The sequence below is a fragment of the Coffea arabica genome, chromosome 5e (assembly GCF_036785885.1).
Source record: "Coffea arabica cultivar ET-39 chromosome 5e, Coffea Arabica ET-39 HiFi, whole genome shotgun sequence".
NCBI classification, from domain to species: Eukaryota; Viridiplantae; Streptophyta; class Magnoliopsida; order Gentianales; family Rubiaceae; genus Coffea; species Coffea arabica.
The window spans coordinates 6,396,751-6,468,839 of NC_092318.1; the positions used below are offsets into that span (position 1 = coordinate 6,396,751).

The following is a 72,089-nucleotide window of genomic DNA, read 5'->3' on the forward strand; positions in this document are numbered from 1 at the left end:
ACTCAATTTAACTTGGATTTGGGCATGGTTGATACTGTTAGAAAATACATTCATAGGGCTAAAATTTCACAGAAGAAATAGTTTTAAGTTTCAGCATGCAACTGGCTCGAAATTAAGCCTAGAGTTGCAGCATCATCAAATCATTTCGGCAGAACGGAGAAACAGGGCAGCTGAATTCAGAAGAGTGGTGTGGTTCACACACATGGAACCAGAACGTGCATTATATACCGTTGGAAATATAGGTATGTCTAGTTTCAAATGCCACTAACGACACTTGATTTCGATGTCGGAGTACGGAGTTATGGACGAAATACGAACACTGGTCTGGTTACGATGGCAACCGTTTCCAGATTACCAGCTTTGGGAAATAAATTCTTTTGATCAACCAAAACTCAACATTTTTCAATGAAAATTTGTACACAACTTCTACAACATGTAAACAACACAATCAAGCCATTAAATCCTCAAATTTCTGCATTAAAGTGGCCGAACAAAGCAGGGGCAAAATGGTCAGATTTGGCCTTTGCACCCAACGTGAGTTTCCAGCAATTTTCCTTCAACAAACCACTAATTTAAACACTAATCCGACATTATAAACATCATCAAGCACAAAATCAGCAACAACCCAAGAGTGGGAATTCATAGAGCCCACTTTTCCAATTTCTCCAACATCAACCACAACCCATATGCAAATTCAAGCTTATAAGTGTAATTTAACTTCCATAGGACAAGTTTAAGGTATTAGATCATTACCTACTTTGATGGTTGGTCAAGACAGAAGTTTCGGCCCTTTGAAGCTTGAAGAAAATCGTGGATAGCTCCTTTCTTTTGCAGCTAGATGGACTTCCCAAGTGTTGAGCTAAGTGTAGTTAAATTTTGGTTGAATTTGGTGGAGGTTTGAGCAAGATTTGGAGGTGAAATTTTCAAAATTTGAAGGTGTTTTGCTTCAGCTGTTGCTCGGCCAGAATGAGAGGAAAAGAGGGATGTTTTGATCTGATTCCTTTGCGTACAAATGAAGTTTGACGTCTAATATTTTAAGGGCACAAAAATCAACCGCAAAAGGTGCGTATACGCGCGCGTTTTGTGCTCGATTCCTCTTAAGTTTGTTGCACTAGTGCACTAAACCTCTAGGGCACTTACATTCATATAAATATTATTCATTCTTAATTGTCCCAAAATAATGGTCCAAGGTCCCTCAATTAAGCGCGCACGTGAATACACGTATTTCCAATTTAGGCGCAATAAAATGAAACCTTCGAGAAATTCTTATAACGATCGTACCACTAACTATCACTTGAGTACTTAAACCTAAATTTACCTATTTTAGGACCATTGTACATATCCCCAAATTTTCGAGCTTAGTGTACTCCCAATTGGCTAAAGTGTTTAGACACGTTTTCACTTTTTCACTAAACAAACTTCTAAGAAAATAATTTTTGAAACGAGATACTTTAAAAATATAATGAAACTATAAAACCATGTACTTAGGTCTAATAAGGATAGAAAATAATATTCGGGGCAAAAATCCAAATAGATAATTAATTGAGCCAAAATTAGGGGTTTTTAAAAATAATAATTTTACGAGTCCTCACGTGAATTGAGTATTAATTCCTCCATTAACCTTTCTTAATCTATTATTGATCGTTCTTAATTCTCCAATATTAATACACTCCCGATTCAAGTATAGCCTAGAAAAAAAACGTGCACCCGTCGTTCCGGACTAAACAAATTTTTGAAAAGCGAATTTTTCAACAAAACGCTTTAAAAATATAAAGAGGCGTCATTCCATATAAATGGATTTAAAATGGTCGAAATAAATAATTCGAAGAAAATGAGTGAATAATCATTTAAATATTCCAGTAATATTCTATAAAAATAAGAAAATTTTCGGGTCTTCACACACGATAACATACTTTTTGAGAGAAGTCGAATAGAAATTTAATTACCAGTTAATTCAATTTCTGTTTCCACGGTCTTCTTTATTTTATGAGTTTCTCCATTAAAATTTGTGTATTGATTAGGATCTTCTAATTGAAAAATAAAGGATTTAATAATACTCTTGAAATAATGTTGGGAACAAGCTTTTTAGATTCGATATCCCCCTATAATATAACTACTAGTGGAATAGTCATTACATATAACGATAAAAGAAATATGTTGAAAGAAAATGACAAGTCAATATAGTAGTTATGTACATATAGGAATAACCTATAAAGATTATAAAACTGAATATTTTGCAACATATATTGATAGTGGATCAGGAACGTGTTTATGTAAACCTACATGTTTTCCACTACAATATCATGAAACCTTACCTGATCGAACAGGTATTTGATATTTCTAATAACCCTATTACTTTAAATTTTGGAATAACTAAACCTGAAATATTACTTGGTTCATTCCTTGTAAAATGTCCCCCATTTTACTTCTATGATACAGGATTAGATATACTCTTAGGAAATAATTTTCTTCAATTATTTCATAATGTTTTATTTGATACTATACAATCTCAAATACATTTTAAAACTCCTTGTGGACATTAGATAGTAGTTTTCCGACTTAAACATGCTTATGCCCGTAAAATTCCTATAACTTTCATCCTCGCGTAGGTCAGCATGGTGATATTGGATATTCAGAAAAACCAAAAATAACTAAAGGAAATTCTATATTAAAATTTGAAAGACAATTACATTTAAAACAATTACATTTGAAAGACAATTACATTTAAAACAATTACAATTAAAAACTATATCTACTACTCTAGAAGATATAAAAGAAAAATTATGATTAAGTTATACAGAAAATCCTCTTAAATTTTGGGATAAAAACCAAGATTATGCTGAAATAAAACTCAAAGATGAAAATAAAATAATTAGAGTTAAACCCATGAGGTATAATCCTACTGATCAAGATGAATTCAAAAAATAAATTAAAGAATTATTAGAAATTCCTTTGATAAGAGAAAGTAATTCTCCACATTCTTCACCAACATTTATGGTAAGAAACCATGTTGAAATAGTGAGAAATAAACCTAGAATGGTTGTTAATTATAAACAATCAAATAGTGAAACTATATTTGATGGATACTTTTTACCACATAAGAAACCCTCATAAATATGAGTAAAAGAAAGAAAATATATTCTAAATTTGATTGTAAAAGTGGATTTTGGCAAATAAAAATGCATTCTGATAGTATTAAATACACAGCATTTAGTACTCCTCAAGGACAATATGAATGGTTAGTTATGCCGTTTGGATTAAAAAATGCCCCTCAAATATATCAAAGAAAAATGGAGAAAATCTTCAAAGATTATCCTTTCTTATATGTATATGTTGATGATATATTAATAGCTTCAAATTCAATAGAAGAACATTTAGAACATTTAAATATATTCTCTGATTTATGTTTAAAACATGGAATCAAATTATCAGAAAAGAAAGCAAAAATATGATTAAAAGAAATTAAATTTTCAGGATTAGAAATAAATGGTGAACGAATCAAAATGCAACCGCATAGTTTGGAAAAAATACAAGCATTTCTTGATAAATTAGAAGATAAAAAACAATTGCAAAGAATTTTAGGAACATTAAACTATGAATCTGATTTATTTGCAACTTAGCGGATAAAAGAAAGGAATTACAAAAATTACTAAAGAAAAATAATAAATATGAATTTTCTGAAAATCATATAGCTCTAGTAAAGAAAATAAAAGAGCAATGTAAAAATTTACCATTTTTAATTTTATCATCTGATGAAGATAATCTTATATTAGAAACTGATACTTCTGAAGAAATTTAGAGTGCAGTTTTAAAAACAGAAAATAATTTATTATGTAGATATGCATCTGGAATGTTTTCAGATATAGAAAAAAGATATCACATAAATGAAAAGGAATTACTTGCAATAATAAGAAGATGTCATAAATTTTACTACTTTTTATTACCCAAGAAATTTAAGTTAAGAACGGATAATTCTCAAGTAAGAGCATTTATTAAAAATAATATTAAACCTCTGCATCAAAATAAAAGATTAATTAGATGGCAAATAGCATTATCTGAATTTATGATTGACATTGAACTAATAAAATCTGACAAGAATTGCCTTGCAGATTTTCTCACTAAAGATGGAAGGCCAAATGAATAAGCAAACTATCCTCTTGGATAAAATCTCAAAATTGTCTGAGAAAATTACTCAATCGCAGACGTCATTCAATGACGTAATGGATATTTTGAATTACCAAGATATAAATAAAGAAGTTTCTGAACTTCTTATCAAGCATGCCGAAAATGGGTAGAATACAATCAACCTTTACGATAAGGTTGAGGAATTATTATATGACCTTTTCAAAAGGGATGAAATAGAAAATCTTCCCCCTTCACCAGGACAAGAAGATTTTCAACAGACTGAGAGATTTGGAAAAAATCCTCTCGAAGATGGGATATCTCTGAAACCCGATTTTAGTTGGAAACAGACATTTCAAAAGACACCCATAATGGATAATATAATTAATGAGCACCCGCTCGTCATTGAATACAATTGTCTCATTAGAGAATTATATGCCTTACAAAATACAGAAACATATTATATGGATTTCACGGGAATCTATCCTAGAATAAATTGTGTGCAAGGATATGATTGTAATTTTGTTCAAAAATGATACAATTTTGGAATAATCAATGCTATCTATATGAATACTCCTACTTTTGCTGAAATTTGCAAACTCCCTCAATGGATTCAAGAAGAAGTTAGGCACATCTACCAAAATAATCCTACCTATGGTCCTAAGGGCATTTTAATTTCAAAATTATTTCAGCTGGACTGGATTTTGAAGACTCAAATAGATATGATGCCTTTCATCATATCAAAGTTATGAAATTTGATGAGTTGGAGATTAAAGTCTACCCTCAATGAAAGGAGTACGAATATTTTCCTGAACAAAAAATACATTATCAAAGAGCTCTTGGAATAAGGATTATTTTACAAAATCTAGAAAATAAAGCCAAACAAGGATTTTGTACATACGGAGGATGACGGGTATTTTACATACGTACAAGTTAAAAAAATCGAATTACACCCGTTCACTGCAAGTATACAGGTCAACTAGTAGTTTAGGGTATATATCGAGTCGATCCCACAAGGAAGAGTGAACAATTACCGGTATTACTAAAGCTTCTCTATTATTTAGACTATCAATGAATTATAACAAATTTAACCTACTGAAATTATACAAAATAGCAAATGAAAGCTCCTTAGGTTGTGGTATCCCTAATTACTCATGCAAGTGCTATGTTTGGATCATTGAGTACTACATTTAGGCTAGTTATGGTGTAATTTCCTTATGCATTTGAATCCTACTTTCGTAGTGAATCAATTATACTTATAACTAATCCATACCTATTCTCATGGTTATGAAATTAGTTACAAGTTCATTTCATCAGTGAAATTACATGAAATGAATCACTAAAAATCACATAGGTGCACCTCTACTTTCGTGAGTGTACTCCCTATGTTTAGCACTTCTTGAACTAGTGTTAAATCTCAATTTTCATTGCAGAAACAACACCTTAGATAATCACAATCAATGGTACTAGATTAATCATGATTTAAAGATCCAAAATGCTAAATAACTTGCTCAAATAATAGCAATCAAATAATCAAATAATAAACACTAACATTCATAGAAAGTTCAACCAAACCCAAGGTATAAACTTTAGAGATACATAATAACATAAAATCCAGAACTTGTATATTAACTAAACTTAGAATCAAGTACAAAAGATAAAGAGTTGGAAAGAAGAGTAACCCTTGTCACATGAGCTCTTCCCTTGCCTTCTTCATCTCCATCTTCATCTTTGCCTAGCTAATAAACAAGTAGGATGAACTATACTACTCTATATTCAACTACTAAACTAATTGAACTAAGAAAAACTAGTGAGAACTACATTTTTGTGGAGTTTCTCTAGCCTCCCAAAGTTATGAAAATGTTCTTCAAGGCTTATATTTATAGAGGAATTTCTTGTAATGGAAAAGTGTTTTTTCATGTATTGAACCCATAAACAAGCTAAAATGGAGTTGTAAAGCTTCTTTTGCAGCTGTCTTGGGCTGTTTCCACCGATAATCTTGCAGGAAAGGTTGGTCAAAAAGCTTGTGTGAACAAAACACAAGTTGGTAAGCCGAAAGTAGTGATCCGAGGGCTAGATCCGAGTTCGGATCGCTCAAATTACATCTCGGATCTCATTTTTCTTCATTTTTTACCTTCACTGTTCATTGGGATCCGAGGCCTGCTACAGCGGATCCGAGCTCGGATCCTCTGGTCTCGGATCCACTTGTCCAAAAGATCAGACGAGGTCTCGGATCATATTGGATTCGGGTTCGGATCGCTTGCTCTGTTTTTTATCCATTTCAACTGATATTTTCTCAATGTGTAAAACATGAAAGTTGTAGCCCTTTGAGTTAGCTTTCCAACGCATCAAGAATCACCTAATTTGGAGCTCCGTGGACTAAGAAATAACCAAATTACCTTTGACTGGTCAGAAACTTATTTCAGCTTCGACCATAGAAAATGTGCTTAAGTATTTCGACCTTTTGACTATGAAAATCACCGAACTGGACTTCAATGTCTTCATATCAAATATAGATCTATCTCTTGGCTTCAATGTGGTATAAGAATCACTTCAATCCGATCATTGTCGCTCAAGATATTGCCAAAATACCACAAGGTGTCAAAGCTGTGAAACTCCTTTTCTTTAGAACTTGATTGCATTTCATCTCTTGCACTTCATATTCTCTTTTTATCACTTAAAACCATCATCAATCATCCAATTCTCTTCTCAATTTATGTCATTTGATGATTGAATCATTAAACCTACAAAAGTATGAAGTTTTCACCATAAAAATCCATAGAAATGCAATTTTTAACACTTAAACCCCTAAATGCATATTTTCACTAGAATCTTAGTTAATTAACTATAAAACTAATTAAAACACACCAAAACTAACTAATAAAACACACTAAAAACACGTAAACTGTGCACTTATCAAACTCCCCCACACTTGAACCATTGCTTGTCCTCAAGCAATTCACACATAATCAATTACAATGATTCAAGAGGTGAAATAATATATGCATTTTTTGTCAAATTTAATTCCTCATGACTTGGAAAACAATCATTATGCAATTGTTCAAATTACACTAAATACTCATAATATCAAGTAAAGGAAGGATAATTATACCCTAATTTTAACAAGTTAGACTTAATCTCTCGTCCTAACATAATTTCACAAATAAGCAAATCACATAGTCAATTTATAGCCTTCCTCCACCTATAATCATCTTTTTCTCAAAATTTTACAACTAAGAGGGATTTATTTACACTAATTTTACCTAAATAGTGAGAATGTCTTTTTACGCGAAAATTGACACTTTTAGGTGAAGATCTCTGGTTACTCAACATTTCACTTATTTAAATTGCCATTCATACTCGTAATTCAAGTACTTTTTTACGCGAAAGTCGACATTTGTAGATGCCAACACCCGATTACTCGGTACAAGAATCATTGGAGTAGAAAAAAAACTCTTATTCTCTTTTTTTTTTCTTTTTTGTAAGACAATAAATAAATTTTCCCTCATAGAAAATATATAAGAATAATCAAAGGAGGAGTATAACCTTTATCGACTATATCAATCACTTACTTGAAAAATTAAGTAAAGAGAAGAAATCTCATTAAACATGTAAAATTATAGGCATAATTTTCCTCACTTTATTGGATATACTTTCTAAAATACAAAAATCCTAATTGCATACTAATCATTTCCAAGTTAAATGAAGATTAAATCTTCTAGAATATATATAAAGTTTTCAAAATTGAAAGAATTAGACACTTAAAGTTGGAACAATTTAGCCCTTTTGAATAAAAATGCAAAAATTTGAAGAACTTTTGGGCCATAATGAAATATTGAAAAAGATTTTAGAAAAATTTTGATAGAGTTTTCTCTTATAAATGGACAAAACTTCCTGCCAACACACCCAATTTCAAGCAAATTATCCAAATGGCAAGATTTCTACGCACAATTCCAACATTTCTAATCATTTAAAGTCACAAAATATCATCACATAGCATTAAAGTGCAAGTTCAAATATTTTCCTCCCCCACACTTAAACTTCACATTGTCCTTAATGTGAGAAAGGAGAAATAACAAAAGTAAAAGAAAGTAACACCCCCCTAATGAACTTGCGCGATCCGAATCCATGGCAATGTGATGAATTTCCAACTTTACTTGAGAAAGAATGGAGAGTTCAATTAATGCACCTTGAAAAAGACAAAAATAAAACTTCTTAAGAATAAAAGCTTGCAACCAACAAGAAGAAAAGTGGAGTTGAAGGAGGAAAAAGAGGGAAGAATGAGAAAAAGTGGTCCGAGGCTTCGTTTTGGAAAGGATCCGAGGTCGTTTTTGAAAGGATCCAAGGCCGGATCATGATAAGTGAGCTCGGATCAAGAAGCTCGAAATTTTTTTCTGATTGCAAAAGTGGATCCGAGGCCTCGGATCCATTGATTCTACACTTATTGCAGAAATTTCTGCAATTTCCAGTTTGACCCCAATTTGAAACACACTCTCCAATTCGTGCTCTACAATGAAATTTTTAACAATTCAACACTTCACACACATGGAAAGTGACTTAAAGATGAACCTTAACATCTCAAAACAAATAAAAAACATGTAGAATGCAAATTGAGGGTTGAGATTCTTGGATCAAATAGTCCCCTTGACACTTTCAATGCACATGGTGGTGTTCAAATGGTCTAAAGAGTGCAAATAGGTCATGAACATATTTAAACACTTGAATCCACTTTAACTTCATGCAAATGACTAACTTAATCTCATAACATGAAATTAAGCATTGTAAACTCAAAAATGAAGGTTAAGCTTCCCTTTTTCACATCGGTCTCCACTCCTTATAAACTCCTTTGAACTTGAAATATTTCACGTGACTTCTTGTCATTGCTACCTACACACAAATACCAATCAAGTAACCCAAAAAAAAAACTAGAAATTGTTGGGTTGCCTCCCAACAAGCGCTTTTGTTTATAATCGTTGGCTCGACTATTTCACCTCACTTGTCAAGGAGGTTTAGTTAAAGAATAATCCACCATTTTAGGCCGTGGTGGATCATTAAAGCATGACTTTATGATAAAAGTCGCATAATCGAATTATAAGAGAAATGGAAGTAGTTTCCTTATCTCAAGTGATTCATAAATATTACCTTTAATATACATCACTTGAGAACTTACCAAAGGAGACGTAATGAGGATATCTTGGGCATTAATACCTTTAGAACCTATACTTTCAATACACTCCTCAAGAGGGGTGAAAAATGAGTCATTAAAACTCATCTCTTGAGGTTCAAGGTTAGTTCCAAAGATATTATCATGTGAAATGGATATTTGCTCATTGAAACACAATTAAGATTCATCATTTTCATCAAAAAGCAATCCATTTTCATATAAAACATTCCCACCATTCATGTTAGGATCATTTTGCAAATTATTAGAAGAAATAACTTCACACAATGGATTCAATTGCTCATGTATTCTACCAAAGTGAGAAGTTAATTCATCTATTCCTTCTTCAATCCTATCAAAACGGTCAGAAGTTGCATTTGCTAGCTTTTCTATTATTAAATCAAATTGATTAGAAAAATTTTCTACAGCTAGCTCCCAAGATGCATTAGAATTATTAGCTAATGGTTCACTTTCTAACTCCCAAGGTAGAGGTGTATTAGCTAACTTCTCTATTGCCAACTCCCAAGATGGTTTTGATTCATATTGGACACTTTCAGGTTGGTAATCATAAAAATATGAATAATCACTATAAGTACATTGATCATCCCAACCATAAAAAAGAGAATTGCTCCAATTAGCACTATATCGATCAAAACAAGGATTGTAATGCTCTAATTCATCATAATCATCCACATTTTGTGCTTGTCTACATGTATTAGAAGCATGATAACCTCCACACAAGTCACAAATCACATGATAAGAATTAAAAGCATTAACATTCCTCTCTTGCTCAATTTCATGCATAAATGTGTCCATTTGAACTTGTAACATCATAACATCAAATTTAGTCTTTAAGCACCTTATACCATCTTCAAAAGATATACATTCAGTAAATTCTTGGTTACCTCTGTTGAAGGAGCTTTGCACTTGGTAACCATCCCATACCACACTTCTATTTCTCAAGCATTGTCCTCCAAATTGACTTACACTTCTCATCACCTAAAATTGCTTTTAAACAATCTCAAAAGCAAAATTAGTAAGAAAAATAGGTAATGAAACACATACACACATAAAACACAAAAATAACAGAAAATAACATTCACACTATAACTAATGAAATGTCTAAACTAATAAAGTTGCTCTTCACACCGATATTGCCAAATCTTCCCCGGCAACGGCACCAAAAACTTGACGGGTATTTTACATACGTACAAGTTAAAAAAAATCGAATTACACCCGTTCACTGCAAGTATACAGGTCAACTAGTAGTTTAGGGTATATATCGGGTCGATCCCACAAGGAAGAGTGAAAAATTACCGGTATTACTAAAGCTTCTCTATTATTTAGACTATCAATGAATTATAACAAATTTAACCTACTGAAATTATACAAAATAACAAATTAAAGCTCCTTAGGTTGTGGTAGCCCTAACTACTTATGCAAGTGCTATGTTTGGATCATTGAGTACTACATTTAGGCTAGTTATGGTGTAATTTTCTTATGCATTTCAATCCTACTTTCGTAGTGAATCAATTATACTTATAACTAATCCATACCTATTCTCATGATTATGAAATTAGCTACAAGTTCATTTCATCAGTGAAATTACATGAAATGAATCACTAAAAACCACATAGGTGCACCTCTACTTTCGTGAGTGTACTCCCTATGTTTAGCACTTCTTGAACTAGTGTTAAATCTCAATTTTCATTACAGAAACAACACCTTAGATAATCACAATCAATGGTACCAGATTAATCATGATTTAAAGATCCAAAATGCTAAATAACTTGCTCAAATAATAGCAATCAAATAATCAAATAATAAACACTAACATTCATAGAAAGTTCAACCAAACCCAAGGTATAAACTTTAGAGATACATAATAACATAAAATCCAGAACTTGTATATTAACTAAACTTAAAATCAAGTACAAAAGATAAAGAGTTGGAAAGAAGAGTAACCCTTGTCACATGAGCTCTTCCCTTGCCTTCTTCATCTCCATCTTCATCTTTGCCTAGCTAATAAACAAGTAGGATGAACTATACTACTCTATATTCAACTACTAAACTAATTGAACTAAGAAAAACTAGTGAGAACTACATTTTTGTGGAGTTTCTCTAGCCTTCCAAAGTTATGAAAATGTTCTTCAAGGCTTATATTTATAGAGGAATTTCTTGTAATGGACTAGTGTTTTTTCATGTATTGAACCCATAAACAAGCTAAAATGGAGTTGTAAAGCTTCTTTTGCAGCTGTCTTGGGCTGTTTCCACCGATAATCTTGCAGGAAAGGTTGGTCAAAAAGCTTGTGTGAACAGAACACAAGTTGGTAAGCCGAAAGTAGTGATCCAAGGGCTAGATCCGAGCCCGGATCGCTCAAATTACCCCTCGGATCTCATTTTTCTTCATTTTTTTCCTTCACTGTTCATGGGATCCGAGGCCTGCTACAGTGGATCCGGGCTCGGATCCTCTGGTCTCGGATCCACTTGTCCAGAAGATCAGACGAGGGCTCGGATCATATTGGATCCGGGTTCGGATCGCTTGCTCTGTTTTTGATCCACTTCAACTGATATTTTCTTAATGTTAGAGGGTGAACTAGCTCTTATGTAAAACATGAAAGTTGTAGCCCTTTGAGTTAGCTTTCCAATGCATCAAGAATCACCTAATTTGGAGCTCCGTGGACTGAGAAATGTCCAAATTACCCTTGACTGGTCAGAAACTTATTTCAGCTTCGACCATAGAAAATGTGCTTAAGTATTTTGACCTTTTGACTATGAAAACCACCGAACTGGACTTCAATGTCTTCATACCAAATGTAGATCTATCTCTTGGCTTCAATGTGGCAAAAGAATCACTTCAATCGGATCATTGTCGCTCAAGATATTGCCAAAATACCACAAGGTGTCAAAGCTGTGAAACTCCTTTTCTTTAGAACTTGATTGCATTTCATCTCTTGCACTTCATATTCTCTTTTTATCACTTAAAACCATCATCAATCATCCAATTCTCTTCTCAATTTATGTCATTTGATGATTGAATCATTAAACCTACAAAAGCATGAAGTTTTTACCATAAAAATCCATAGAAATGCAATTTTTAACACTTAAACCCCTAAATGCATATTTTCACTAGAATCTTAGTTAATTAACTATAAAACTAATTAAAACACACCAAAACTAACTAATAAAACACACTAAAAACACGTAAACTATGCACTTATTAAAGGAAATGGGGCATTTTCTTCTATAATGACTGCATATGCAGGGTAGACTCCCGATGCGGCAATGAATTATTTGAACTGGAAAATACGCTTACTGGAAAGCAGTAGAATAAAATCCAGCAACAAAGCTATCAAGACTTTGTGTGGGATGAGGAAGCATAAAAATAACACGTGTTCAACCTGTACTAAAAAAGAAGATAAGGACACGGCATCAAGCAGTCAAAGCATGGAATGAGACGTAAGCACTTACATCACTCTAGGAATCCAAAATATGTTGCTCAAGTCCGCAGAATTGAAGTAAGAACGAATCTGTGGAAAAATCAATTCAAGTCCGACATTGAAGTCTACCAAACACCTGTATAAATAGGCAGATGCCATATGAAGAAGGCAGTTGAAGTTGAAATTGGAATTGGGCAAGGAAAGAAATTAGAGTTGAGAAAAAATTGAGGGAATCAAGAAGTTCTACTCACTGATTGTCTTAAAAATTTTCTCTCATGTATAGGAAATAAAGAGAGTGAGAGAGTAGTGTGCTAGGCCAATATCCTATACTAATCTTTCTTCATTAATAAAAGAAACAAGTTTCTTCACAACTTTTTGTGTTTACATCTGAGTACGCTTAGAGGTAGGAAACGAAACTAAGCTGTGCTACAAAACTCTGAAGCGGCCCTTAAAGGAAGTCACCCCGGTAGTTGGAGGCTGCAACGCCCAAATAAGAAGTCTTCGGGGAGGCAGTCGGAGTTTTGTCGGTCAAAAATCAGATAGAAGGTATGGAAGCGTGTTGGACCTATTTCTTTTGTTAATAAGAAATTGTTAGTCTTGATATGGTTTGCACTCTATTCTCTTATCAAAAATTTTATGGAAAATATTTCAAATATGTTTAGTACCTTATCAATAAATATAGTACATCCTGAATACAATTTAGAAATAAATATATCTTTTGAATCTAGAATAATAAATCTAGATATTATGTTAGCCAAACCAAGCTTAAATTTTGATGAATTAAATTTGGGCACCAATGGTATCAGGAAACTAGGTTTAAACCTAGCATACGAGGATGCGGGTCTACTGGTTGAAGATATGTCATTTATGTTTGGGTTTGTTTCTGGTTTCATATCTAGTTTTATATTTATCATTAGATTATTAAGTTTATTACTTATATTTTCTATTTCAGAATCTGAAAGGCAAGTAAAATTATCTTCAGACTCACTCATTTTATTTTGGCAATATGTTCTGTTAAATATTCTATTGTGGTTTTATTTCTTTTTACTATAATTTTTTCTCCTAAATCTATTTTTTCTATTTTTTCTTTAATTATTTAAATTTCTTTCTTTAGATCTTTATATACACATAACATTGTTTTTTGTATTTAGAATAAGTCTTTTTCTATTTTTAAATTTCCAGATTCTATTATTTTATAGTTGTTTGAATTCATGTATGCGTTCTTATTAAATGGAAATTTCGATTTGAAACAATTTTTTCTAAATTTCTTTTTTCAATATCTAACAATATATTTAATGCTTCTAATATTATTTCTTCAGAGGAATATCTAACAATAAGTTGTCTTACCTTATTTATTTTAGCTTTAGCTGCTAGATCTTGACTAATAAATTTTTGACATTCTTGACAGTATATTATTCTTTCGAAAGAATTCATGGTAGATTTAAATGAGTTTCTCTATACTAAGCAGTAAATTCTTTATTGAGTTCTACATATCTATTGGTTATTAAGTATTTTTCTGCATCTCTTAAGATCTTGTATCTATCATGGCAGGTAATAGAATTACAATTGTACAAAGTGACATGGAGCCACTGTTCTTGATAATATAAAATTCTTTTACTAATTGTTGTAGCTGTTATGCATATTCTTTAATAAGGAATAACATCGAATCACATATTTGACATTCTTCCATTTTGAGGAGATGGATAGTACCAATCAGAATCGTCAAATTCTATTCCATTATTCAAGTATCTAATAGGTACTGGGTTTGCATCAAAATCTTCATCAGAAATATAATCATCATCATTATTTAGTCTATAATTTATGGGGTTTATGAGATTATTTATAGGGATTGTTGGATCATTTATGGGCTCCGAAACCACACCTATCTAAAAATGTATAGCCTTCATTATCTAAATAGCCTTTTTGCTTTGCTATATTCATTAGTATTGAAATGAAAGAATTTCCTGAACCAAGTTTATGCCTTGCATACAAGGATGCGGGTCTACTGGTTGAAGGTATATCATTTATCTTTGGGTTTATTTCTGGTTTCATATCTGGTTTTATATTTATCATCAGATTATTAAGTTTATTACTTATATTTTCTATTTCAGAATCTGAAAGGCAAGTAAAATTATTTTCAGACTCACTCATTTTATTTTGGCAATATGTTCTGTTAAATATTCTATAGTGGTTTATTTCTTTTTTCTATAATTTTTTTCTCCAAAATCTATTTTTCTAGTTTTCCTTTAATTATTTGAATTTCTTTCTTTAGATATTTATATATACAAAACATTGTTTTTTGTATTTCAAATAAGTGTATTTCTATTTTTAAATTTCCAGGTTCTATTATTTTATAGTTGTCTGAATTCATGTATGCGCAAATCAATGTCCTAAAAAATTTAATAAAAAGAGATTTGAAATGGATGATGATATTGGAGACTTGATTAATAATAATGAATTAATAGAAATAAAAAAATTTGCAGAAATAGAAGAAGTTTCTTCCAATGAAAGTATATTTATCCGTATAGATACAAAATACGAAATAAGTAGCGAAGATGAGCGAAATAGAAGAAGAGAAAAATAACACCAATTTTGAATATTTATTCAAATAAGCCGCGGTAAAATGAACCATTACCTAAGGGATTTGAGCATTCTTGCCGTGGGAGGCATGATAGACTTCAATTGGAAAGAATTATTCCTTTTTTGGTCTTTTTACTCTATTTGATATACTTCGTAAGGGAAATGGGGCAGGAACGGTTGTCAGAGACAACCATTCCTGGCAGTTGATGGCCATGATTTGACCAAAAATTTTTGTGCGGCTCAGATCACATCTTGTAACTCGATTTTCACGCCATGTGTGGGACCCACAAAAATTTGTTCTAAAGTTACGTTGTGTGCAAAGAAAGTTACACCGTGTGCAATCAAAGTTACCCACAGTGAAAAATAGACACAACCGACAGAAACGGTTGCACCTGCAACCGTTTGTGCCCCTTGTCCGCTTGGTAAGCCAGTTTAATTCAACATGTCTGAGTGAGCTGCTTCTGCCACCTTAACAGCGAATTCATTGTCGTCACTGTACATTAGTATCCATCCATGCTTTACACTGGGGTATATCTTCAAGAAGTTATCAACCTGTTAAACAACCAAAAGAGTTTGTCCCTAAGGATATTTGCAAAGCTTTCTATATTTTCAACAAGTCATCAAGTTAAGAGTTATACGCCATAAATTTGCATAAAGCATAATGAGCCATGAAAGGCTTTTGAATTGAATCAAACTTTACAAAGATTTTTAGGAGTTAGTAGATTCTGAAGACGTGAATTATTGAACCTATGGAGCAGCGGTGGAGGAGTCCAAGTTTCAAACCTCAGGTTTTTCAGTTAAAATGCCATTCAACTTAGTCAAAAGCTCAGGTAGACATAAATGATCCGTCTCAGCTCCTAGTAAAGCAATTGGGACCTTAACTTCTGCAATGACAAATAATCTACTCGATCAACTGGTGTATAGGATATTTTATTTCCTTCACAATCAAGGAAATTAAAACTTGATAATTGCAAATACAGACCATGTATGTCATCCTCAGATATTGAACCAGGATGTAATATAACTGCAGCCTGAATACTGTCATATTTTGCTAGTTTCACAACAGTCATTCCTGAAATAAAAGCAGAATGTACATACAACCGGATCGAAAGGCTTGGGACAGAGAGTTAGTTGAGTCTATCTTTTTGTTGTAGGAAGCTGAATTAATTTGCAATATTCGGTTAGGTTATTTTGCCGTGGGGGACAAGTGGATTTGGCATTTTAACAAAAACGGGTACTTTCCAGTAAGGAATGCTTATCATGCAGCAAGGCACTCAAACATCATTAATACAGAAGAGATAGTTGGCTGTAGTTCTGATTGTTTTCAAAGGCAAGTTTGGAGCGCGTCCTGAGGCTCTCTCCTAGACGGGGCGAAGCATAATCGCCTTAGGGCATCCAAGTGAGGCGTTTCTTCTGGTGGGCAAATGCCCAGTGCCGTCATCGACGCTGAAGCGTCGCCGAGGGTGTGAAAAGCTCTGGTATGATGGAACAGAGATTTGAAGGGAAAAAACCTGATTCTAATTTAAAGGGAAGTAGTAACTCCAAAAATAGAAGATACAAATAGGATAAAGTAGAAGTACGATCGAAGAGCACAAACAGTGAATAAGCGAAGAGGAATTGAATCGGAGAGTAAGTTTGGGAGAAGAAGAGGAGAAAGTGGATAAGAAAAGAAACGGCGTAAGAAGGAAGGAAAAGGAATGACGCGCAGGAGTTTTATCTTTTCAAAATTATAATTGAGTCCTAAATTATTTAAAAGTTTCATATTTTGTTCTCAAGCAACCATTAATTAAACTAATTAATTTACTTTATAGCATAAATATTATGACTTTACAATATTTCTTTATAATATTACAAGTATTTTTATTTTTATTTATTAAAAGCTCAAAAATTTGTGGGGTTTATTCCCTACGCCTTAGGTGTCGCAGACACTTGTATAATTCAATTTGAGTTTTTGCTCATTAAATGTATATTTTTTAGATAAGCTAATATATTCAATTATCGTTTCCGGAAAAAAAAAATTCCCCACGCCTTAGGGTTTATGCCCTGTCTAGATCGAGACAATACTTTCGCCTTTTAAAATACTTCGGATGAAGTGCAAAGGAAACTATTCTGAACTATTTGGCAAATTACTCCACCAAATAAGATCAAACCTGTCCTTTGGAGAGGTGCCGTATGGATATTCTACCCAATGCTAGTAATCTTGAATCCCACAGAGTAGATGGCTATTTGATTTGTTTCTTTTGTTCGACAAAGAAAGAAGATCTCTTGCATACTTTATTCGTATGTCCCTATGTAGTGCAGGTTTGGGCTCTGAGCTATATGGAAGGAGTTTTACATCTCTCAAGCATCTAAATGGCGCTAGTTGGCTGAAGGAGGCTATTTTTTGGTTGAAGGAAGGTCAACTTTTGATATTTGTGGTTCTCTATTGGGGTATTTGGGGTAGTAGAAATGAAAAGATGCATAATGGTAGTTGTAAATGTCCTTTGCAACTTGTAAATTGGGGATTTAATTATTTACATTGGATAAAGAGTGTGCATGCAAATGATTAATTCTACAGCAGAGCTCACCAATGAGCATTGTGAGATGATTTCATGGCAAGCACCTTGTCCTGCTCAATCAAGGTGAACTTTGATGGGGCGGAATATTTTTGTCATTTGAGGATGCATGGCGTTGGAGTTATTGCGAGGGATCATGAACGTAATTTTGTAGCACAATTGTCCAAAAGATTTCATAACCTACCTTCTCCTGAAGTGGTCGAGTTGAAGGCAGCAGATAAGCTGTGCTCTTCTGCGTGCATCTAAATTTGAACAATTGCATCATTGAAGGTGATCCTACCAATATAATCAGGATGCTGAATGAAACCAGGGAGAATTTGTTACACCTTGGACGGATTTTATGTACTATAAGTCGCTAGGTATGAATACTGATATTGTTTGGGTTAGGAGAACTTGTAACGGGCCAATTCATACAAGGGCAAAGCAAGTCAAGTTCTCCGAGACCCCAAAATTACATATATACATACACATATATATATAGAGAGAGAATATAGTAGTAGATATTCGAAAAGAACCCACCTAGTAGACAAGCAACATATATCAATATCGAGAACAATGATAAGACTAAATATTATGCAAAAAAGACAATAGACAGAGTACACGTAAAGTAAAACTTTACAACATCTTTTGTATTTGTATTTAACAAATAATTTGACAAAGCAACAAAAGAATGAGACAACGTTTTTAGTGCCAAAAAGACCCCTCACGCTTCCTTCCAGTAGCCTTCTGAACAAGCGTAAGCAAATCCATTGTCTTCGTAGAAAATTTTACCCAAATAGGGAATAGGAGAACTTCGATAATATTATAGAACTTCGCCGAGAACGAGAAGAGTCTAAGGCGTCATTTTTTTGGTGTTTGAGAAAAAATGAAATTGAGATTCTAAAATTTTAGACATTCAAACATAATTTGAATAGATAAAGAAAATGACCAATTAAATTAGACTTGTTACACTACGTGAATTGGAATTGAGGAACTTAATGTGTCATGAAACTGTGAGAAAATCTGCAGCAAGCACCATTACAAACTTTGGAAATACATTACATCCGAGAAATTAAAAAAAAAAACTTGATACTTAAGCACATGTCACATAATCATACGATCTTTATCATTAGAAATAAAACATCCCAAAAAGATTTGGTTAAAACTTTCTAAAACTAACTACACATAAAAAATAAGCAAATTGATAAGTGGTAAAAAAAAAATTATTATTGAGAATCTACACAAATTTCAGAAACAATAAAGAAACCTTCTTGATATATCTCTATGTGCAATAATGTGACAAATACAAACTGAAGAGTAATTTTTTGTCTAATCAAGCACATATATAGATTTAAATTATAAGCATAATTATACATTTGGAATTTAATTAGAAAAAGATTATGATAAATAGATAAATGACTTGCATAGCTGTGACTTCTAACAATAACAGTTGATACATAAAAGACTAGACTTAGGCTTATAGGGTGGTAAAGAGGGCAGTAAACAGGATGAGAGAAATTTGTTGAGGTAGACTTATCAAGAATTAAAACCTATCGAAAAAAATTAGAAGAGAAAAAGATTAGGAATAGCTGTAGAGATTAGAGAAGGACGAAGAATGTTATATTAAAAAGTTGGGAGAGAGTGCATATTTTCTCAAAGAACTCATTGAAATTACTCTCTTCTTAGTTAAGCTGGGTAGAAAAGAGATAACATAAATAGCAAATTATGCGAAATGTCACTAAACTATTGCGAGGTAACGGTTTTGATCACTAAACTTTTTTATTAGCCAAAAATATCGCTGAACTAGTAAATCTGTATCGTTTCGATCACTCCGTATACTTATGCCATTAGAAGAGACGAAAAGTAAATTTTTGAGGGGCAATTTCATCTACACAGCCTTTTCCTTGAAGCTGTGTAGATGAAATTCTAGAAGATTAAAGTGGTTCGAGTGGTTCGATTAGAGTTATTGGAGAAGATTAAATTCCAGAAGGAAACTAACAAAATTCTCATTCCTCAATATTATATAAAAAAATGTAAATAATTTGTATCATTAAAGTACGCTTGGCATAGGTTAAGACCTTGGCAGCAATTTCGGGTAGGCCAGAAACAACTTTGGAAGAAGAAAGTTCCATCTCCAAAATGCCCTGAACCCGTTTGTGACAATACTCAAACAAAAAACCTAAGCTAATGGGACGACATTGCTGAGGATGAACGCCCATGGAGAGGAATTCTAGCTAGTCTAATGTTGGCAGAAACCGATGAGTTTGCTGGCTTAAGAGGAGAGAAGTTGATAGATATTTTTGTTAATTTATTTATGTTTTTGTTCTATTTGGTGTTTTGTTCCTTTTTCATAGTTATTTTTTGTGCATGAGTTTGATCAAGAAAGAATGAAATTTCAGCGAGTGTTAGGCTGGCCAGATGTGGCATTCTTGTGTTTTGTCAATGTTTTTAAATTCAGACCAGGAATGAACCGGAAGACCTTTCGGTTTGCGATTTTACTGGCTTGATCGATTTAACCCCTGTTCAAATGTTTAATCATTATTTATTTATTTTAATATTAAATATGTGAATAAAGTTGAAATATTTATTCTAAAAAAATAAAAAAAGTTAATAACTCTAATCGAACCACTCGATTTTTATCAATTTTTATTGGTCCAATCGATTTTTGACTAGTTTAGATGGTTTAATTAAATTTTTTGGTCAACAATTAAATTGAATTGAAGACATGGCCCGTTTGCAGTTCCATTGGTCAATCTGGTTCGAATTTCAAAACACGCAAACCAAACTAAGTCCTGAAAGTTGAAACTTTTGTCCTCTAGCTTTTCCCTTGCTTCATAGTTTGACCCCCAAATTTTAGGATTTTACATTTTAACCCCCTTGTTTACTTTAAAGTTTTTCAATTAGATCCATAGTATTAGAGTAATCCAATCATTAGTTCAGTCTTTTTTTTATCGCAATGATAATATTTGTATAACCTACTCTAACATGATTTAAGGAAAGGGAGAGCAACAGAATTTTTCTGTCGAAAAAAGTCACAATTAAATGACAACTACAATTAAATGACAAGGTGAAAGGTAAGGATTAAATCCTTAACCTTCCACCGCCACCAAAGACATTTAAGTCTTGGTGGTACCAAGTAGGGGTGCAATCAAACTTTGTTGTACCAGCATCCATGACAGAGCGAGCGACTTGGTCAAAAGCTTGACTTAAGCTCAATCAAATCGAGCTCGAGCTACTCGTTACATTCAACGAGTCGAATTCGAGTTCCAAAAATAAATACTCGAGTGCTCGACGAGCTTAATCGAGTTTTCATATTATATTTATATTATATTCATCTTATATATTTTGAGAAAAAATTTTTAGGTTTAGTTCAAAACTCGAGCTCGAACTCGAATAGATCGGGCTTGATATTTACTCGAACTCAAACGAGTCAAGCTCGAGTTTACTTTTATTTTATCGAGTCGAGTTCGAGTCCAAATTTATTTACTCGTTTAAGCTCGAACTCGAACTCGAGTAGCACTGATTGTGATCGAGTTCGAGCTTGAGTATGGTGCTACTCGAGCTCGACTCGGCTCGATAACACCTCTGGTACCAAGAGGCTATTGGCCAATCATTAGTTCAGTCAGCTTTTCAATTTATCAAATTAAGTTCCAAATACTTTCGATTTTTTACTTTAGAATAAATGATCTAGTCCCTGTGCGGCATAGGCTTATCACTTATGATGTCTTATTTATTTATTTATTTATTTTTATTTATTTCATTTTCTTGTCCCTTTTTCTTCTTTTTTTTTTTTTCAGAAACGATAGGTGTTTTGTCCCTTTTTCTTTAATGTACCTTTTATTTTCACGCCATCCTGTTTCAGGTTTAAGGACATAATTTTTGGTGGATTTTTTTTTCTTTAGTTTTTGCTGTAGCTAGGTGCTTCTTAGAGATTTGGGTATTGATATACTCAAATTGTTTATGCAGATACAGATAAGATTTTGTCTAAACATTAAGAAGAGAGACAACAATGGAGATTAGTTTTGCAGCCCGTCTTTTAGCTATGCCCAAAAACAATGGTAGACTGCTATTTTGCAGTGACTGTATAACAAAGACTGGTATGAGGCTCCCCCGGCATCCATCTGCAGCTTTAGTGACAGCTTCAATGCCGAATTCAAGAGATCTTACCAACATAGATGATAGTAATGGCGGAGTTTTGGATGGAAAAACTTCAAAAGGGTCGGGGACAACAGCAAGAGGAAGGAGGTTGATAAAAGTTCGGGAGGAGAAGAGGAAAAGGGAATACGACCGCCTTCACAACTATCCTGCTTGGGCAAAGTTAGTACGCCACTTTTGTTTCTATGGTTGCAATTCTAGAGAAAATAGGTCTGCCTTAAGAAATTAATGTATTCTGGTTGTCAATCTTATCAAATCACAGAGTGTTGGAAGATGCTTGCAAGAACGATGCTGAGCTTCGAGCAGTTCTTGGAGATACCATTGGTAATCCAGAGCTTATGAGGAAAAGGGTATGTCTTGATTCGATGATGTTCTTACCTTTGCTGAAATATATTGGAGCAAGCTGTCTGTTTTCGTTTTGTGTAATGTTTTGTTGCAACTGAAGTAAGGAACTGATGTGGTTTGTGCTATTTGCAATTGTGGAAATTGTTGAGCTGGGATTGAGAGAAGAAACTGAGCAGTTGATACTGCATAGTGATTTAGTTTCCATATCTGATTTTTGATACCCTTTATTGAGCTTTTGATGGAGAAAAGATTATTATCTTCCACTGTTTCTTACGGACGAGAATAGTTGTGGAGAAATTGTTAATTAAGCTCTGCTTATCTCTGTACCTTAGAACATTACAACTGTCATCAGTCAAACCATTCCTTTTGTTTCCTTAACTATCTCAATATCTTGAATTATTGTCATCAATCTTGTGACTATATATCCATTTTGTTTTCAGAATAACAGAAGAATCCACCATGCTGAGCTTATACATTGAAAAGTATCCTAACATCGCACACAAGTACAATACAAGCAACTTAAGTACATTTCAGAATATTACAACTGTCGTCAGTCAAACCATTCTTTTTGTTTTCTTAACTATCTCAGTATCTTTGAATTATTGTCATCTGTCTTGTGACTATGTATCCATTTTGTTTTCTGAATAACAGAAGATTCCACCATGCTGAGTTTATACATTGAAAAGTATCCTACCATCACACTCAAGTGCAATATAGGCAACTTAAGTACATTTCACATATGATAAGAAGAATTTTGTTTGGATCACTGATGAAATATGTGTACCTGTGACAAAATTATTGAGCATTCCATTCTTCCGAGCATCAAAAAAAGAAATGAAGCATTGTATTGTAGCATATTTTGCAATGTTCTCTTCATCATGAGTGCTGGATTCCTCATGTGAAGCAACTGAAGATACCCTTGAAATTGAACTTTATGTTTCAGAAACAGCCCACTCAAATCTTTGTCAACTTGTACACACCCTGATTCTGTGTCAATTAGAGGAAGCTCGAAATGCTACAACAAATAGAAACTACAGCCCACTGAAATCTTTATCAACTCACATATACAACCTGATTCTGCATCAATTGAAGGAAGCCCGAAATGCTACAATCAATAGAAACTACAATTTTCTTTGAACTTAATGTATTAACAAACAATGTGGTTGTCACATCTTGAAGGAGAAAGATTTTGGTAATAAATGAAATTGCCTGATCACTGAAGCAGGTGTTGTACTAGTATCAGTTATTGATCTGAAGGTTTCAATGCTTATCACATCCTCAGTGTTCAAAGTTTCTGGGTCTTATTCATGTTATCGGGTAACTTAAGATGAAACTCATGTCGTTTAGAGTATTGAATCTAGAATTAGTTGACTTAGGAGCGTTTCATTTGATTGCTTGTCATATGTATACCAAGTCTTTTGGGATTTAGTTTCCAAAAGCGAGGTAGACAAGTATAAGAATAAAATGATGGGTGTTTGGATAGATTGTGGTCAATCATTTTACTGCTATTGAAAATAAGATTAACTTCGTCAACCTATTATATTTGGTTAAGCCCATATAGAGGCAAATTACCATGATAAGCATTGTTCAAGCTAATCATATGAGTATCTTTATATATGGTTTTGTGGAGCCAAAAGTCAGTGTTAGGTGTAAGTTGGTCCTTCTGGACCAGTGCTTTTACTGCTGCTTGGGAAACTGTTGATTATTTAAACCATAGAAAGCGAAGGATAGATGTAAATGAATTTCACTATGGAGTGAGAGGGTCATGCTGTAATTCACTCTAACCTGTTTGTTACTAAGACTATGAAGTTGATAAACTTATAGATGGAGCTCATGCTATTACTGATATATTCCTGACCTTTGAAACTTATTATTTACTTGGTGATATTTTGATAGGTTGAGGAAAGGGTTCGAAGGAAAGGTCAAGATTTTCAGAAATCTAAAACTGGATCTGTCCTTGCATTCAAAGTTAGCTTCAGAGAGTAATTTACTTTTGCACATCTATAAATGTTATTGTTGGATGCTCCACTACTTGCCTTTTAACTGTTGTTCCGGTTTCACACTGTGAGTACCAATTTGCAGTTTTCCTCCACTTGTACGTTTTGTGTGGATACTTTTTTATGTTTTTCATGATTGATGAGTTTGATGGACAATCTCGTTAAGATTTCATTAATTTCATTGATGAATTTTGATCATTTGCAATTAAATTCTTACTTTATTTTCTTTGGAAAACGTCTGTATCTTTTATTGAAATATTATAGAAGATTTTTCAAGTTTCTAGCGTAAAAGGTTTGCTTTGAGCGCAACTTTTTTCCTAGTCATACTTTCTATTATTATTATTATTGTTGTTGTTATTTACCTTCTTATTTGAATGAGACAATATACTAATGGATTTTATGCTCTCTAGTCATAAAACTCAATTATATGACTCAATGACATGCATGCCTGTCTGGTATGGCTTTGGAAACATGGATTTCATCATTTTCATATTGTTTCCTCACAACAACAAACAAACAAACAAACAAACAAACAAACAAAAAAACCAAAATGAGACAAAGGGGCCAATGGATGGTGATAAAGATGATTGCATTTTGTGTGTGGTAAATGCTTATTAAATTTTTCTGACATGCTCATTCACAATAGGAACAAATGTAACTATCAAATTTTTTATGTAAAGGCAAAACACTCTTGATTGAACATTTTGACCGCTTCTCTGTTTCCCTGTGAATTCCCAATATAATGATTATCAGTTTTATATTTTGATCTTTCCTATCGATGATAGACGCCCTTCCATTTCCAGTTTATTTGGAAGAATTAGATTGGAATTCCACTTATGGTGAAACTTTCATGTTGTGAATGACAGTTTGATATGAGGTCTTCCTTTTCCAATATGTCCCACTAAGCTATCAGTACTAGCACGGATACTTTGCTCAATCATTTGTGTAATTGTTGTACAAAGTGCTCACGCCTTCATCCTTGTAAAGCTAACACACTCTTGACTGAAGATTTTGACTGCTTCTCTATTTCCCTGTTTCCCTTTATATTTCAAAAGAAAGGAACATATAATAATGATTTTCAGCCTCATATTTTGATCTTTCTATTGATGATAGACTCCCTTGATTTCCAGTTTATTTCGAAGATCTAGATTGAAATTCCACTATTGGTGGAACTTCCATGTTATGAATCATAGTTCGATATGAGATCTTCCTTTCCAACATGTTCCACTAAGCTATCAGTACAAGTGCAGATACCTTCCTCAATCACTTATAATTGTACAAGTGCTGACACCTACATGCTTTGCCTGAAATTTTCTCTTATAGAAATGCTTCACCTGAATTATGTCCATCTAGGTTTAAACAACAAGCAACTTCCACTGGTCCATGAGCATTCAAAAGTTTTTGTTGTCATCATTCCACTTGGAATCAGCCTGAAAAGGATAAGGAAAACAGCAGAAAGGAAGCTGCAGTGGCTAAGAGTCGCAGCTGGTTCTTGGCTTGTTTTTCCTCTCTTTCTGATTAAAATATAGTTACTCATGGAGTACCTATATTAACTATTTCAGTTCTTGCAGAACTACATAAAACTATAAGGCATTGGTGTAGACTTTTGTGTATTGGGGTTGTTAGTTTTATCGATAAGCCAAATATGATGGTTGAGTTACTTGTTGTTTAGTGCAAATGTCCTGTTACTTCTGAATCTAGTTGGTTTGTTGTTGTTGTTGTTCATGTCGTTTATAAGACAGTTTTTGTATGTGAAATTAATTTTGCATGGATTTGAAGTACAGTCTAATCCTCTGGAATAAACAAAGATTATTTTTGGTTGGCGAAACATTTTAGCAATTCTCATGACAGAGGTGTGAAGTCTATGACTGCTTATACTATTCACTGTTATTGACAGTTTTAATCCTCTTGACTCTTATATATGGTTTGAACTATATGGATCGCCATCTGATCGTGATGTTGACCTCCTCGGTAGTGTAAGTGATTTCCTCTCTGCTATGTGCAACTTATCCTTTTACTAGAAGGATTAAGGTTAAAGTAACAAGTGGAAACTTTTTCTCCACTGTGGTAGGTGTTGTTATGACTATCTAGTACCCTCACACGACTGGTTGGCTGACACCTTTCTTATGTTGTTATTACATTTAACAGGTTATTCAATCCTGGTATATCATGGGTCGTCTAGGCGCATTTAATTCATCTAATTTGCAGGTAAATTTCTGGTTCTTCTCACAGATGTATCTATTGTCTGACTACATGACAGATTCATTCACCGTCCTACAAGAGGGGGATCTTGGGACTGTTTCAGGGCTATGAACAGTACCGTTGAACAGTAATCTCTGGGAGAAAGAGAGGAAGAGGAAGGGAGTTTAGGGGGAAGAAGAACAAAACGACTATTAAACCAAAGCTGAATCTTTATTCAAAGTAGAAACATAAATATTTATAACTAAAAAGCTTCCTAAAGCTTCTCCTATTTTCATAACGTAAGTTGGAAACTAACTCATTGTAGAACTCTAGAACTTTTAGGAACTTACCTTCTAACAGTGACTTACCTAACATAAGACTTATAGACTCAATTCTGGAAATCTGGAAATTTCCAGACCAAAATATCCCTTATGACCTAAATAAGGGAAACTACTACAACTCAGAACTTGAACTGTCATTTCACCATGGACAGACTTCTTTAGACCAAAAACTTCTATCTTGCAAAGGATGCCTTAGTTTTATTCTGAGGCTTCGAATGATGAGAGTATTTCTCAAACCAGCTTATAGTCACGTCATCATTTAGGTTGTCTCCAAATGTTAATGAGTTTGAATCCTCTTAATGCTATTGAAAATATGTGAAATTTGTTAATACTGCAAAAGAAGGGGAAACTTTCCCCTAAAGGCGTGATCATGTGGCAAGATTCTCAATTGGAGCTGATCTAGGATTTAAATATAGGTATATCTGTTAATATAGGTATATCTTGCCAGTCTAAATATATTTTATGCTGAGGTACTTCGTTAATTTTGGTCCTCCTCATTGTCCATAGGCTGTTACAGTTTTATACATTCAGTCCATGTATAAAACATAAGCTGGCAGTAGGAAATGGATTAATCAGAGCTATTTTGTCAACCTTGGGCTCCTTGGTTAGTTGGAGATTGCGTTCTCTTGTTTACCGAGTCTGCATTCCCTATAACAAGAAAATACTTTATGTCAGCTATTTTCCACAGGTTATGTAATATTTTCTGAAATGAACTGCCTCTTTTAGGTGTGAAGCCTAATCCTCCTCCTCTTTCCTTTTCTTCCCCTTCTATAACATCTGCCCTATTTCCGCTCCTAAAATTCCTCTTTCCTGCACACATGAGAGCAACATACCATCATCCAAATTCCTCTAAACAGCAGATTCTGTGAAGCACATCCACAGTATTAAGCCTACCTTTTGGAAATTAAAAATCCTGCCTCACCTCCTATTAAATCAATGTAGCAGTGGGTACTTGACATTTTTTTTTAACATCGTCTTAATACGTCCCTTCTCATTTGTTTTCCTAAGGACGGCTTTTGGGAAATTTCAAAATTCTTATAGGAATGAAGGACCATGGATGGCATATTATCATCTTAAATTTTAAAAAGAGGCAGTTAGCCTTTGCCTTTATCCTTCATTATTGCGTAGAACGTTTCAAGTAGTTTTGCATGGTATGGATTTTAGATCCTTCGTCAAGTAACTTTATCCTCTATCATGTCTAATCTGCATTTCTGTTTCTGAGTTTCATGGGAATTGCATGATGGATTTATTGCCTTCTGTAAAGTCTGCAATTTTTTTTATCTTTTTTCCTCAGAGATAATACTGAGCAGCTATGTCACTTAGACTCAACTATGAGATCTTGCCAACACAGCTCCTTTAGTGTAAAATGAAGGGTTGGACAGGGGTGTGGCAGGGCAAAGTGAAGAGTCCCAGTAACATAGCTGAACAGGAAGTATTGGACGTCACAGATTACATTGATAGTCTGCCACATAAACTTAGTCCCTTTATCTTCCTTGAGGAGCCTTTACATTGCATTGCTGCAAGCTAAGGAAGGATTTGAAGAACTAGGAAAAGAGATTCTTAGATGATGGTTATTCCATATTCTTAGAGGTCTTACATAAGGGGACAATTAATTAAAGAAAAAAACATGAATATTTAGAAAATTATCCTATTTGAAGTTATTCTCCTTATTCTTAACTTCCCATACTCTTCTCCTTCTCATTTGGTTTTGAATAGTGTATCATTCAAGTATTTGAAGTCCAAAAATCTTTTCTAAAGCTGAACAGAGAAGAATATATGGATTTTGTTTGGATACAAATTTTATTTGCAAAATAAATTCTGCTTGCATCACAAGCACATTGTCCAATTATCTTTTATATTCCCAACCACCTTTTCATCTCACATGCATCACATCGTAAAATATGCTAGTGTATTATTTGAAATATATTTTTGAACAATTTCCTATCGGAATACACCCATTGTGAATCAATTTCCATAACACTAAACCTAGCTCTGAGGTTCCTGCCCATTCAAGTCTTAGCCTCTGGAAATCTTTTTGTTTGTTCTACAGGACAAGCCTGTTGTAATGTGGACATTTAGGCTATATTTGTGAGAAGTGAATGATATGTTGTCCTGTAACTGTTCTTCCTGTGTTGGGGTTTTTTTAAGTTATGAGTTGTAAAATAAATTTGAGTCTTTTCTTTCACCTCTCCAATTTTTTATCAAACTTGCTTTCTACTTTGATAGATATTATGCTTTCTTTGATAATATAGTTCAGTTTCTTTGTTATCAAGAAGGGGGGAAAAATAATGATAGTAGACATTATTTCTTTTAACTTCTAACACGATGGCCTAGGCTTTTCTGAACTCTGAAGCATTTCAATGACAACCGTTTTTGGATTGGATTTCATACCATTTAGGTCTGTGTCTTGCTTCATTTATGCTCTTAATACTTCTTGCTTGTCTGATATTTCAAAGATTATAAGAAGGTGAACTTTTAATTTCTAGTTAGTGATTTAACTTTGTTGGTTTTTCCTCCTGTTGTGTTTTGATTTCATCTTTGATTGTAGAGATACAACTATTGGCGATGTAGCCTCCAGAGGTTCCTCCAAAATGTTTAAAATGTCCTCTTTTGTGCCATTTGTATGGCTAAACTCTAGTAATTCATGTGGAACTAATATTAAGCATGTATAACTTTGGAGTGAAAGAATATAGAATACCAAAATCCACAGAATCAAATGCAAAGTGCTTAGGCTTTTTAGACTTGAAAAATTTAATGGATTTTGATAATTAAACCTGAGCTTCTAATGCTTTGTTTCTTCTTGGACACATTTTTTTCAATTACAACAATTCAAAAATACGTGTTATATGACAAATACCATAGCTTATTCAGCACAGTGAAGTTGAAAATTAGACATTCTCCCATTTTTGCACAGTAAGATTCTGTTCTCATGGAAGTGGTGTTTGCTCTTGTTTTTGTTTTGCATTCTGTCTAATGCTTTTCAAGAATGCTGCTAAACAGGCCACAATGCTCTCTAAGTTAACAACTGAAAACATGAACATGGTAATTATGGCTCTAATCTGGATTGTCTACAAGAGAGTTTTCTTTCTTGCTCAAAGGGTCACATAGATGATTTTCTGGTGGGCTGTTTAACAGTTTAAAAAATTTTAAGATGAGATTGTAACCGAGTGTTTAATTGCAGTTGGCAAATTCATCAATGGAGTATGATCCTCTCTATGATGCAGATAAGGGCTTCAAGGTGATGCCTTCCTCATTCCATGACATAAGTGACGTTGAGTTCCAGGACAACTGGGGAAGGATCTGGTGGGGTTTTTGATTCATCTTGAATATAATTGCCTTCTTTTTTTCTGCTCTTAACAGTTAATGACATAAAAATGGGTTCTTTTAACAGGGTAGATCTTGGCACATCTGATTTCTTTTCCATAGATATTCTACTCAACTGCTTGACTGTTTTGAGCTCAGAGTAAGCTTCTATTTAGATTTGACTAGATGAGTGATTAGATTGCTTGTGACAGAATTGGGTGAATGAGTGACTGACTTTATCTATCATAAACTGGTTGGTGCATTTCGTATTGTTCGCGGACTGATCTTGATTAACTTTTAATTTTCTTTTGTAGATATGTGGGCATTCAACAGGTAATCTTTGGCGGTCGCAAAATCGGTGACTGGGAAGAAGGAATGACCAGCCCTGAGTACGGGTACAAATTCTTCAAAATCTGAAAGAATGCTTAATATGGTACTTTGAGTTCCTTTGGATGAAAGCTTTATCCTCAAGATGATGGCCTTAAAAGCTGGAAAAGAGAACAACACAGAGAGTTGCCCATTTAAACATGTCCTTGAGCACTCTACTTCTTGGGCCATCCTTGTATTCAGAATGGTGAAGGAAATTTTTTCTCCGCAGTCTTCACAGGGGTGGCATTGGTGTTGAAGGTTCTAAGATTAAGCTTATTGATAGAGGCAGCACTACCAATATGTAGTTATTGAAGTTTTAGTCCTACATAATGAAATGTCATTTGACATTAGTGTAATTAGTGGGGAGAAAAAGTTACACAATTGCAGTTGTGTTTGATTTGAATTATTATGGTGATAATTATGATTGCTAATAAGGAGATAATGAGAAGGAGAAAAATAGAATCACAAAGAGTGCAATTAAAATGTCTACATCAGATCAAATCAATGCTGTCGCTTTATTGTTGAAGAAATAACACTACTTTGTTATTATTTCCAAAATTTGATGGCTGGCTCAAGCATGATCATATTCTTCAATCAATCAACTTCATCTCAACCATGAATTGTACATCAAGTTAGTCACGGACTATTAAGCACCTGTTAAAAACCTTTATTATTGTTTTGTCTTTGCTTAACAGTTCTCTTTAACATTACGGGAGAGGTGCTACTAATCAAACCCATTTGAATATTTCAAATTGCTGTGCATGTTTATGTGATCCTTGTCGCATCCAAATCACGTCTGCAAACTTTAGAACTTCATTCCAATTACAATTCCTACAACTCTATAATAACTAACTAATAACACAAATCATTCACAACAACTAATGAGTACTTATCATGTCTTTCCATTTTCTTCCCTAGCCAATTTTATTCTCATTCATCACCCATCCAAACCAAGAAAGAGGGAGGAAAAAACCATGCTATGCATCATAGCCAAGAAACCCATCTATGTGTGTCAATCAATGTACTATTGTGAAATTCCTAATCACATGTGTTATATAGAAAGCTCTCAGGTACAGATAATCATGCAAAAAGCCAGCTCAAGTTCCTAGAGTTGTGGGCAAAATGGCTTGGTTTGGAAGTAATTCATTGTATAGGTATCCATTCTATTTGTTATTCATAAGTAGTTTAAGAATATTTTGAAAATTTAAGGCCATAATAGGAAATGTAAGAGAGGATATTTATGTAAAATATCCAAAATGACATGCTGCAATCCGCACGAGGGTGGGGGGGGTTAAACTAAATTTGGCTGGAGAGTGGAGGAAACAAGTTGTGTGGAGAAAAGGAGGGGGAAAGAGAGGAGGAGGTTGTCTATGTGGTTGATGAAAGGGTATTGTTGTGTGTATTTTTAGTATTTTGGTGTGCCTTTTTATGGATAGTGTTTAGATTTTTTTTTTTTTTTTTTTTTTTTTTGTATTTTAGAGAGGGTTACTTACAGATATGTTATGTTTTGGTCATTTAAAGACAACCTTAACTTAATTAACCATCATACTGAATGAAAGCCTTCATTTCATCTGTACAAAATGCAAATTATTGTAATGGAATAGGAGCAGTACAATTTATGCAAAATCAGTCACTAATTGTTACAATTGAATTAAATTTGATTTATTTTTAATATTCTAAACTATATATTTTGGGTTTGACTTAAATATATTTTATCAGTTATTAATACCTAAGTCTAGGATTGCTTTTATATATTTGTTATGGATCGAATTATTATATACATAATATTATTAGATGTTGACTTATAGTAGATAAATAAAATTTGACTTGGAATTACCCATATAAGTAAACCTACATAAATTTTTCTTATGATTCCATAGTACCTTTTTTTGTTTTGAGGGATCGAAAAATTCAACTTGTAGGTAGAAATTAACCCGATATTGAAAATAATTAATGCATTCTACTGAACCATTTTTTATACCTCTTTTTGTATATAATTCATTTTCATAAATTTGGACACAAAAAAAATACTTCTTAAAACTTTTTAGATTTTACTTTCATGTAGCAAAAATAAATTTTTGTTATTGTTATACTTTAAAATGTAAACCCATGCCTAGCACGGGTTAGAATAGTTTGGTAAAGTATCTAAATTCAAGAGGTAATAAATGTATACACATTCACATAATAAGTTAGGTGTAATCTAAGTATTTTAAGGAGTTCTCTAGAGCAATTATAAGAAAAGATCCTTAGCTGAATACATTACCGATTATTATAGGAAACCCAACTGCACGACTTGCTAGAAATATAATTTTCAATCTGTAGTTTTGTTCGACATTTAATCTTCTAGTTAAACACAAAAGGGGGAAAAAGGGAGTCATCGCCGACAATATTTCATGAAATTCTAGCAATGTTTTATACGAAATTTTAGGAAATTTCCTCTTTGTACAACGGAGGAATTTTATCCCTTTAAAGAAATCTTTCCAAACCAAGTTTCAATCATATCGCAACTAAAACTTTATAAGGGAAAACTTTACATATCCGTACAGTTACCTTGAAAAACCAATTTAAGATCGGAAAATTATTATAAAAAAAGTCAGAAAAAGTATTTTGATGTAGAGATAGACGTGTTGAAAAACATAAGCCAAAAAATAAAAGTAAAAATAATTATGAGAAATTTACAATTCTTCCAAATACATGCTTTTGATGTCACTTATGAGAAATTTCAAACTTTGCCCCTTCCAAATGGTATTGATTTGAGGGAAGTTTTTGCATGTGAGGTTGGAGAACACTTTGCTCTGATCGATGTATCTCACACCAAGATTTGTTTGTTAGAAGATTTGGAGAGTGGAAAGTGGAATGTGATGATTTATTGTGGCCAGAAACTTGGATTGTGAATCGAGAGATTGGCATCATCTTTGCGATTACTCAATACGGGTTCTACCTATTGGTTCAATCCAAAATGGTAATGTTTTATTTAAATTAAGAACCAACAGCGTACGCTCAAATACTTGCCATTGTTGTTGGTAATGCGTTATGTCATATTGTTTCAACCATGATATGAAGCGAGAAGCAGTGATGATAATGCCAGAACTAAGTCGGTTCATTTGATTCTGCCACGCTCAAAGTAGGTATGGTTTTTTTTTTTTTTTTAATTATTACTTATTAGTAGACAAGTAGAAATATTTTTAAATACCGGGAAAAGTATTTTGGAGCATTTGGTAATGTAATTTTGGCAAGGGGATGATTTGAAATTCTTACATAAATTTATTTTGGTATGGTAATCATTCGTGTCAAGTTGTTGTTATTGTTATGTTTTTTCGTATAATGGTTCTCATGCATTGGAGCTTCATCGGTTTTGGTAATTGGCTGGTCAGAGAAACATATGTCCGCAGCAATATTAGAGCAGATTAATTAGTGCTCAATTTCTTATATTAGTTTTCTAATCCAGGCATGGAAGTATTTTTCAGAATCAATAGGTGCAGCCTCGTAGTGTAGCTAATGGTGTGGGTTACTACATGGAGACTCAATTTGGCTTTGCTGGATGGTGTGGGGTTTTGTTTGATATCATGGATGTCATTTTTGACTTTTTATTTATTTGTTTGTTTATTTTTGTGGTGATACCCCTCAGATACAACAGAAGCAGCCCGAGATGGAATTTAAGCTCGTCTCATTTGATTCATTGTTTTCATCTATGGCCGAAATGGACCCTAATACAGTTAACTAACACCTCATTTGATTCTGCCACCTCCTAAAGTATTAGCCATTCATTTTCTGGCTTGACACTGTTTGCTTCTTCATTGATTGCCATGACTAGACCAGGAATTAAAAAGCAAAGAAGATACAAACTGTATTAAATTAAACACCCACTTCAATATAACCCCAACTTCAAGGTGAGCAGAAAACTCAACCAATTAATATCAAATTTTACTAAGAGACTTGATCAAATAATTAGTTACAGTAATGATGATAATAAGTGAATATTCAAGCATCACAGTGTAACAAATAATACTAACTCAATGTAAAATTAGGTCCATATGGGTGCGTAATGCACCCATATGGATGACAGGGTCAATTCTCGTCCGATGCACCCATATGCATTCAATGTAAATTAGTTCGATGATGGTTCAATTCTCATCGGTTTCTTGTGATCTTGTTGGATCACAGGATCACCCTTAAAATAGGTTAGAGTAAGAATAGGTGTAGATAATGACAATTGATAAAACAAAAGTAAAATTAGGTAATTAAAATAAAAGAAAAGGTAAACTTTTTGAGAGTCGTGACAAACATCACTGTCCTAAACCGAGTTTTTTACCAAAATAACACTCTTTCTAAAAAATATTCCCAATGTGATTCACTTTCAAATTTTATTCTCAAATCGATGTTATTGTTGCCACCTAATTACCCTGATTGCCATGTAGGATAACAAGAAAGGAAAGCCTTAATCTAGTTTATAGTTTCCAATAAAACTAAAAATTTAAACTGTTTTATTATAGAGGCACAAGAAAATTTCATAACTTTGATAATTTCCTTATAATTATTTAAAATAAATTTGACCATTATTGACCTTGCTATTATTGCTCTCTGCAATTTTTTTTAAATGTATCAAACTTATTGCATATATTTTTTCAAAAATAAATTTGCAAAATACAAAAATTGCAATGAACATTATAAGCAATAATAAGAAAAAGTTAAAAAACTTCAAGGTTATCATAGTTGTTTATGTTACGCTTTCTACTCCTTGAAAAGTACTTTTACAAAAAGTAATCAAACTATTGCAATTAAGATAATGCTAAAGTTTCTCAAAAGTAACACAGGCCATTAATTGATGTTGAATAAATGTGCAAAAATACTTCAAGTATACGAGATTATTTGATTATGTGATAGAGAGGCACTACAAATGAACATGCTTATATTGAGCATGAATTTATGTTGTTACGTAGTTTTTCTCTTAGACATTTTATCAAGCACACGGTGTGAGAAATCATTTGTTAAAGCAATTAGTATTCAAAATTTTTTGAAGGCCATAAGAATGTTCCAAAAACTGTATAATAGAAAAGACAAGAGAATAATCTTCATTTACGTTGAAATTATCAATTCGAGGAGAATATTTTCATCTACAGATACAATATCAGGAATGATAATGAAGTTTTGGATGTTGTTAATATAAATATTGACTTTTAACAATTACATTCGACAAGGAAAAATAACGAAAGGACAAAAAATAATAAAGGAAAAAAAAGTGGGTAGGTTCAGAGAGAGAATCAGGGAAGATATTAATTGGGAAAGAGAGATAGTATGTGCCTCTATCTCTATCCTACCACATATGCAACCTATGTGGAAAAAAAAGAATTATAAATGTAATAAATTTTAAAATTAAGTTACTTTGGTTATATGTTTCAAAAGAAGAGTTATTTTGGCAATAAACTCGTCCTAAACCTAAAGTCGTGATGACTTCCCTACGTGCCGGTTTTGACGGTCACCCACGTAAGGCTCCAGGATGAAACCCAAACGCAGCTTTTTCCTTCTCAATATGCACGTACAGTGGAAGATCAATGTAGAACTAACCAATCTTATTGCCCAATTGATCTACTCTAATATGATGGTGGGGATCACAAGTACAAAACCTACTGCCTTGTTGATAAGCTATCAAGCATTTGCTTGAATTTTCCGATGTCACGCCAAATTCTGAGCAGTCCCTGTTGATTATAACCAAGTTCGTTTGCAGATTCATCAAGTAAATAAGCTAAAGAAGGATGGTTGATAAGCTTTATAGGGATGGTCAGTCTCACCATTGCTTTATTACTTGTTCCCACTAGCAAAGGAACATAACCTTTCCTAACAGAACCTTCTATCCCTGCCTCATTGGTGCTTCTCAATCTTTCATAAGGGGGAGATGAGCTCTTATCTCTTCCTCTCATTTTGCTTCTTCTAATCTAACAAGATGTACTGCAAAAATGTTCTTACTTGTACCATATATAAAGCTCTTGAAATCTTGAAGAACATAATTAATTGAATGGACTTTAAATTACTTGGACTCGGGCAACTTCTGGGGAAGGATGTTAGGGGGTACCCACCCATCGTTTTGTTTCATGTAATTAGAAGCTTATAGCTCTTTCCTACAGACCAAAAAAAGCATTAAGGATAAATGGTCAAGATGACTTTTTTAATAAAAAGGTCGTTTTCGATATTGACTCGGAGACGTATGTGTGGGCTATTTGTCAAACGTCGTATTGAGGTGTCCAGTGGCGTGCTAATTACTAAATGACTGCTTCAAAGTCAGGGAGTTGGGAAAGGATAATGAACAATTGTGTAGCTAATGGTTTCAAGACATGACCGTTTTGATCTGAGAACAAAATCAGCCAAGTAGTGGATGCAAGTTATAGATGCATAATCGAATAAGAGGGAGAAGGAAAAGACGATATGCTTTATCATTTCCATTCCCTTGAGAATAATACATTGGTAGAACATGTCTTTTACTGTCTTCCCAGTCAAACAACAACTTGTAAGAAATCATTTCTCCAGTATTATTAAGCATTTAAATAGACAAAGTTGATGCTTTTCTATGCCTCTTTAATCTCTGTTGGACACCCTTAGCGGTCTTGTGGTTTCAATGTGGCTTTCTTTTTCTGATTCTTGGAAATTTTTTCATTTTCTTAGCAAACAAAAGTTGAAGTTTTCCAAGAGTTTCTATTGAAATGTTATGCTTATTAGTAATTACCCCAGATTCTTGATTCTAATTTTGTACTCATTGTTGGAATAGTTTGTGAATTGAAATAGAAATAAAACTTGATAAATTCAAAATATTGGACAAAAGAAAAATGCTTAATGTAGCCTCTTGATGACCATTATATATAGTGAGGAAATAGTTTTGGCATTTTTTTTGTCCGTTGAAAGAGATTAATTGCAACCTCTTGATGATCATTATAATGAGAAAAAGGTTTTGGTATTTTTGCCCATTAAAGGAGACTAAAACAGCCTCTTGATGATCATTGAAGTGAGGAAATTGTGACTCTTTAGTTTTGATATCTTTTGGGTTGTCTTTTCTATATAAATGACAAGGTTTTAGTAAAACAAACTTACTTAGCCATTTTAATCCCTTTTAGTAAAAGACCTTTTGGTTTTGCTGTCAAAAGTTCTTCATTCTTGTTGTATTCTAGAGGTATATTGCCTTAACACAAAAGCAAACTATTAAGTGTAGTGGGAGCAATAAACACCTTAAGGATAGTGTTCGTATACACCTCAAGAATCATCAACAAATCCCCTTTCTTTTGTGAAATTTATTAATGAAGTTTCTACACTCTTCTATTATCTTGTTTTATTTTCCTAACAATCTTAAGATGTTCATTGATTCTCTATCGAGTGCAATGGAGGCTCCAACTAGAAATGTTCTCAAGACCATAAGCCAAAATGTTACCAAACTTGATAGGCTTGATAGAACAGGAACCAATTTCAATCGATGAAAGGATAAAATGTTATTCTTTCTCACTGCCCTCAAAGTGCCCTATGTGCTTGACCCAAGTCTTCAACCAATTCCAGAGCCAAAGAATGGTGATTTTGAGGATTTAAAAGCACAAAGGCATAAGTATGAAGATGACGAAGTATTATGTAGAGGCCATATCATGGATACTCTCTCATATAGGCTCTACAACATGTATACATCTGTCAAGTCGCCAAGGGAGATTTGGACCGCTTTGGAGTACAAGTATACTACTCAAAAGTAAGGTGCGGACAAATTTCTTATTAAAAAGTATTTTGACTTTGTTATTACTGAAGGTTCTTCTCTTCTTGATCAAGTGCATGATCTACAACTTTTGGTTTCAAAACTTAAAGATCTAGGCGTTGAGATTCCTGAATCATTCCAAGTGGGGGCAATATCAAAGTTGCTTCCTAGTTGGAATGATTATCAAAAGAAACTTCTACACACAATTGAATCGTTCTTGGTAGACCAAATGTTGAAGCATCTCCGTATAGAGGAGGATGTTAGGATTCTCCAAGAAAAAGAATTAGCATCTAGTCCTAAGGTGAACTATGTGGATCAGAGGAAGAATTACAACAATGGTCAAGGGTCTAAGAAGAGAAAATCTTCTAGACAAAATACTATAAGTGCAAAAGATAAGAAAGAATCGGATATGTTACAATTGTGGTAAAAAGGGGCATTCTAAGAAAGAGTATGACCAAAATAAAAAACAAAAAAAAAAAGAATAATGCACAAGCAAGTCTTGTTGAAAACAAAGACATTGCTGAGATTGCTACAATGGTGTCTGAGTGGAGAATGTCTATGATCTCCAAATTGAAAGTAGCTTCATCTTTGTTGAATTCCAGTGATTGGTGGTATGACTCCGGTGCAACCATACATGTGTGCAATGATAAGTCCATATTCAACACCTATGAAGATGCTCCCGGAGGACAGGTAGTTGTAATGGACAATCATGACATCGACAAAGTGCATGGAAAAGGGGTTGTGGATTTCAGCAAGAAATTAGTGCTCACTAATGTACTACATGTTCTGGACATGAGGAAGAATCTTGTATCAACTGATAGACTTAATAAAAGTGGTCTTAAAGTTGTACTTGAGTCTGACAAAATATTTTTTTTTTTTTTTTGGTCAAAGCCAAGAAATGACTTTTGAAAACTTTACAAACCTTAACCCAGCAGGAAACCACAAAAGCCGGCAACTTTTGTAGTTCCTGCAGGAGACTTGTAAACCTACCCCAAATCCCCCCCAACCCCGATGTGGGATATCAACCTATGCAAAGAGACCCCAATTACCTCGGAAAGGCTGATGTCTTTTTTGTCAAAGCCAAGAAATGACTTTTGATAACTTTACAAATCTTAACCTAGCAGGAAACCACAAAAGTCGGCAACTTTTATGGTTTCTGCAGGAGACTTCTAAACCTACCCCAAATCCCCCCCAACCCCGATGTGGGATATCAACCTATGCAGGGAACCTGCTACTAAGACCTAAAGAGACCCCAATTACCTCGGAAAGGCTGATGTCTTTTTTGTCAAAGCCAAGAAATGACTTTTGATAACTTTACAAACCTTAACCCAGTAGGAAACCACAAAAGCCGGCAACTTTTATGGTTCCTGCAGGAGACTTATAAACCTACCCCTAATCCCCCCCAACCCCGATGTGGGATATCAACCTATGTAGGGAACCTGCTACTAAGACCTAAAGAGACCCCAATTACTCCGGAAAGGCTGATGTCTTTTTTGTCAAAGCCAAGAAATGACTTTTGATAACTTTACAAACCTTAACCCAGCTGGAAACCACAAAAGCCGGCAACTTTTATGGTTCCTGCAGGAGACTTATAAACCTACCCCAAATCCCCCCCAACCCCGATGTGGGATATCAACCTGTGCAGGGAACCTGCTACTAAGACCTAAAGAGACCCCAATTACCCCGGAAAGGCTAATGTCTTTTTTGTCAAAGCCAAGAAATGACTTTTGATAACTTTACAAACCTTAATCCAACAGGAAACCACAAAAGCCGGCAACTTTTATGGTTCCTGCAGGAGACTTATAAACCTACCCCAAATCCCCCCCAACCCCTATGTGGGATATCAACCTATGCAGGAAACCTGCTACTAAGACCTAAAGAGACCCCAATTACCCCGGAAAGGCTGATGTCTTTTTTGTCAAAGCCAAGAATGACTTTTGATAACTTTACAAACCTTAACCCAGCAGGAAACCACAAAAGCCGGCAACTTTTGTAGTTCCTGCAGGAGACTTGTAAACCTACCCCAAATCCCCCCCAACCCTGATATGGGATATCAACCTATGCAGGGAACCTGCTACTAAGACCTAAAGAGACCCCAATTACCCCGAAAAGGCTGATGTCTTTTTTGTCAAAGCCAAGAAATGACTTTTGATAAAGTCTGACAAAATAATCTTGTCCAAAAGTGGTGTATTTGTAGAACAAGGTTATTCATGTGATAGAATGTTCAAATTGAATATTAATAAAGTTTCTATTTATGCTTATATGGTTGATTCTTCTTATTCTTTATGGCATGATGGGCTAGGACATTTTAGTAGTAAAACTTTACATTTTATGTCCAAACATTGCCTATAGTGATAAAGAAGAAAAGAAATGTGAAACTTGTGTTCAAACAAAACTGATAAGGTTGCCTTTTTCTAAGGATGAAAGAAATACAAAATTGCTTGAACTTGTTCATTCTGATGTATGTGAACTAAACGGTTTTCTTACAAGAGGTGGTAATAGATATTTTATTATTTATTGATGATTCTTCAAGATTTGTTCATGTCTATTTTATGAAATGTAAAGATTAGTATTTTACGATGTTCAAATCTTACAAAAAACTTGTTGAAAATCAATTAGAAAAGAAAATCAAAATATTGAAAAGTGATAGAGAAGGTGAATATTTTCCTAGTGAATTCTTAATGATTTGCGAACAAAATGGTATTTACACCAAACAAGTGCACCTTATACTCCACAACAAAATGGTTTCGCCGAAAGAAAAAATAGAACTTTGGAAGACATGGTTAATTCCATGTTGGTAAGTTCTAGATTGCCAAAGAATTTGTAGGGTGAAACTTTATTGGCTGCATGTCATATGCATAGTAAAATTCTTTCATTAAAAACAAAAGTCTCTCCATATGAGGTGTGGAGAGGGAAAAATCAAACCTAAGTTATATTAGAGTTTGGGGTTGCATTACTTACTATAGGGTCCCAAACAATAAAAGAAATAAATTGGGACCAAGAGCACTTAAAAATGTGTTTGTAGGTTATGCAGAAAATTCTAAAACTTATAGGTTGCTTGACCTTAATTCTAATATTATAGTTGAATCAAGAGACATGCAACCTTTTTAGAATAAGTTTCTCAAAGATTCAAAACCTATTGTGGATCCTACTAATGGTTCAAAACCACTCCAATTTATTGGTTCTTCTTCAAGTAATAAAAAGAAGGTAAGTAACACTCCTATTGAACTTTAGAGAAGTCAAAGACCAAGGAAAGAAAAACATCTATCCTCATATGTCACATCTTCACAAGTTATTGTTTTCTTAGTTGAAGCCAATAGGGAATCTCTACAAAATAAGATTCCGATCTTGTTGAATGTAGAAGATGATCCAAAAACATTTAATGGATCTATGTCATCAAGAGATGCTTCTTTTTTTAGGGAAGTGATAAATGATGAATGGACTCATTATTGTCTAACAATACTTGGGTTCTAGTTGATTTACCTCAAAATTCAAAACCAATAGGTTTTAAATGGGTATTTAGTAGAAAATATGCAATGGGTGGATCTTTACTAACCTTTAAAGCAAGGTTAGTATCTAAAAAACTTAAACAAAAAGGAGGAATAGACTATTTTGATACTTATGCACCAATTGCAAGAATAATTTCCATTATAGTGCTATTGTCCCTAGCTTCATTGTACAATTTGTTTGTACATCAAATGGATGTTAAAATAGCATTCTTAAATAGTGACTTGGATGAAGCGTTGTATATGGGACAACCTGAAGGATTTGTTATGTCTCGAAATGAAAAGAAAGTATGCAAGTTAGTTAAATCATTATATGGCCTGAAGCAAGCACCTAAATAATAGCATGAGAAATTTGAATCTGTATTTCTCTTGAGTGGATTTAGGTACAATAATGCTAATATGTGCATTTATGAAAAATATACTCAAGAGTATTGTGTGATCATTTGTCTCTATGTAGATGATATAAAAGGTGTAGAAGATACTAAGAAGTATCTTTTTTCAAGGTTTAAAAGGAAAGACCTTGGTGAGCTGGATACTATCTTAGGTATCAAAGTTAGGAAATATAATGGGGGTTATGGTTTGTGTCAATCTCACAATATTGAAAAGATATTGAACAAGTTTTAACATATTAAGGTCAAAGAAGTGAGTACTCCCTTTGATCCTAGCTTGAAGCTTCATGAAAATTTTGGAAATCCAATTGCTCAACTTGAATATGCTAGTGCAATTGGAAGTTTGATAAATGCAATGCATTGTACAAGACCAGATATTGTATATGCAGTTTGTAGACTTGCTAGATATACTAAAAATCCTACTGTGGACCATTGGAAGTCCATTGAGAGGATTTTTGGTTATCTTAAAAGAACCAAGAGTCTAGGACTCTTTTATAATAAATTTCCACCAGCACTTGAAGGTTACTTGGATGCTAGTTGGTTCACTAATGTGAGTGACAAAAATTCCACAACCATGTGGATATTCAAATTGGGAGGTAGTGTAATCTCATGGTCTTCTAAGAAGCAAACCGTGATTGCTCATTACCATGAAAGCTGAATTTATAGCTTTGGTTGTTGCATGTAAAGAGGTGGAATGGCTTAAGCATTTGTTACTTGATATCAAGTTGTGGCCACAACCTATGCCTCCGATCTCTTTATATTGTGATAGTGAAGCCACTACGTTTAGAATCTTAAATAAGGTATATAATGGTAAATCTTGACATATTAGTCTAAAACATGATTATCTTAGACAAATATTGAGAGGTGGCATTGTGGCAGTTTTACATATAAGAACGTGCAACAATTTAGTGGATCCGTTGATTAAGCTTTTACCAAGGGACTTAGTGAATACAACGTCATTGGGAAGGGGGTTGAAACCATTTGTTTAAAGTCACTTACAATGGGAACCCTACCTTTATTCTAGCACTATCACTAGATGAAAAGGTTTAAAGGGTAATAACAAGTTGTGTAAGTGATTGTGAACACTAGTACTTTGTATACAAAGTTACCCTACTAGTGTGTAAAATGGGAGGTTGAATATATGATCAGTTATATTCTTAATGAAATGTAATTGCTTTCAAAGTTCTTTGTTACATAAAACTTGAAAGTGATTTCACCTATATGATCATAGAAGTGGTGCCGCTTCTAGCAAAGGTACGATTTACTTTTTGTAAATGATCATGAAACTAGGATGAAGCACATGGCCGGTAATAGTACTAAAATTTTGTAAATTGATCAAATGTTTAAATGCCTTGTGTGTGGTATTTCTTGGCTAATTTACAAATCTTGGTTTAATGTTTTATAAACAACCATGATTTGATTAGTTCAAAGTGATATACTAACACTAAAAAATAAGTTTAAATCTAATGATATTTATCTTTATGCATGGTATTTTATGTGTGTTAGTTTGTTTATTTCATTCACAAACTAAGTGGGGGATTGTTGGTATAGTTTGCGAATTGAAATAGAAATAAAACTTGTTAAATTCAAAATATTTGACAAAAGAAAAATGCTTAAATCAGCCTCTTGATGGCCATCATAGTGAGGAAACGGTTTTGGCATTTTTTTGGTCCATTGAATGAGACTAATTGCAACCTTTTGATGATCATTATAGTGAGGAAATGGTTTTGATATTTTTACCCATTAAAGGAGAGTAAAACAACCTCTTGATGATCATTGAAGTAAGGAAATTGTGACTCTTTAGTTTTGATGACTTTTGGATTGTCTTTCCTATATAAATGACAAGTGTTTAGTAAAACAAACTTATTTAGCCATTTTGATCCTTTCTTAGGAAAAAATCTTTTTGTTTTTGCTGTTAAAAGTTCTTCATTCTTGTTGTATTCTAGAGGTATATTGCCTTAACCCAGAAGCAAACTACTAAGTGTAGTAGGGGTAATAAACACCTTAAGGATAGTGTTTGTACACGTCTCAAAAATCATCAACAAATTCCCTTTCTGTTATGAAATTTATTAGTGAAGTTTCTGCACTCTTCTATTATCTTGTTTTATTTTCTTAACACTTATAACTGTAGCTAAATTTTTCATTTTATATCTCAATTGAAATATAACGATGAGTGGTTCGGTGGCTTTCATGTTTTGAGATCAAAAATTTAGGAGTCTTGAAAGTTGAAACTCTCAAAGAGCAAGATTTTGAGGGTTAATACCACTTTGTCCCCCCAAACTTTGAATGATTACCCACTTCAGTCCCTAAACTTCAAAATGGGACACTTAAGTCCCTAAACTTATAAATACCTCCCACTTAAGGAAAATTGTTAACAAATTCTGAATGCCGTTGGTGGTCGAAATGTCCCATTTTATAAGGGTTTAGGGATTTAAGTGTCCCATTTTATAAGTTTAGGGACTTAAGTGGGAGGTATTTATAAGTTTAGAGACTTAAGTGTCCCATTTTAAAGTTTAGGGACTGAAGTGGGTAATTGTCCAAAGTTTGGGGGGACAAAGTGGAATTAGAAGAAGAGAGGAATTCTGTGGCCGTGCGGCGCAATAAAAGTTGGTCAAAACTCAGTAAGGACACTTTCGACATTTTGAATGAAATTGTTCTTGAAAGAAAATATATACTGTGGTAATATTTTAAGTTGTGAGTGATGCCTACTGGTGCAAGAAAATTATTTTTTTGAATTTATGCTGCATTTGTTACAAGTATGGCACTGACCGAATCTACCTAAATAAGCAAACATTGCCCCTCCAATTAGTATTCGTCGGTTTTAATGCTCGATCAACGGGCTTACTCAAGTTTCAGAATTTCTTTTTTAAACGTTATTTGCACCCTTTATAACTTTTCACACATCCCTATTATAAATTATGTCTTCTATATATACTTGTCATCCTAATTAGTAAATATTCATTTATACTTGTATAATAAATATCCGTACGTATAATTCACATACTTCCATATTTCATATATTTCAAAGCTATTCTAAAAAATATTCTTACTTTTGAATTGACCATAAACAATACGATAATAAACTTTTAATACATTATATGCCATGAATAATACTTCAACTTCTGAACAATTTTAAAATATCAGGAAAGATAATGACATATAATCTGAGTTATGTAACAAATGTTAGCAAGATATGTCCTAATTTCTATAAACATACATACATATACATATATATATATATATATATATAATCTTTGAAAATCAAAGTAATTTTATCCATACCTTTAGTCATGTAGCTTTCAATTATATGTGTACTATTCATGTAGGAATTGAGTAAATTTCAATTTCGAACTTAAAACTAATAGCACTCTCCCACTTTAGTCTTTAAATACCAATTTTAGGCGCATTTCTCCCTAAAGTATAAAAGCTCTCTCATTTCAATATAATCATTGACGGAATCATCAAAGCTAACGCAATAGCAGGTAAGTTATGCTCAATGTGTGACAGAATATTTTTTTTTTTTGACGATTTTGTTAGTGATTGTGCTGAAATGGAATAGATATCATTCAAAGTAAATTGTCAAAAATTGAAGTTCAATGACTAAAATAAGATCATTTTAGTTTAAAGGTATAAATTGGAAGTCAACCATGCAAAAATATATGCGTAATGTTAAACATGGAATTTTCGTGCCAAATTTTTAATCATACTTTTGACAAAAAAAAAAAAATCATTAATATGCGCATCTATAATTCTCGTATTCTACCCATCTCATATTTTATTAATTAAGTTTGTCATTTTCCCTAAAAAGTATTTTTACATGTGCTAAAAAATAAATAGAGTATATGGTTATTATCATTTTTAAATTCATATATTGCACAAGACTTTGGCAGTGACAAAATTCGACTACTTAATTTCTAGTTGAATTTGATTCGTGTTCTTGAAATTTGGCTCTATTTGGTGATTTTGTGATGTCTGTGGACCTTGTTTGATCCCTTATACACATTCCTAATGGTGTGAGGATCCCTTTTATATAATAGTTGGATTCAAAAGTCGCCGGAATAATTTTCGGATGATGATTCCAGTCATTCGGCTGGAAATTTTCTAGCTTCCGGCAAAGCTTCTTGGGCTAAGATCCAATCAAAATGGACCGGATCCCTTTGTGAGATGAAATGGGTCGGCTCTGAGTCGTCCCAGGTCAAGCCCATCCATTTCTTGTAGCTTTTTTCCTTCCCCAAAATTTCCTTCATTTTTTCATTTTTTGCTTTTTCTTTTTCCTTGACCTTTTCTTTTTCAATTTTTTCTTTTTTTGTCCCTCTTTTATTTGCTGAGCTTATGTTGTAAATGGGCTTTTTGGGTTGATTGAGTTGGTTTTGGGTTCTAACATGGACTAAGAGTTAGGCTTATGTCTTCTACTGTGGAGTTTTTGCTTGTATTTTTTTATGCACTGATCAAATATTTAACTTGGATTTGTTGATATATTTTACTTTATCTTTGTTGATATTCAAGAAAATTGTTGCATGGCAAACATATTGCAACTGTAATCTAATTAGTAATTTGTCCCATGTAACAAATTTACTCTCTTGCTAACATATTTGGATAATTACTCTATTTATTCATATGCACAAAGAACCAAAACAAATCTGTACACAATTTAAATATGGGCAGTGGTGGAGGCAGCAGGGTCCCCGCCCCCCTTAAATTTCTAAAATCTTATTTAACCTCTATGAAATTTTACAATTTCTCAATTAAGTCATTCTCTTGCCCCCTGAAATCTTAATGTATTGCTCTCTTTCCTTCGCTTTTGCCTTGTACATACAAAAATTCAAATGTCTACTTTTTTAAAACTCACAAAATATTTATATGCAGCATTCATGAGTCGCCCCCAATTCACATATTCCTGACTCCGCCATTGAACCTGGGCATTGTGCATTGCGTGGTAACCAAAAACTAGTGTCACCTAAATCTTGCTAGAGAAAACATTGACTAATGGACCTTTCCAAAGAATATCCAAAGTGAATTGCCTAATGGCCCTTGAGGCTTTCATGGAAGTTCGTTCTGTATTTTTTCAAAGAAAGATGTTAATAGACGACAGCTTCCTCTTAACCATAAATTTCATTGAATAACCTTCTAAGCTACTGCGCGCGCACACACACATATATATATATATGTATATATGTATATGTATGTATTGTCGATTATCACATTCTGTATTTAATACAGGGATTGTTCCCAGGCCATCAGAAGGAACCCGAGCGAAGAAAAAAAGAAAGAAAACCCTTCAGGCAGCGGAAGACTAAAATAATTGGTTGAAATAGCATGGTAGACATTGTGATTCTATTATAAGCAAAGACAATGTGATTGTGAAAAAGAAAGACATCCACATAACTTAAATTCTCATTCCACCACATAGTTGTTTCTTAAGTTCACATAAAGCACAAGTAGTGCCAGAAGTACATTGTCAGAACCATATAGTGTGACTTATTCATGAATTTCACTTAGTAGTCACCATATATAGTTTGATAGTTCTAGGATATAATATCCCGATTAGTATGAGACTGGATTAATAATGTCAAACACTCAAAGTTGGTGCTGAAAGATCATGTGCAGCAGCAATTACTTTTGATACTCCTGGTGCAAATTACAGAACTGTTTGGGCTCTAAGCAAGTAGTTTCCCAATATCAAGACATTTGTCCGTGCTCATGATGTTGATCATGGCCTCAATTTGGAAAAGGCTGGTGCAACAGCGGTATCCCTCTCTTACCTTGAACCTGTTATCATTTTCCCTCACTGTTTCAATCCTGCGTGTACTGGAACATAAACGAATTCTTTCAGGATTACATTATCTAGATCTTTTCCTTTGAATATTCTCCCCTCAGAGACGTCAGCTTTCTGCATATAACTTGCACTTCAGTAAAATTGGGGAATTCATGCTTCACCTTTGAGTTCTGAATTGAAAAAGTTTTGCAGGTAGTTCCAGAGACTTTGGAACCAAGTCTACAGTTAGTAGCTGCAGTACTCGCACAAGTAAGTCAATAGGTATGATGAAGGTACTCCCAGTAGTTTCATTTGCAAATAAGTAGCTGATATCATCAGTATAGCATTTATCACCTGTATGGATTTCAACAGTGACCGAATATAACTTTAAGAACAAACATATGTCAGAATATTTGAGTCTCCTCGGTCAAAGACTCAGTGTTCTTTGAACTTTAGACTGAGTTTACAAAAAAACAGTAAGAATTGTTTAATTTTCAGAATGTAATACAGTATTATCATATAGAATCTTGTTGTAGCTCTAGTTATTGGTATTTTAACTCCTATATGCATTTCATACCATGTTTCTGTGTGTAAAAAATGGATAGGCCAAACGAACATTAGGCGATGCTGATAACCTTACAGAAGAGAGAGTTGATAAAGTGGTCAAGGAATTTCTGCAAGACTTCAATGAGGGTTACCAAGAAGCCAAAGGCTGGCCTTTAGCTTATGTCATCTCAAAAGCAGCCTTGAATGCATATACAAGAATTCTGGTCGAGAGATTCCCAAATTTCAAGGTGAATTGTGTGTGTCCTGGCTTTGTCAAAACAGATATAAATTATAATACTGGCACTCTGCCTGTAGAAGAAAGTGCTGAAAGTCCTGTGAAGCTAGCTCTGCTGCCCAGTGATGGACCTTCTGGCTTGTTCTTTTCCCGTAACCAAGTCACATCTTTTGAATGAAAACGATCCTTTAGAAACAGTTGTTGTGGTCAAAGATTAAGTTGTCGACATGTACTTTCTAAGTATACTAGTTCCATGTCATTTTCGAAGATGAAGACTATGATTTGCTCTGTTAAAGTTGAGACACTCCTAACCCAAATATAAGCAGTTATTGCCTGGTTTATGCAAAAGATGTTTTATACCTTCTGTTCGCAGCTTCATGTATGATATGCAGGTTTGTATTAGGGCATGTTGAGTGATTTCCCCTGTTATGACTTACGACAACTCATCTTTAGGCTGAAGTACTGTATCAATTTGCTAGAAGAACAGGATGATAGTATGCTGCAGAATCAAATCAATACACATTGAGGGTTTCGTCTTTTTTAGCTCTGCACTAACTGGATATGCACTCGTATAAAAGTTGGGACTTGTGCATGAAAGATGTACTTAAAGAGGAAAAAAGTGAACGCATCTGTCTTGCTGGAAATTTAAGAAAAGAGTAAAGACTAAAGAGAGAATTAATCTGCTAAATCTGAAAAACAAAGTATTAATTTTAATGTTTGAAAACTCAAAAGACGAAGACTGCAGTATTCTTCCAAGAATAAAAGAAGAAATGAAAGGGAAAAAAATGCGACAGGCCTAAGAGAAGAAAAAAAATGAGAGGACAATCAGGCAAAAGTAACAGTATCATCCAATTCGAATAAGACTGCTTCCATTGAAGTCTGAAACCCTGAATATTTAGCTAGAAGGAGATAATCTGGTCTTTAATTCAGATGCATTGTTGATCTCTCTTATGTTACTCGTTCTGTTTGAAGCTGCTTAGAGCTTGTGGAAGAATATGCTGAGAAAACGGCTTCCATCCGACATTGTGAATGTCGATGTAGAATGGAACAAATATAAGAAGACACATAGTATTAAACTAAAGCTTGCTTATCAGACCAATTACGATAGGGCCAGGCAAGCATTTTCGTATAAATTGGCAGGGCATATTTCCAGTTGTCCATGCATGTTGAAGATTTTTTTTTACGGGAATAAGAAAGTATAGTATACAAGTGGTCAAAACCTCAAATACATCTTCTAGTACTAATCCAAATTCCTCCAAGTACAGCTTTGCTCTCCACTAATGGCAGAGCCAACCAGTGGTAACAGGCAGCTGAAAAGGTTTTTTAACTGTTAATACTTATATGATTCAGTGCATAGAAAACTTTTCTTGAGAACTAAAATGTGTCTGTCATATATTGACTGCTCCACGGTGATTAATCTGCTGACCCCCCCTTTTTTTAATTTAGATATGCAGTAGTAACAGGGGCAAACAAAGGGATCGGATTGGAGATATGCAGGCAATTAGCTTCTCAGGGAATCACTGTGGTGCTGACCGCTAGAGATGAGAAGAAGGGAATCGATGCTCTTGAGAAGTTCAAAAGTACTCCAGCTGGAACCACAGATAATTTGTTTTTTCATCAACTTGATGTGGCTAATTCTTCGAGTGTTGCTTCCCTGGCCGAATTTGTCAAGATTCAGTTTGGAAGGCTTGATATCCCGGTATCCGGAAAAAATTTCACTGGCAGCTGTTGTATTTTCTTGGTTTCTTAACTATACGATTTCAGAGTTAAACGAATTTTGTGCTTTATCAGAAGTATATTTTTAGCTATTATTTGAACAATTTTGCACTCTTATAGACACCATGGAATAACTACTAATGCTTTAATAGACTTGTAAGAGGGCATGCCCACAAAGTTCTTTACGACCAAATACGCTTTTCCCTTTTTCCAATTGAAATTTTGTGGTTTCAGGTCAACAATGCGGGGATTCCTGGAGCTATTGTAAATGGTGATGCTCTAAGAGCTGCAGCCGTAAGCTTCTTGTACCTCAAGTTGGCGTTGACATAGTGCGATTTGCTTGAAGACATAGTAAACTTTGAATAGTAACGGTTAACAGATGACATGGTTTTGAGTTTTGACCTATGGCAGACGGGGCAAGCTCCATTCGACTTGGAAGTTATATTGACCCAGACATGTGAGTTGGGAGTAGAATGCTTGCAGACGAATTACTATGGTGCAAGAAGAATGGTTGGAGCCCTTCTTCCTCTTCTCCAACTGTCACAATCACCTAGAATTGTCAGCATTTCCTCATTAACGGGGAAGTTGGAGGTACAGAACTTGTTGATTTGCTTCTTTAAGTAAGTGGATATTCGATTATGCAATATGATGCTACATAATTGATGTTTTAAGCAAAGCTGTTTAAGATGCTTAACATCAGGGTCAAACCATGCTTTCTACTGACCTTAGGGTACCTCTAATTTTGGCTCTAGACCCTCTAATACCAGCTAGGCAACTATGATTCAAAAAGTTGGTTATTTTTCGTGATCAAAGCTCTTCCAGGATTTGCAAGCCATTGTCAACTATTGAACACTAAATTCAGTTCCTTCAACTGAAGAGTTACTATGATGGCTCATATGGCATCTCGTGTTTCTTTTGCTCTTTCAGTTTATTAAAAAAATGAGACTACAAGAGCAATTCACTTGATTTTCTCATCATCTATCAGAATATCCCAAATGAATGGGCTAAAGGAATACTAGGCGATGTTGATAACCTCATAGAGGAGAGGGTGGATGATGTGTTGAATGAATTCCAAGAAGACTTGAAACAGTGTTCCCTAAAAGCCCAAGGTTGGGCTATACCATATGCAGTATCAAAAGCGGCTATGAATGCTTATACAAGAATCCTTGCCAAGAAATTCCCTAATTTTAAGGTGAATTGTGTTTGTCCTGGCTTTGTCAAAACAGATATAAACTACTCCCTCCGTCCCAAAATTTGGGACGTTTTTCGGGAATAGCACTTTTTATGCACAGTAAAATGGTGGACTGTACTTTTCATATTCTTCCAGTTTTACCCCTTGTCTATCACACGAAAATAGCCAGCCAAAAGCAAAAAGTCACAAGAATGGTGAGAGTGTGCATGTGTTGTGGTGGGCCATATGTAATTGTTTATTATTAGTTGATGGAATCTTGTCATTATTACTAAGGGTATAAAAGGAAAGTAGTAGTGAAAGTTGTTTGACTTTTGCCATGAGACTCTTATTTTGGGACAACAAAAAAGTGAAAACATGACATTAACAATGGGACGGAGGGAGTACAATATTGGCTGGTTGAGTGTAGAAGAAGGCGCTAAAGGTCCAGTAAAGCTAGCTTGTTGCCTGATGATGGACCTACTGGCTTGTTCTTTTCTCTTAATGAAGTCACATCTTTTGATACCAAATGACTAATTTATACTTAGTCATTGTGGTCAAAGATCAACTTTTAGCCTTAAGCTTTTCCATGTGTAGGAATGTCATTTGATTTTCATCGCTAGGTGCTACGATTTGTTCAAGACAGCACTATCATAGGTTTCAACACAGGATTGGTTGATCAATCTCAGAGCTACAAATGTACTAATAATGAATGTTCAATAGGCCCAAATCCCAATTCGTGGCTTTCCACCCTTTTATAACAACGTACTATCTGTATGCTCTATTTTGTCTCTTGAATTTGGGTTAGCTACTGTTAAAATTATCATCCAATTGTATGGTGGTTGTATTTCATACATCAAATCAATGTAATAATACAATCATGTGTGTAAACGTATACTAAGGATCTGTTTGAATAATTGATACGCTTTTAAGAGTATTTGTCTAAAATTTAAACTGCAAATACATACATTTCTAACATATGATGGTAATATTATTTTAGGAGTGGTTTAATGTGTTTATAGGGTTTTTTTAAATGATAGTAAAATTCTTTTTTACAACTCATTCTCCCCCACCACCCTCCACTTCCCCTTTGCCCAAACTTAGTCCCCGTAGCAGCCATCTTCTCATCTCCCTCCATAGGCACCACCTCACTCATCTCTCCCTCCCCGTGTGTTTTAGGGGTAAGAAGAAGGGAGAAGGTGGCTGCCAGTTGTGGGAGAAGGGTGATGGTAGTGTGTGGAAGTTGATAGGAAAAAACTGGTGAAGGTAGTCTTCCATATTCAAACTAGTTCCAACTGCTTCGTATTCTATATCAACTATTTGTTCTTCACTGCATCAAGTTTCCTCCTTTGTTCTAATTTGAATTCATAGACAGAACATGACACTACTAGAAAAAGTTGTTTTTGTAACTCATCAACAGTCATAAAATTGTCCAGAAAGTCACAAAAACGTTTTGTAATCACATTTAGGGATGGCAATGGGGGCGGGTGACCGCGGGCACCGGCCCCGTGGGGGGTTAATGGGGAGGGGGTTGGGGCCAGGGGTGGGGCGGCAGCGGGGGCGGGGGGCGGGGGGTGGGGGAGTGTACCCCCACCCCACCCCCGCCCCGCCACCCGCTTTAAAAAAATAAATATATAAAATATATATGTATATAATTATATATATAATATATAATTTAATTAGTTACAAACTTATGATAATGATATTATTAGTTATATGTATTATATAATGTCTATTAGTATATATAATATAATTGATATTATTAATTATACTAATAATTATATATGTATACTAATACAAATTATTAATTGGTTATACTAAATTTACTAATACATTTATACTAAATCCCTAATTACACTTAATACAATAACATTTTTTTTCTTAAAAAAAGCACAAGCACAATAATGAATTAGTGATTGTATTTGTGTTAAAAGTGAAAACTTGATTACTTTAGTTATATTTATTTCATCATGTTGGATTGTATTCAAATAATTTTTGTTTGATTGTTTTTATAAGTTTCAATTGTAAAATTACAATAAATAATAATTTGATGATGTGTTGATATTTTAGTACTTGTTTATTTGCTAAAATTTAACCATAATAAAATTATATAACAAATTTTTATTAGTCCCGCATGGGAAGCGGGGTGGGGCGGGACGGGGGATGGGGCGAGGGCGGGGGGAGTTTGTAGGCAGCGGGGCAAGAGATGGGGGAGAGGTCCCTCACCCCAACCCTGCCCCGTTATCATCCCTAATCACGTGTGACCTATATATGAGAGTCACGGATTTAATAGTCACAAACTTTTATGAATTGTATATGAAGTTCACATTATCAATTGTGACTTGCAAGAGTACTTTTTATGACTTGTTTTTTGAATGTAATAAAAGTCCGAAAAACTAGAATTTATTTGTGACATGCAAATAATAGTCACAAAAGATCTTTTGTGTCATGTTTTGTTGGTCACAAGTTCTATTGGGACCCGTTAATTAACCATTAAAAGTGAGACCCAAAAATCTTGTGACCAGCAGGATTGCAAGTCACAAAAACATCTTCTTCTTTTTTTCCTCTTTTCAACCTGTTTTTATTTTTTGAAAGCCCAAAACCAGAAAGATATCCATCCATAAGCCTGACGTGATGGACAAATAAGAAAAAGACAAAAGTTGTTTGTAGCAAAATAAATGGGCTATTAATGAATAAAACCATACATTAGGTCCTGCTGGTCTACTGTAACAAACCAAACTATGCATATCATAGCAAAGCAAACACAAGTTTCTCAAGAAGACACAGGCAACATGCGCCACCTTAGTTATCATTAAGGAAGCTATTTTACCAATCACTTAGAAGTCAGAACCTTTCATTTGCCTCACTTGTTCTTTTCTCTGTTTTGAAGTGGCATTTGGGGTAATCAAGGTTCCTGTTTTGGCTTTTCAACTTCAAATTGGTAAGAGTATTAGATATCCGCCTTGTACGACTACCTCATATTACATTGGGAATAATAATGCTGATAAACTTGAGGTACCCTACACTCACTGCTCCCAGTGAACGAACTTCATCCATTATGTACTCTAGAATCTATAGACAATCATAGTCTATGGTCCTTGGACGAGCAAGAGAACGAAAAAGTACCCAACTTTGCTATCAGAGATTTGGCTGATGTCTCAGTTAAAGCATCTCAAACTGAGTGCAGCTAGCTATTTGCCTGATCTTGAGAATGCAGAAGATAACATGCAAGGAAATCATTGGTTTTACATAATCTCTAAACACTTATAGCAATCAGAACAACAAGTTGTAATAGTCGTCTTTAACAGCTTCCCTAATCTAGAGAAACTAGAGATGAAAGATTCAAGAATCGAGTCAAGCACATAAACAATGCGGTTGCCACATAGGAATGATCAACTACTCATTCTTTTACCCAATACCCTATGCAGGTTTTAGCAACAAAGTGATGAAGAAGGGAAGAGAAAATCCAAAAGTACTTACCAAATCTACCACAAGCTTAATCCTCCTTGATTAGTAGATTCGGCTGGACCCTTCAAGACAATAGTTTATATTAGACACATGAATGAAATGAAATACAAACATAACAACTTTCTGAAATTTCATTAGCTGTCAACCAGGAAAAGCACCAAAAACCCAATCTGGAAGCACGGTTAAGGCATTGACATCCAAATGCGACATTAAGAAACTAATGGTCTTCTGCATATACTCAAATTGTGCACTAAACTCTGCTCTTATCTCTTCTTTCGATTCAAGCGGTGCCATTTCTCTAACTTGCTATAATACTTCTTCTCGCACCTCCTCAGCAATCTAATTTTTTATTTCTTGGATAATCGCCTTCTTATCATTCATTGGTACATGCCTTTGGGTCATAGAGGTATACTTCCCCACATGTCTAAAGTGACCTCATGTGTCCAATTCCCTATGCTCAACTCACACAGTGTTCTTATAGGTCTCAGTTTGCTCTTCCTTAGGCACTTGAGACAAGCTGTCTTTAAGTTGTGTCTACAAGCAATTGGTTAAAACATAAAATCCATAAGAATAAGCAATGTCGTTGCAAACAAAAAGAACAAGAAAATGACGACAAAAGAATAGGTAATGTTAATTAGAGTACGTGTATCTTCATCTTTGGCAGGCTCACGTGTAACACAAAAAAAAGTTCACAAGAGATGTATCCATACCTTCGGATTTGGCACTTAAGAGTAAACATTATAACAGCAATTTCACTTAATTGAAACATTCAATTCTAAGCAAAGTGACACAAACTAAATGCCCAGCAGTCATTTAGGAACACTTAAAAACACACATATCCAGAGCTACATAATATATAGCGAACAAATTTTCTAATCATACATGCACTGTAATTATACAGATTACTCGTTGTGATTTTGAAAATTATAAAAAATCACCAACCATCAATTTTCTGAAATCAATTGGAATTCAAGTTCTCTCTACTATGAGAGCTTCTCTCTCTACTTTGAGAGCTAACCTCCCTCGTATGGGAGTCTTTAAAATTTAAACATCTTAGCGGCAACCTCAACCACAGAGAGCTTTTGAACTTTCAAAACTAAACAACAGTGGCTCTATCTGATCTATACCACTTACAAAGCCATCCCTAAGCATCAAAGATTTGGTCTTTGAGCTGCATTTTCTATTCTGTGTGTGAAAGAAACCATGATCCTTTAAACATTAGAAGGAAGGAGCTAACTGTGTGTGTCGTATGTTGTTTAGCTGCATCTGAGTATGGTAGCAGTAGTTGGGGGCGAACCTTTTTTCTGTGTTGTGTTCTAGGAAGTATTTAGTGTTAGTAGCTTCATCTAATCAGTGGTTTTTTTCCTCTTTTCTATAGGTTTAATCGATCTGTGATTCTAAGACGGGAAATAGTGCCAAGGTAGCTCAAGCAATTCTAAAATTCTGGAAGGATGGAAGAAGCATTAGAGCGTGCGTTTAGGAAGTTTGATCTATCTAAAACAGAGTTGGGAGAAATAGATCTCAGTTGTGAAGATATCAAGGAGGGAGTCCAGGGTTGTAGTGGAAGCCTAGTTAGTAAGTTAATATGAGAAAAGGTGGCAAATTTCACAGGAGTGAAAAACTTTACCAACCATGCCTGGGATACCCAAGAAACATGATTGTGACTGAGTTAGGACCAAATATATTCTAGTTTCAACTGGAAAAAGAAGAGAATCGAGAAAAAGTCTTGCTGGTAGGCCCGTGGATAATGGATAACCAGATCCTTGTAGTGAAGGAATGGAGAGCTGGGTGCGAACGGAACTTCAACCATTTTAGGCTTGCTCATCTATGGATACAAATTTGGAATCTTCCTATCCATTGGATGTGTAGAGCAGTAGGGTTCAAGTTGGGGAAATTATTTAGCTCTATGAGGGAAGTAATAGTCCTACCGGGAGGGGGCAAAAAAGGGAGACATATGAAGATTTTGCCGAAGGAGATGTCTCTCGACCCCTACTGAGACGAACTCATGTGAAGATGGATGGAGAAAATACATGGGTTGAGTTTAGATATGAGAAGTGCCCGGATTTCTGTTATAACTGTGGGGTTATAAGGCATGGGGATAAATCCTGCACTGGGGAAAGGAGTGAAAGACAAAATAACAGGGAATGACAGTTTGGTGCATGGATGCGTGCGGGAAACATCATGGTATCCCCATTGAGAGCTTGGAAAGGTTCTAGTAAAGAAGAGAATCAATGTTTAGTGGTGACAACGAAAGGGAGCAGTGCAACCGAAACAAGAGCTGAGAAACAACATAGTCAAAGGGCTAAGAATATGGATGGAATGAGATGCAAAGGAAGTGACAAGGAGAATAAGGCTAAGGACCATAGAAAGGATGAGATTGAAAGGAAATGGAGAGAGATTCTGAGAGAAAACAATGATTAGGAGAAGGAGGCGAAAAAGGGGAAAAATTGAAGGAGAATGTGAGGAGGAAAATTGCAGAGTGGAGAGGGAAAAAATAGAGATTAGGAATGTAACTGTGGAACTAGGAAAAGGAATGAGTAGAATGGAGGACCATCACACAGAAGACATGGTTATAGAAGAAAATCCAGACAAAGAACTGCCAGACATGACTGATAAGGGAAGTATAGCACTTCAAGCACGTGAAAATTGTGGCTGATAAACCTCAAACATTAGCCAGTAGCAGCAAGAAAAGAGATAAGAAGCAATGCAGAAAGAGTTTAAGAACTAGTAGAACCTCATTAAGAGACATTACAGACAGAAAACGTTGGGGGGCAAGGAGAAAAGAGAAAAATGCAGGAATCCCAGCAAGGTCTGGATCTAATGGAAGAGGATTTAATAGAAGCTCCTAAGAATAAGGTAATGAAAGTGGACAAGTCTGTTGGTTATCATATAGGGGAATTGGAGGCTAGCCTCGAAATGCCTCCACCTTTTCAATGAAGGCTGTGGCGTGGAATTGTCGAGGTGCGGGAGGCCCCTTGACAATTCCCCAACTGAAGGAGGTTTTAAACCTCCACTATCCTAGCATAGTGTTTTTGAGTGAAACAAAAAACCAGGAAAAATTCATGAAATAGGTACAAAAAAAGAATTATATTTGAGAACTGCTTTGTGATGAGCTCAAAGGGGAGAGCAGGGGGACTAACCCTGTTCTAGAATGATGATATGTGTCTGCAGGAAGTGAATGGTACTGACTGGAATATTGAAGCGAGGTGTTAGATCAGACGAATAATAGCCACTGGTGGCTGATAGGAATCTATGCAAGTACTGAGGAAAGTACTAGAAAACAACAGTGGAGGTTATAGAGGAAAAAAAGAAGGGTTAGGGTGAGACATGGGTGTTAGTGGGGGATTTTAATGATATATGTTCCAATGAGGAAAAATGGGGAGGGAGAGAGAGACTAGAGGGAAGCTTTAGGCACTTCAATAACTTCATTAAAGGGAATGAGCTTGTGGGTATAGGATCTGTGGGGGGTACCATAGACATGGAGTAGTACTTGGAAGGGGGAGGGAGAAATAAGGGAGAGATTGAACAGATGTTTGGGAAGTGTATGTTGCGTGCAGAAATTTGAAAAAACAACTTGTGAACATGTTGAGATGGAAGCATTTGACCACTGCCTTCTAATACTTAACACAAATCCACAAAAAAGGAAAGTGAAGAGAAGGTTCTACTTTGATCAAAGATGGGCCAAGGATTAAGAATCAGATACAGTAATAAAAAGAGCATGGGGAGTGGAACAACATGGGTCAAGAATGTTCAGAGTGGTCAGAAGGATAAAGGAGTGCAGATTAGCCCTGATTGAATGGAACAAAAGAGTGAAAGCTAATACAAAAGTAAAGATCCAAGAGATAAAGGAGAAGTTGAAAGTAGCAAGAGAGGAAGGTGATCCATGTAACAGTGGAGATATTGCATCCCTGAAAAGGCAGCTAAGTAAAGCTTACAAGGATGAGGAGCTGTTTTGGAGTCAGAAGTCAAGAAGTAGATGGCTTAAAGAGGGGGACAAGAATACAACATTTTTCCATATAAGTGTAACGACAAAAAGGAAAAGAAACAGGATTAGCATGCTACAAAAGCTGAATCGGGACTGGTGCAGAAGTGACCAGGAAATTGAAGAAGAATTGTGCCAGCACTATAGGGAACTTTTTATTTCTACAGATCCTAAGGAATTTGATGAAATGCTGTAGGAATACCTCGCACTATTTCCAATCTAATGAATGAACAGTTGATTAAATAGGTGAATGACGCTAAAATTAAGCAAGCACTTTTCTCTATGTTCCCTAACAAAGCCCCAGGAGTAGATGATATGTCTCCCTTATTCTTTCAAAATTACTGGAACATTATTAAAGATGATGTTGTCAATGCCATTAGCAGTTTCTTTCATACTAGTAATTTGATTAGAACTGTTAATGAAACCATCATATCCCTGATCCCAAAAGTTGACAATCCAGTGTTTTTGACTAATTTCAGACCCATTATCTTGTGTACAGTGCTATATTAAATCATTTCAAAAATATTGGCTAATAGATTGAAAAAGTTCTAAAGCACTGCATTAGTCCCTCTCAATCTGCATTTGTCCCGGGGAGACAAATTTTGGATAATGTTATTATTGCTCATGAAATTTTGCATTTTCTGAAAAATAAGAGGACAGGTAAAGTAGGCTTCATGACATTAAAATTAGACATGTCTAAAGCCTATGATAGGATGGAATGAAAATTTTTAGGGAGACTTATGATGCACATGGGATTCTGTCTTACTTTTGTTCACTGGATCATGGCTTGTATTTCCACGGTCTCATATTCCTTTAATCTGAATGGTCAAAAGGTGGGATATATAAGGCCTATCAGAGGAATACAACAAGGAGATCCTTTATCTCCTTATTTGTTTATCATCTGTACTGAAAGGCTATCTAACTTAATCAAGAAAACTGTGGAAGGAAATGCATTAACTGGCATTAAAATCTATAAAGATAGCCCTATGATTTCTCACTTGTTCTTTGCAGATGATTCTCTACTGTGCTGCAAAGCAAGTAAGCAGGAAGCACTGAAGGTGAAGGAGATCCTCCAGCAATATGGACAAGCATCAGGACAAGTAGTCAATTTTGATAAATCTGCAATGTTCTTCAGCAGAAACACTCCCAACCAGACAAGAGTGGTGATTAGTGAAGCATTGGATAGCATGAGGAAGGCACATAGTGGAAAATATCTAGGCTTATCAATGACTATAGGGAGGGCAAAGAATCAGGTGTTTGGATATCTAAAAAGCAAAATAAACAGTAAGATGCAAGGGTGGAAACAAAAGAGACTCAGTCAAGGGAGAAAAGAGGTTTTGATCAAATCAGTATACATGGCAATGCCAACATATATTATGTCATGCTTTAAGCTACCCAAAGGTTTGTGTAAGGAGATAAGTGCTAGAATTGCCAGATTCTAGTGGAGGGATGGGGATAAAGAAAACAAGATGCATTGGGTTAAATGGGGTAAGTTATCAGAAGTAAAAGGGAAAGGGGGAATGGGATTCAGAGACCTGGAAGCTTTTAATTTAGCTCTGCTTGCAAAACAAATTTGGAGAGTAATTACAACTCCAAATTTGTTAGTAAGCAGGGTACTGAAAGCTAAGTGTATTAAAGAGGAAGAGTGGCTAGAGAAAGAACCTCCCAATTCTGCATCTTGGTTTTGGAAAAGCATTCACAAGGAAAGGGGAGCTTTTACAGAAGGGACTATAGGAGAGAGTGGGAGATGGAAGAACAATGAAGATCTGGTAGGATAGATAGATACCTGACTCAGAAAATGGAAGAGTAACAACAACAAGGCCTGATCATTGCGAATTATGTTTTGTTAATGAATTGATAGAGGGAGGAAATGGAAGACTGCTTGCTTCCAGAAATGGTTTAGTGCACAAGATGTGGAGTACATAACTAGTATTCCTCTCAGCTTATATAGAAGAAAGGACAGACTTTATTGGAAACATAGCAAATCTAGGATGTACACAGTGAAGTCTGGATATGCTGCAGCAAAATTGGAAGGTGCATCTCAGAGTCAAAGGTTGGAACCTGGCTCAGAAACCAGTTGGGAAGTTAGGAAACACATTGTGTGGAAAAGACTATGGAGCCTTAACCTTAAGATGAAGCTGAAACATTTTTTATGGAGATGCCTGCAGAATAGCTTGCCAGTAAATAAAGCCATCTATAAGAGAATAGGGAAAGGAAGTAGCCTATGCAGCTGCTGTGGTGAGGATACTTAGACCATTGAACACATTTGCTTTTTCTGTCCAAAGGCTCAAATGGTGTGGAAGATAGCTCCTGTGAGTTGGGAGGGGATAACTGAGCCGCAAAGTAACATATGGAGATGGTGGGATGCAGTGATGCAATCAGCTGAGAAGGAACAAGGATTGGACAGAATAAAGCTTACGGTCATGATAGGTTGTCGATCCTACGCAATAATAATAATGATAATCCTAGTTGCCAACAAAAGTAGTTTCGAGTCAATTCCAGTACTGGAGCAGGGACTCTGGATGTGCAATGGGTTACTAGATTTACCCTAGCTCCGAAGAGTTTGCTAAATCCGATATACTAGAATTTATTCACGAGAACTTGTAAATTTGTATATAGGGCAAGTAGGGTCGAATCCACAGGGACTGGAAGTAATTTGTTTCTACTAAAGTTCAAGTTATTGGGGGATTTTAGTGGAATTAACAATAAGCTATGCTAATCGAATATTGCAATTAAATAAAAATTAAATGATAAACTGTAAAATTTCAAACAATATTGGACAAGCTCTAGTCAAAAAGCAACTTCGGAAATGGTTCACCTAATTCATCATCGATGCAAGAATGACTCCACATATAAACTAATAAACAAGTTACAATTGTCAAACGAGCGATGACAATCAATTTTTCCGTAATTATTGATAGCTAAGGTACAACCATTAGCTATTGCCCTAATTACAAAATAAAGGTACGATCGTAGAATTAAATTTCACAATTGCTTTAAGATTTAGAGAAACCCTATTCTAACCAAACAATACGCTACAAGGGTTGTTTACAAATTAGCCCATATATTTTCCTGACATAACCCCGATTATGCCAGTTGCCACTAAGTTAGAACAATCAAATAATTACGGATTTAATTATTCTAATTAGCTCTAGGTTATTGAATTAATCTAACATCCGGACCCAAGACAATTGAATAATACAACAACCATAAGAAAATAAAGTAGGAAATATACAAATACCAGGAAATAATAGGAAAACTAAAATCAGTTAGATCTCAAAATTTAAATCGAACTAGATCTTCCGTTGTTCCTTGACTAGAAGTATAGCTTTAGTTCATCTCCGGGGTAACAATCTCAAGCAAATTTGCAGAAACAGTTACGGCGTACATTGTCCTCAATTGGAAGGAAGAAACGATGGAATAAAAATGATAATAACGAAAAGAACTACTAAGTCAAAAAAATGACCAATTGTCTCTACTTGGTTCCCATCTACGATGGAACCAATAGCCACCAAAAGATGAAAAAGTCAATAGCCGAAAAGGAGTCAAGAATGACGGCTATTTTTCCTCCTTAATTCCTCTTCCTATACGGCTACCAAGAGCCAATAAAAGGAAAGAGTCCTACTGCTACTACTCCTCCGTACTTCCATTATCAGATAAGGAAACAATCTTCAATTATGTCTTCAATTGGTCTCGTGTCTCCTGTTACCACTCAAACTCTTCTGCTAACTACCGTCAAATTGGCACCGTTTTATGGTATTTTGTTCCACTCCCTGTAATAAATACAAATTTTCAAAAGTGAGTAGAATCCACCAATTAATACATATTTGATAGAATAATGCGAGGGAATTAATTATAAAATATATAACAAAAATGCGTCATATCAATTCCCCCTACACCTAGACCATGCTTGTCCTCAAGCATGAGAACAGCAAACCAATTCCTGATAATGGGTATCGCTCCATCTACCTTATTGCTAAGATACCTAGAAAAGTATATATCAAGCATTAATAGTCAAAATCCAAGAAACATCACCTCAGTTAGCTTGTAAACCGCAGACTCTTCCAATTTATGGCTAACTATTCTAAGAAAAAGGAATGGTCGATCAACATTTAACAGCAAATGGTCTAACTATTAACCAAAATCTCAACATTAAATCCAAAGATCGGCAAACTGACTTTAAGCACATATCCATACAACTTTTACAACTTTTTATCACACTTTTCTATTTCTCTCTTTTTTTTTTCTTTTCAATAGTAATAATAGACTTAGTTCCTAGCCATTAGAGTCTTTTGACGCGAACTCCAACATTTGTCAGATGAAGGAGTCCGGTTACTCAACTCCTATCGCTATAAGACCACGTACTCATAGGTATTACTACTTTTTGACGCGAGAATCGACACTTTTGGTGAAGATCCTTGGTTACTCAGTAATAATAACTAGCAAAGTACAGCCAACTTTTAATCACAGCTAGGCAACAAAATAACTCAAACTATCACATAAAATAGCAGCACCTTAACCTCATTTCTTCAAACATGGAGAACTAAAGTTAATAATTGGACCAACTCACATAAAAATGCCATCCAGTTATTTCCTATGTCTAGAAAAGTTAACTAAAAATTATAAGAGGCACAAAATCATTGATATTCACCAAAGAGATACTTTTGGACTTAACCGAATTAACTTGATACACTTTTATTACTAAAACTTGATAATAGTAGAATTAGAGTCAACAACCATCTTCAATCCTTGGTAGTCACAGAAGTGCTGATCACTAATAAAAATGAAAAAAATAAAATAAAAGAAGAATAGAACAAATAACAAGAAATAAAGGAAAAACGTCTAAAAACTAACAACTAAAAATACTAGTTGCACCACAGCTCTCCCCCCATATCTAAATCTGACATTGTTCTCAATGGAGGTAATATAGCAAAAAGAGCAAATAGGACAATGAAACTTCCCTCTAGAGTGGCTAAGGGATAGGTTCGAAGGGTGGAGTGAAGCTGATATGATGGAAGTAGGTGGCTAGGTTCTGAGACATCTGAACCACTTGATTGGCGATGTTCATCACTCGCTCATCTACGTGGTGAATCTGTGCTTGTAAGTGGCACTACTCAACATTAGAGGCCATCGGCGGAGGAGGCACAGAAGAAGAGGGTCCGACAGTGTCATTGGCCGATCCAAGAGTTGAAAAGGACCCTGCTCGTGTAAAAAGGCGTCGACTTGGTGCCCGAATAGGTCCTGGGAGTATAAACCGAATCGTATCATTGTCTCGCTCTATAACTCCCATTTTCTCAAGACAGTTCTCATCCACAAACTCCATGTCAAAAGCCAAATGGAGATCATGGTCTTGCAGATTAAGAACCCCCAGCTGGATTGCCAGGTGTGTGATATACGACCCGAGTATCAGGGGTTTGTTCTTTTTGGCTAAAAACGGTCTTGAATTGTGATGCCAACTAATGCCCCAAATTCACCTTGATATTATTCTTCATACATTAGATGAAGAAGAACTCAGGTCAAGAAAGTATACCCGAGCTATCCTTGCGACCCGAGTAACTATAAGCCAAGAATTGCTGAATAAAACGGGCACTTGGATCCTTAATGTAAGAACTCCTGGATCAAGAGAGGTCATAACGGTCCCCGTCAACAAACATATCCTTCCAAATATCGGGGTAGTGAGAGAAAAATGGCTCTATGTAATCACAAGTACTCTCTAGTCTCAGCATACTCCCGAGTAATGAATCCAAAAGCCAAATTAAATTGAGTGATTGAGAAATTGAACTTTTGACCCATAAAACAGAAGTGAATCACGTTTGGGGTATCTACAGTATACCCCGTAGGTAAATCGAACTCAAAAGTGGAGTAAAACTCGCGAACTAGTTTGACAAAAGCGGGACAAAAGATATCAAGATAAGGTCTCCAACCAATGGCGGTAAACATCCGCTCAAGCTCTTCCCTTATACCCAGTGCCATCATAGTAATTTTGTCACAACATTTGCAGGGAATGATATGCGGCTCATAACACTTAGCATATCGCTACTGATCGGCAATCCTAGTGAAGTTTAAATGCCCCCAAAGTGAGGGTGTAGCCATATGAACACCCCTACCCCTACCTAAACGTGTTCGTACACCTGAGGAAGAAGGTTGGTGGGTAGGTTCATTCATAGGAATGGTGGATTGGGATGGAATAGGCTGAGGTTGAGAGGCTCTAGACTTAGAAGTGGACTTTGGCCTCGCCATTGTCTCTAGCAGTCAACCTAGTCAACAAGAGACAAAATATCTAACAAATATAGAAACCAGCTAATGCAAATCAATAGCAAATCAATAGCAAATCAATAGCCTCCAGTGAAGTCAACAAGCAAATCAATGGTCACTAGTGTCTCCCAATTTGTCAGTCAAATGCAAAATCTATGCAGCCTAAAATCTCAATAAATGCTCCAATGAAATTAGCAATTGAAATCAACAGGTAGAGTACTCCCAAAAAATTCACTTGAATTCAATGAAAGCAACTAACAATGTCGCATTCAACCCAATAGGCACTGTTGTCCCTCAATTGAACAATTAAATGCAACCACAATATCAGGGAATCCCCAAACAATGCAACTCAATTTAGCCAACTAGTAATGTAGCCACAGGATCCTCAATTGCTTTCAAAAATTAATCTCAGCAATTGATGCTCCAAACAATCAGTGCAAGGGGAAGAATTGAAGGATACCTCTACACTGACGACTACACGAAGTGATGTGCGACGAGGGGAGTAGTGGGTTGTCGGAGAGACGCCGCGGCGATAGTGACAGCGGCAGTGACGGTGCGCAAGACAGGCGGGGAAAGCAAGTTGAAGGTGGCACACAGCTGCGGTGGTTGGCGGCAGTAGGTGGAGCGCGATGATGGGAGTGGCGGCTCTGCGACGGAAAATCCGAGAGACGGCGTCGGACATCAAGCGAGAGGAGGAGAGAAAGTTAGGCAGCGCGTTGTTGCGGCGGGTGGCTCACGTGACGAGAGAGACACGCAGCAGAGGGCGGTGCTGCGGTGGGGAGAGCAGCGGTGCATGCGTTGGCCGAGACAGAGAGAGACGCGCAAGGATGAGAGAAAAAGAGGCGACGGCGCGCGACGAGGGAGAGGATGGTGGCGCGCGTCGGTGGTGGCTGGCGGACGATCGTGGGCTGGCGGCGATGGTGGAAGCAGAGGCGGTGGACTTGAGGTTGCCACTGAAGGGGAAAAAAGGAAACAAGAGAGAAGAAGGAAAGAAAAAAGAAGGAAAGAAAAAGAATGAAAGAAAGAAAGAAAGAGAATGAAGAAGAAAAAGAAAATAGGTTGCGGTTCTCCCCTTTTTTTATTTTTTTTGAATTGGTTTAAAATTCAAAATGAAGTTTTGAAACTTGAAACCTAAATTAATCAGAAATTTTTATTATTATTATTATTATTATTAAAATTGAAGTTTGAAATTCAATTTTGAGATTAAACGAAAATTTAAATTTTTTTTAAAATTATTTAAATATATACATTTCCCCCCGAACATGATATGGGCACGTCAAGAAGGCAAGAAGCCTTCTGACGAAGGAGTTAAGATTTGAAAGTTATCGCACGCCTTGTTGACTCGGGCACGTCATAAGAGTGGAAACCCTTCTGATGATGACTAGTTGAATCGCTCATTATCACGCGCCCTGTTGACGCGGACGCGTCATGAGGGCGAGAACCCTTCTGGTGAAGACTTTGAGAATTGTTCATTATCATGCGCTCGGGTGGCACGGGAGCGTCATTATGGCAAGAACCCTTCTGATGAAGAGTCGTTGAATTAAAAGTTACCACGCGCCTGGTTGACGCATGTGACGACCCCACCTCTCCCTAAGGCGAACCAAAGGGTTCAGCGGACCGTCTGCCCAACTCTCGCCAGGACTGTGGAGTCGAATCGTACAAACACTATAGTACGCGCGATAGAACCCAAAGAAAATAAACAATTGGAAACCACCAAGTCCAAAATAGAACTTATCAAACCATACGGTAGTACTGGACTTTGATTAAACACTTCAATGAAATGAGAAACGAAAACGAAAATGAAATGAAAAGGGCCACGTCACAATCCGGCCGGATTCGAGGTAGTGGCTGAACCAAATTTTTTTCAACTTTCTCTATCAATCCGGCCAACAATTTGGCCATGCGGCCGGATTCTCTGAAGAATTTTCCAGCCAAAATTTTTTCTTTCCTATTTAAATGCCGCGCTCACCCGATCGTCCAACAGTTACGTGAATCGTTCACCAAAGCCATAGAATCATAACATCTCAAATGAATACACGTAATAGACAAGGTTACACACTCATGCATATATTTACATCGGGGTCTTGAACAAATTAACTAAAATATAGGCTATAGTATCCATACTGTTCAAAATACAATTAGGGTTTCGGTTGCAAAAGAGCTTAACAAAATAACATATATACTAGCTCAACCCTTTTTTCCAAAACCATGAGTTCAAAGTTTGTCCCCTGAAAGGAAAACAAAGATAACGGGAAAGGGGGTGAGATTACGCTCAATAAGGTACCAAAATAATAGCAGTCAAGAATCATGGAGTTTCATGTTCAATTAGTCACATATGCATATCAAATAAGGAAATGAGCAAACAACTAGATAGAAAGGATACAGATGGCTTTCAGGAGCCCAACTTTCCCATTGCAGTACTTGATCCAAACCCGTTGACTCTCCGTCAACATATAAAGAACAACCATGTCCGTAGACCCCATTTTACACCAAATTCCGTCCACCAAGCATACCCCTTACTGGGCCCAACCACCTCAACAGAAACAGAAGTGGTAATACTCGAGTATACCGAAAATCCAGAATCTCTAATACCCAAAGATTTTCTAGAAACAGACTACCGTGGTTCGTTATCTAATCGACAAGACCCTTGCCGGCTCGACTCGGGTAACTAGCCACAGGTTTGAGCTCAGAGGTAACAGAAAGGTCGTTGGATGCAACGTCCAAATGACAGCAGATTAAGCACAGATAGCAGATCCAAATTTTCACAGTAAATTGGCATACAGACAAGAGAACGAGTGTGATAAAGTACACCCTTGTCTCAAATAGAATAAACAGATAGTATAGTTATTCAAATCACAGATTGCATAAACAAAAACCAAGTTAAGTAACAAATGAGGGGAGTGGTACACTCACCAGTTCAAGTAAAACAAATTCAAATATTTCCTCTCGAAGTACTTCCTGGATCACCGGCACGTCCTATAAACGATCAAAGTAAAACGATTATGGTTCCTATGGGGACGACATTTACAAATGGAACTCAACTACGAGTCGTATGTCTATCCAAATGAACTACGAATGCAAGGGTGTAAAAGTGTGATTTTTGGGAACGAAAAGGTGACGGGAGGACCAAGAGCTTGAACGACCCAAAAGCCCTTCATCTACCAAGAATCAACTCAAACTTGAAGGAACCAAGTAACCTCAAAATTTTGGACAACATAACCCCTAAATTTCCTTACTTTTCCATCCTACAACCAATACCAACTCATCTCAAATCAACCACAATTCCGCATACAAATCATGGGCTATAAAACATACCTCCTTAGGTTACGAATATCATGTCAAGTAAAGGAAATTCTATAATCATCAAGTTCCATGCACCTTTTGGCATGATAACCACAACTAAAACTACACTTGTCCGATTGAGACGAATCTTATGGCGTTTTGAAGCCAAGACATATACCTACATTTCTTATGAAGACCTTCAAAGTCAAATCATGCATTTTCATGGTCAAAAATTGAAATCTCAAAGAAAACAAAAAACTGTCCGTGAAACAAGGCTTGTGGGCAGTCAAGGGTATTTCAATCATTTCACAGTATACAGTGCTCCAATTGAGTTGAAATTTTGTAGACAGCTAGTTAACACCATTTAATACAACTTTCATGTTTTGACCTAAGCCTGATTCGGCCTATAACATGGACGAACATATAGTACAAAAACAGGACAGATTGGAAACCCTAAAACTAAAATTTATGCACCCTAGCTGAAATTTCTTTAGGCAACCAAAACTAGTATACCAAAACTTCATTTCACCCAATATAAAGCTATCATTCCATGGCCAACCATTACTCATCACATGAGGGCAGAAAAATAACTATAAAAACTGAAATTTCCATAATACTACTTCAAACTATGAAATATGCTCATAAAACTACCAAAACTACAACTTTAAACCACTAATTGGCAACTATTAGAAGCAAAGGGGAATTTTCTTAGCAAATTACCTTGGAACCCCAAGAAAATGGTAGCTTAGGATTCTTCCTCCCAAATTAGCTCCACAAACACCTTGGAAACTACCTTAACTAGCATTTTTATGGAGTAATTTACGATTTGATCGGTTGGAACTCAAGATTTGGACAAGAATTTGAAGTAGAAGATGATGGTTTCTCTCCCTTTCTCTCCCTCAAAGTTTCAGCCAAAGCAAGCTCAAAATGAAGAGAAATGTTGGTCAAAATTGATTTTAAAAAAGGTAAGAAAGGTTGATCAAAGTCCAACTTCCAATCAGGTCGCGACACTTGGCACATTGAATGTTTTAAGCTTATCTTCTTTCTCCCAATGGTTAATCTATCTAGCTAACCTCTAATTATCTACTAACACCTTGTAAAATAATAGCCCTTTATACAAATCATCAACTAACCGTCAAAAATTTATCGCACTAGCGGGTCCCACGCCCATAATACACTTCAAATTTAACATGAACTATCCTATACTAGGAAAATGATTTAAAAACTATACTTACTTATAAAAATCTTTGAAAAATTAATATAGCAAAGTAAAGTAAAGAAAATGCATGTGAAATAAAAGAAAATAAAATAATATAAACTAAGAAAATTTTACGGGTTCTCACAATGCAGGCACGTCATGAGGGTGGAACCCCTTCCAATGAAGCACCTGGGAATTGCATGTTACCATGCGCCCAAGTCATGTCAGGGGGACACCTACTAATCATTAAAAATGAAAAATTAAATCACAAATCTGGAAAAACTCTGAGAAAACGTATTGAAACTATCAAATAAAACTGAACAAACAACTGAAAGAAATTGGGTTGCCTCTCAATAAGCGCCTTTCTTTAACGTCTTTTGCTAGACATGGTTAGGTGTCATCAATTGGAGCAATTTGAGATGTCCAAATGTATCATCTCTATTTCTCCATCTGGAAAGCCCTCGTAATAGTGTTTGAGACGATGTTCATTCGCACAAACTTTTTGGCCGTCTTAGTATTCTGGATTTCTACTGCACCATAGTGAAAGACATAAGTAACAATAAAAGAACCAATCCATCAGGAACGCAGTTTACCTGGAAACTGTTTAAGCTTGAATTGGTGTAGGAGAACCTTCTGATCCACTTCAAAGGTCGTTCTATATATTTGGTGCTCATGGAATGTTTTACTCCTCTCCTTGTAAATTACTACGTTCTCATATGCTTCGTTCCGGATCTCCTCCAATTCTTGCAGGTCCAACTTTCGATAGGCACCGGTCTTCTCTAAATTCATATTACACTGTTTAATTGCCCAAAAGGCCTTGTGCTCGAACTCTACTGGAAGGTGGCACGGCTTCCCGAATACCAATTTATAGGGTGACATCCCTATAGAGGTCTTATACGCCGTCCGATAGGATTAAAGTGCATCTTTCAACCTTTGACTTCAATCCTTTCTATCGGGGCGAACCATTTTATCTAGTATCAACTTAATCTCTATATTCGAGACCTCCGCTTGACCATTGGTTTGAGGGTGATACGATGTTGAGACCTTGTAGAGTATACCATACCTTCGAAATAGCGCAGCTATGATCTTATTGCAGAAGTGCATCCTCCTATCACTAACAATGGCTCTTGGCATTCCAAAACGCACAAAAATATTGGATTTAATAAAATCTGCAACCACTTTCGAATCATTAGTTCGGGTGGATTTAACCTCCACCCATTTGGAAACATAATCAACTGCCAATAATATATATACAAAACCAAACGATATAGAAAAAGGCCCCATAAAATCTATACCCCAAACATAAAAAATTTCTACAAAAATTATCGGAACTTAGGGCATATGGTCTCTATGGCCTATATTACCTATCCTTTGACATCGATCACAGGATTTACAAAATAAATATGCATCTTTAAACAATGAAAGCCAGTAAAACCCACCCTCCAGTACCTTATGTGTAGTTCGCTTCGGTCCAAAATGACCTCCACAGGTAAAAGTATGACAAAAAATTAAAATTGACTGAAATTCAGCTTCACTTACGCATCTTCTCATTACTTGGTCAGTGCACCTCTTCCACAAGTAAGGATCATCCCATATGAAGTATTTGGCATCGTTCTTCAACTTGTCCCTCTTCGTTTTAGACCAACCTGCAGGTAAATTACCAGTTACTATGTAGTTAACTAAATCAACATACCAAGGCACTTTAGAATTTAGAGAGAACAGTTGTTCATCAAGAAAGGTATCCTTCAATGGCACGTTTTCCTCTCCAACTGGTATGCAACTTAAATGGTCAGTTACCAAATTCTCCGAGTCTCTTTTATCCCTTATTTCTAGGTCGAATTCTTGCAGGAGCAAAATCCACCTTATGAACCTCGATTTCGTATCTTTCTTGATCATCAGGTACCTCAACGCTGCATGATTAGAAAATACAATAACTTTAATACCTAATAAATATGGCCTGAATTTTTCTAGAGCAACGATAACTGCTAGAAGCTCCTTTTCAGTAGTTGAATGATTCAGTTGAGCTCCATTCAAGACTCGAGATACATAGTAGATTGTGTAATCTATTTTTCCTACTCTTTGCCCTAACACAACTCTTACTGCATGGTCATTGTCATCGCACATGATCTCAAATGGGAGATTCCAGTCAAGAGGTTGGATGATCGGCGGCGATGTCAATAGCAGCTCCTTCAACTTGTTGAATGCTCTCTCACACCTGGCGTCGAACTCGAAGGCCGTATCATTTTGCAAGAGTTTGAATAGAGGAGCCCCAACTTTCAAGAAATCCTTGATGAATCTTCGGTAAAAACCTGCATGTCCAAAAAAATAGCGCACTTCTCGC

At 35.2% G+C, this 72,089-nt stretch overlaps 4 protein-coding genes and 1 pseudogene across 6 annotated transcripts in view; 3 read left to right on the forward strand and 2 right to left on the reverse strand.

Moving 5' to 3' along the window:
- Window positions 1-15,735: 15,735 nt before the first annotated feature.
- LOC113688432 (endo-1,3;1,4-beta-D-glucanase-like) lies at window positions 15,736-16,373 on the reverse strand. The gene is made up of 3 exons (XM_027206244.1): window positions 16,286-16,373; window positions 16,087-16,187; window positions 15,736-15,855 (listed from the first exon to the last, which is right to left on the reverse strand). Exons 1-3 carry the CDS (start codon window positions 16,371-16,373, stop codon window positions 15,736-15,738), a joined length of 309 nt encoding a protein of 102 aa, XP_027062045.1.
- Window positions 16,374-21,687: 5,314 nt separating this feature from the next.
- LOC113688024 (uncharacterized) lies at window positions 21,688-30,931 on the forward strand. 3 transcript variants are annotated; one of them, XM_027205600.2, is made up of 8 exons: window positions 21,688-22,154; window positions 22,255-22,342; window positions 24,234-24,319; window positions 26,232-26,310; window positions 26,483-26,542; window positions 30,038-30,159; window positions 30,248-30,319; window positions 30,474-30,931. In XM_027205600.2, the coding sequence occupies exons 1-8, from the start codon at window positions 21,847-21,849 to the stop codon at window positions 30,574-30,576; spliced, it is 918 nt and encodes a 305-aa protein (XP_027061401.1). In that variant the 5' UTR covers window positions 21,688-21,846; the 3' UTR covers window positions 30,577-30,931. The 3 variants fall into 3 exon arrangements, with proteins under 3 accessions (XP_027061401.1, XP_027061402.1, XP_071904481.1); XM_027205601.2 differs by lacking the exon at window positions 30,248-30,319; XM_072048380.1 differs by lacking the exon at window positions 26,232-26,310 and having other exon boundaries at window positions 24,234-24,305.
- A 16,797-nt stretch (window positions 30,932-47,728) lies between these two features.
- Window positions 47,729-52,096, forward strand: LOC113688437 ((+)-neomenthol dehydrogenase-like; annotated as a pseudogene).
- A 6,681-nt stretch (window positions 52,097-58,777) lies between these two features.
- Window positions 58,778-59,209, forward strand: LOC140006866 (uncharacterized). The gene has a single exon (XM_072049535.1). It carries the CDS (start codon window positions 58,778-58,780, stop codon window positions 59,207-59,209), a length of 432 nt encoding a protein of 143 aa, XP_071905636.1.
- Window positions 59,210-64,123: 4,914 nt separating this feature from the next.
- Window positions 64,124-72,089, reverse strand: part of LOC140006867 (uncharacterized) — a 9,668-nt gene continuing 1,702 nt past the window's right edge. Inside the window, exons 5-6 of the mRNA XM_072049536.1 lie at window positions 71,288-72,089; window positions 64,124-64,384 (exon numbers count right to left, since the gene is read on the reverse strand). The exon at window positions 71,288-72,089 is cut by the window's right edge and continues 400 nt beyond it. Coding sequence (XP_071905637.1) covers window positions 64,124-64,384; window positions 71,288-72,089 — 1,063 coding nt within the window. The remainder of the gene's footprint in view (window positions 64,385-71,287) is intronic.

Excerpts from the sequence above, each read along its gene's own strand:
- LOC113688432 (XM_027206244.1), bottom strand. The coding sequence starts at position 16,373 with ATGACTGTTGTGAAACTAGCAAAATATGACAGTATTCAGGCTGCAGTT. Across the intron at positions 16,188-16,285 it reads ATCTGAGGATGACATACATG|AAGTTAAGGTCCCAATTGCT; the intron begins GTCTGTATTTGC and ends TTGTCATTGCAG. Across the intron at positions 15,856-16,086 it reads TTTTAACTGAAAAACCTGAG|GTTGATAACTTCTTGAAGAT; the intron begins GTTTGAAACTTG and ends GTTGTTTAACAG.
- LOC113688024 (XM_027205600.2), top strand. The coding sequence starts at position 21,847 with ATGGAGATTAGTTTTGCAGCCCGTCTTTTAGCTATGCCCAAAAACAAT. Across the intron at positions 22,343-24,233 it reads CAGAGCTTATGAGGAAAAGG|GTTGAGGAAAGGGTTCGAAG; the intron begins GTATGTCTTGAT and ends ATATTTTGATAG. Across the intron at positions 26,311-26,482 it reads ATGTTGACCTCCTCGGTAGT|GTTATTCAATCCTGGTATAT; the intron begins GTAAGTGATTTC and ends TACATTTAACAG.
- LOC140006866 (XM_072049535.1), top strand. The coding sequence starts at position 58,778 with ATGTTCAGAGTGGTCAGAAGGATAAAGGAGTGCAGATTAGCCCTGATT.